General features: G+C 46.0%; 1 protein-coding gene across 1 annotated transcript; it reads right to left on the reverse strand.

Annotated features, from left to right (window-relative positions):
* Window positions 1-36,539: 36,539 nt before the first annotated feature.
* LOC124281292 (perlwapin-like) lies at window positions 36,540-50,202 on the reverse strand. The gene is made up of 4 exons (XM_046717319.1): window positions 50,147-50,202; window positions 49,648-49,707; window positions 40,209-40,305; window positions 36,540-38,217 (listed from the first exon to the last, which is right to left on the reverse strand). Exons 1-4 carry the CDS (start codon window positions 50,162-50,164, stop codon window positions 37,925-37,927), a joined length of 468 nt encoding a protein of 155 aa, XP_046573275.1. The 5' UTR covers window positions 50,165-50,202; the 3' UTR covers window positions 36,540-37,924.
* Between the last annotated feature and the right edge of the window lie 1,069 nt (window positions 50,203-51,271).

Here is a 51,271-nt window from a genome sequence, read left to right on the forward strand (position 1 = left end):
TTGTTGTACTTCGTTTATTCAGGGGTTACGTATTCTTTAATCACTCCAATACTTTACGCGCGGTAAGTAATACCATTACACTCCCCATAAAGGATTATGTCCATTCCAAATCCCCGTAGGTATGCAGGGCTGGTGGGCTGGTCATATAGAGATTGAAGTTTCACCTAGTTTCTGGAGTTTGAAGATGGTACAGGATCATAAAGAGCATACGGTAAATGCAGTGATATTATCAAAAAGTTAATCCGGACTGCAACTTCAGCCTGTGATGGATTCGTTATCAGAAGTTGAACTCAGGGCTGTATCCATCAACCTCACTCAAGATAGAGGAGCCCCATTGTGTACACTCCAGGGGTGGCAGGAATGATGAGACTTGTATTGACGTAGTCAAATGTATCTGTCTGTTCGTTTAAAGGTGTTTCTTCGGAACTGAAAATTGATGGCTGGCGAAAATCTTGTACTAATAATTGTAGTTCATTTTATAAATTGGCTCTAAGTCTCTGCAGTTCCACTGGATAAAGAATTATTACCCAGCTCATGTTATATTAGGTGGTAGTACAGGGGATCTGGATCGTGGCCGAATGACTATTGTGACATAGCACACGGTGATGTGGGTATCCGACATCCATGTCCTCCAGAGATTTGGAATATCATTTGTTAAATATTTCATGCCGGATCCCGTTGACCTTTCGGTACTCGATCCTGATTTTCCCGGGGCGTAGTTGACTGACTTGCTGGCGTCTCTATATTACAGGTATTCGATGAACGAATTACCCGGCGCGATCAGGTGATTTTGTTTGCGTAGATGCAGCATTTTCGTTTCGCGTATTGAATGTCTGACGGTCTTCTTCCACCCCTCGGTGATATCGGTCACCGGCTCACAGATTTCAACGGTCTTCAGTAGGCTCGACTGAATCAGCTGTGCTACTCATTCGTAATTGCAGATGCGGTTGGGTATTCAGCAGATGTTTCAAATCGTTTATCTCTCAAACTTCAAATCGATCTAACTCAAGTAGCGCTTCCGGTTTCAACGAATTTGATGATCGTAGTTGCTCAGACTGGGCGGTTTGAAGCAGCTCGTGGTCCTGGAACAATTCCAGCGCGATCTCTAGGGCTGTTTTGGGCGGTCGGTGTCGTATGGGTTCTCCACAACGGTGACCTGTTTCTTCCTTTATTGGTACGCGGATCGAATGCCTGTGACCAGGCGTAACGCGACCATGGGTAACACCGAAATTGGATTTGGTATCATCATCCATCACCAATCGTACGGTAGCCTGCTTTCATTCAGCGATCGGGTGAGATTTGGAACTCGGAACTGAAGATCAAACCAGATAAATTATTCAGCATCGTATGGTTTGACCATTCCTATTCATGGCATAAAAGGCGTTTCACCTCGGAAGCGTTACGCCCTGGTCGTTCAATCTACCGGAAACGTCTATCTCATCCTCGGGCATGTGTCTGCAGAACTTCAACGGTCTCTATCTCTGTGACCGATGCCCTTCAGGACTGATCCGGGGAGTTTTGTGTGGTGACACAATCAGCCTTTGGTACGGGCTCATGTTTGACTCGGCCAATGGTGTAGCGGCTGATTCGAAGGCTGATTTACGTTCTCAATGGAGAAAATGCAGCCAGATCTCATCCTTTTCATTGACACAAGCATCCTGCCAGCTATCGATACCTCCATCAAATCGCTTTTGATAGAGCAAACGGATTCAATTTTCAATGGACCCAGTAAAATCCTGGAGAAATCTCTGCGTCGGAATCAATGAAGATCGAGGTCTGAGACGTTAATCAAATCATCAGAAGATGTACTCTTCATACCGTTACTGGATCGAGTTTGATCGGGTATCATGAGCCAGAATTGAATAGCGGGTTCTGTCATCCCAATGTCTCCCCACCCACCACGGAGTATCGGGAGAGACAATGCCCATATCGGTCAGATTCAGTCGGCTAGCAGCACCAAGAGTTGCTGGGATGATATACTCAGCGAAGTATCGAATTCCAGATTAATAAATCCGCGGATCTGACCTGCTTGAGCCATCGCCTTATCTGCGAATCAAGACAGAGTATTACATTTTGATCCTTAGCCCAGAATCAATATAGCGTGGAGTCTATAAATGGTCTGACCCATGAACCCCTATGGCAGGCACTAAGTATCAGTATTTCGTATAATGCTAAGTAACGTACTCGGAAACCATCGCGTCAATGGCCGATTATCGGGAACCCTGGTCCCGTTCTGCCACTTGCCGTCTGGGTGAGTAAGGGCGGGGGTGGTTCAATAATTTCGGGCAAGGAACTCTTTCTGATCCTCGGTCAGTTGCCCGCCTCAGCCGCCGATCCTTCCATCCACCACCAAACTTCCTCGCGGGAATACCGGCCACATCAGCGACAGCGGGTTGTGGTGGACTAATATCCCCGGGTCCTGGCGGGGTCGAAGGCATCATCGTGACCCGAAACTCCACCTACGCGAGGAAGGTGGCTCTATTCGTAGACACTACGGTATTCGAATAACGGTGTTGAGTGTTACCGGTGTTCGAATTGTTTCGGTGTTGGGTATTCATTTGTTTGAGTGTTTCGGTGTTCGGCGAATTGATCTCCGGTGATCAATGGTACGGCTGGCAGTTTCAGATATTCGGTTTTGAGTTATTTCCGCGGTGTTCGAGTCCTGTTTGCAGTCGATTCCGGGTATTCCGCGATCTGTTCGGGTGTTCACGGTATGTTTCTAAAGTGTTGAGATGTTCTGCGGTGTTCCCGTAGTGTTCACGGTGTTTCAGTGTTTACGGTGTTGGGTGTTTCACCGGTGTTCGATTATTTTTCGGTGTTCGGCGGGTGTTTCCGGTGTTCAGATGTTACGGTGTTTTGGTGTCGCAGTGTTGCTGATGTTGCAGTCAATTTGGTGTTACGGTGAATGTTTCGATGATCGATTTGAGTGTTACGGTGTTGGTCAACAGTGTTGGATATTCAGGTGTTGGTGTTTCGGTGATGCGGTGTTCATTTGATTCATGGTCCCGCAATGATATTTACGGTGTTGAGGTGTCCCTCAGGGTTACAGAGTTGTAACTGGACGTGATCCAATGTTGCAGCGACCACCTGGGCCTGGACGTGACCAGGCGGCGGATCGAAGGTGGCGGGCATTAATCGAACTCGGTTATCGGCGTCGGCAAGGCGATTCGATGATACTTCCGTCGTACCTCAGACGCCATACTCCAACTGGTAATATCGGTTCTATAATTCGGCTGGATTGGCACGATAGACTTCGCTATACTCGGCGCATACTATGGGTATAAAGAACTTCTGACGCTGACCAGTGAATCCGGGCTTCTATTGCACCCCCAGTTATATGCGCTTCTGTGCAATCAGGGGCATCCGGGCATTCCACTAGATAAACAATTCAGCTGATCCATCCCTAAGTGTGGTTTCTGCTTTCTGTATTGTCAAATGTTTGAGATCTCGGTCGTTTCTCACGGCGCATCAATCGACATTGGTATGTGCTCGGTTGGCTGCCTAATGGCGGGGCGTCAATACGGTAGTTAAATCTTCACGTTTCCCTGCTGTAACGCCTCTATATATCAACGTTTGCTTTTCGGGATGGCAGAAACATCAGCGCACGCCTATGGCTCGTCAACTATAAATCTGTATCTCCTCATATTCTTTCTCAAATGTAAATGTTCGACTGTATCCGGTGACTTCGATCCTCAGCGACGCCGCAGAATCGGCGCAATGCACGGTATCGATCAAACAGCAAACCATTCCCAAAGCGCTGCATGGCGTCTTGTCCGGGTCGTTTGATCCATCGCGACTGGAACAACTCGAGTAATATGTCGTCCTTGACGTCCCAGGAAGGAACTTTACCTTCGCTATCAACATTCTGGCCAATGTGACATCGTCAACTGGTGATTTCCTTATCTGGTCGTAGGCATGGCGGAATTAACCAAGGCCGATGCTTGCGGGTAAAGGCAATCAACCCGACTAAAGGCAATTGTCCCGTCGGTCGTCTCCAGCTTCACCACCAAATTATGCGGGGCCTCGGCGGGAGGGGACACCCGTCAGGATATAAACTGCGAACTGAGAGCCAGCAATCAATATCGGGTTGTCGGTCAGAGACATCGCGATGAAGACCAATTTCACGCGTCGATGTCGTGCGTCGGTACGGTCGATTTCCTGCTCTTGACTATCATATGTCAAAATGGATGGAGATGGATCGCGGTGCGTCTCTTCGATGGGTGTTCACCATCAAAATCTTCATTCTTAATACGGCTGTGTGGACTTTTCAACTGCCCTGGCGGGACTCTCATTCATGAAACATCATCACCAGGCATCATCTGTTTTTCCCGCGGTCGGCTTCAGGCATCTCGTCATGAAGCTACCTGAGGGGAATGTGATCTATCTGTATCATACATTGTATCTATGTGATGTATGTCGAATGCGGTTTATCTGTTTTATTATCAATTTGACGCTATGGCATTTTCAGTTTGTAAATGATAATGTAATGAATAAGGTATGATTCCTGGCAATCTCTATACTAGGCGCTTTTGACTCAAGGTGTCGTATGGATATTCCGGGCCGGTGTCGTCGCTATCATCTGAACTTAACCAATGCCACAAATGCCCTTCTATCCGACATCGAGGCAGAATTCAGCCCTAGTTCGTCATACAGCCAGCAATACACTCTCATTGCAAGCCTCTTTCATTCTCACCACATCGCCTCGGGGAACCTGATGATCTTCAAAGCAGATGGTTTTCTATCGTCCAAGTCTCTAAATCCGTCCAGCGCCATCCATGTTCAGATTATTTCCGTCCACGACAAATTCAGGTAAAGCAAAGTTTACATCCATCTTCTACGACAACACCCTCGTCCTATCAAATTGCACATCCTTTATCTTCCTTCTAACACCCACCTTCAATGTCTCCGTGCTTTCTGGTTGTGCAGGACCTGCGGCTTCTTTCGGTTGTCGTACCCAGCAGGATCTCACGTGAATAACAGTTGCCTGGCGATGATTCAAAACGCTGTCCCTGCAAGATGTGTCGGCTGGTGTTCAATGTCGTTGTCGGGTACTGACTTGCTGTCACCGAATCTCAACGATCCTGCATTTCATCCAGCGTAATGTCACTAAATTCAGTAGTCCATCAGTTGGTCCCTGTCTGTTTCCGAATTCGTGTTTGGCCTCAATTGTGCATCTCCTCGACGCCGCCGTAATAACAGTGATCGGTGTGAAGCTCTTCCTTCCGGTGTGGTTGCTCGATTTCACGACATGCCGCTGGCTCACACAGAATGATATTCGGGGTCCAGGAGCCACCATTGCCTAATCTTGTTTTCAAATTCTTCAAACATTAGATCGAATCGATAGTTGTTTGAAGTCAGCCATGATTCATACCGGCGCAGTATCAGCACTAATCGATAAATGTAAACGTTGATCAAGTGAATGGGTTGGCCGATACCTGCAGCAAATTGATCTCGCAGCTACTGGTATGTGGCTGGTAGGGATCGATGGTTTCAATGAAAGCTATTCTTCGCACCGTCATCAGCAAATGTCATATCGGTTGCGAGGGCGGTCGTGACTTCTGACCGTGTGCCATCATCTGCAGGTGTTCAGACGGACCTTCAATAAGATATGGTATGACCGGACGTTATTGAGAATTCTTTTGAGATATGTTTGAAGTTGGTTTTCCTCAGCATAAACGGCTATCGACCCGTCTGTCAAGTTAGCGGTTCTTTCATTCAGGAGGGAACCTTCAATCCGTTAATCGCTTTCATTGGTTTGTCGAAGGTTGTCTATCGTGCACATATCATCTGGCAGACGACGTTTTCGGTGATCCTCGGCTGGTGTGGATGATTTAGAAGAGGATCCAGTTTTTAGGTAATCATAACAGGATAGCATCAAGATCCGGTGATTTCGATGGGGAACCAGGCATCCCGCTTTGTCACTGTTCATCGTGTTTCAGCAATGATATTCCATATCAATGGATATGGCATTGGGCACTATCAAGGAGGTGGTAGGCCAGAAAATTGACTGTCATTCGACGGGAATTTCGGCTTCAGTATTCTTGTTTCGCTGAAACAAGCGAAGGAGTTTGACGAAAACTTAAGGCTCAAATCATGATTCGATTAGAGGAACGCTGTGGCTGTCTCTGGCAGAAGGACAATTCAGAACTGAGCTCCATGTAATGGAGTTCGGCGAAGTCCGATCATGAAATCTAAATAAAGGAGCGAAGGTTGAGACGCTACGGTTATGCTACGGCATATATCAAACATTCACCTGGGACAATGTGATTTCTCGGATGAAATGCGAAGTTCCTGTATCAATACGATACCACCAAGACGCACTGAAATTCTGGACCAAACAAGCTGGCTCAAAACCTTTGTATCCTAAGTCAACCGAAATTTTCAGTCCATGAAATTTCAACTTCGTGTGGGGTGGCATATCTGTGTTGAGGCAACGCCTTCCACTGTGTATTTGAAGGGTGGTATATGAACGTCAGGCGAATCTTTTAGATATTCTCGAGGACCTGTTTACTTCCATCTGCTCGTGTTCTGTAAATGTTTTGATTCTACCAGCAGGACTAACGGTGGCCAAAACATCGTTCAAATGTTCACAGGCCCTGGTTTCGAACCCAAAATGCTGAGCGATATTCAGATTATTCCGAAGCTCACTTCATAGCTCTCAGGCCTAAACTCTCAGCAGAAAATGTTTGGGACTTATGGAAGAAAGTGTCAATAGCGGCAATCTGAGAAGCACCGAAGTATCAAGAAAGTGAGATCGACATTGGGACGGCATGGACCGACTCTAACTTCTTCTTTGATCGGTAGTACATGCTTCCTGCCGCGTCAGGCCTGCATTCTAACTTATCCATGGTGACTTCGACAAAATACTAACTGTTCACTTATATCTTTTAATCTGGGTTATGTTCTGCTGTAATCCCTACTTTCATTTATCGGTGGTAATGGTGAAAAGGCTATCAAATTTCCCTCAATCTTTGAATTCAATCAATTTCAAGTTTGTGTCGCTGTATCGATTTCCACCAAACGTCGGTCATCTGTGTATTCGGGGAAGCATGTGACGGCTCCATTGGATTCCACAGCTTGGCCTTGTTCGGGAATACTTGCCTCCACTCACGGTCCTGTCTCCATACCGAATCATTGATTACATGTACTCATACCAAATAGATTCAATCTCATTTATGCTCGCTTTCTTTACTAACGATGAATGTTCGACAAATCCAGCGGGGGCAAGTGGACGTTTAATGTCGACCTCTGTGTTCGCGGGTGCTCCTGTTCGCCTCCTCACCCGGTGGGGCTCGCATCAACAACAGATGCATCTCGTACCGGCGTTGAAATCTTGATCCTTCTGTGAACGACTCGTGGTGACAACCGGATGAACTCGTCGAGAGGCTGTTAATCGATCTCGATCGATCTTCAGGATCTCTCATGTCGCTTCCACAATGGCGGTCAATCCCACTAGGATCTCATGTCGCCGCCCACAATGGCGGTCCAGTCCACCTAGCATCTCATCGGCTTGCAATAGCTTCGGTCAGTCCACTATGTCTCTCGTAATCGCCCACACCGTAGCGGTCAGTCCCACTCAGGTCTCTCATGTCGCTTCTGTGGCCGTCAATCCCACTGGGGATCTCTCATGTCCTCCTGTGGCGGTCTGCAGCCACTGCTTCATCTCTCATGTCCCGCCCCTCTGTGGTGGTCCCTGGTCCCTTGCTGTCTCTTTCATCCCTAATCTCTTCCTGTGGCGGTCAGTCCCACTGCGGATCTCATGGCCGGCTACAGCGTAGCCGTCTAATCCCACTAGGATCTCTCTGTGTCCTAGCCTGTGTGGCGGTCAGACCCCACCCAGCATCAACTTGTGTCGCCCCTGCAATGGTGGTCAGTCCCTACTCAGCGCGCTGTTCATGTCTGACTTCTGGCCGGTCGGTCCCTGCCTGGGATATATAATGTCCTTCACAGTAGATCAATAAAATAGGATCTCGTAATCTGATACAGCCTTCGGTCAGTCCACTAACTCGTCTTTCATCAATCCTGCAACTCATAGTGAGGTCAGTCACTAGGATCTCTCATGTCCTTCACAATGGCAGTCAGTCCCACCTCAAATCATCGTATTCTGTACACAATAATTCAGTCAGTCCACTAGCATCTCTCCGTAATCAACACCCTGCAATAGCCGTCAGTCCACTATGGCATCTCTCATGTGTCGCGCCTGTGGCGGTCGGTCCCTAGCATCAAGCATCTCTCGTATCTCGCCTCTGTGGCAGCGGTCCTAAGTCCCACTGGGATCTCCTGTCCTAGCCCAATGGCGGTCAGTCCCTCCTAGGATCTCTCATGTCCTTGCTCATACAGCTATCAGTCAGACCCTCCGCGCATCTCTCTGTGTCATGCTTGCAATGGCATTGATCCGGTCCACTCTAGCATCTCTCATGTCCCTTCTGTATCGGTCAGTCAAAATGGCATCTTTTTCTGTGTCTTCACAATGGCCAAATCCAATCCCACTGGATCTCTCATCCTTGCAATACAGCGGTCGAGACCCTAGGATCTCTCAGAATTATCTGATACAATGGCGGTCCGAGACCCACTTCAGGATCTCTCGTGATAAGCCTTCAGCCCAGCGGTCGGTCCCTAGCGCATACTCAGCATCAGCGCCATCCTGCGTATCGGTCGCGCCCGCACAGGATGCCGTAATCAGCAACCATGCAATGGCGGTCAGTCCACTGGGATCTCTCGTATTCGCGCCCTTACAGCCAGCGGTCCGGTCCCGCCACAGGACGATCTCTCATGTCGCCCATACAGCTCAGCAGTCAGACCCTGCTACTGGGATCGCTTTCGTATTCAGCGCTATCGCTACAATAGGGTCCCGGTCCTGGCGATACCAGCCGTCGCTTCCTTCAATGGCGGTCTAAATTTCACTGGGATCTTTTTCATGTCCTTCCTTCAATAGCGGTCCAGTCTAAATTGCTCTGTCTCATTATTCGCCCTTACAGTGAATTCTGGTCCCTACTGGCATCTCTCAATGTCCGGGCAGCACAGTAGCTGGTCGGTCCATTCAGCGTAATACCGTCACCTCATCCACGGCTGGCTGTCGGTCCCTTCAGCATCTCACGTATTCGTATACCGTGGCGGTCGGTCCTGCTAGCATCTCATGATAAAGCTACGGCAATGTACCGTCAATCCCATTGTAACGATATACGGTCTCGACTCACAATGGCGGTCGGTCCATTGGCATCATGTCGCCTATCCACCGTAGCGGAGGTCGGTGCCTCATATCTATGCATCTCTCGTTTGGCAATCCTGGCCGTAGTCGTCCACCCTGGCATCTTTCGTGTCGCCCATGCAATGGTGGATCCGGTCCCTGCTTTCATCTTTCGTAATCTCGACTTCTATTGGCGGTCAATCCATTAACGTCTCACATGTCAACCCATGCAATGGCGGTCCAGATCCTGGCATCTCTCGTGTGCTGACTACCGGCGGTCGGTCCCTCTGTCTTTCGTGTCCTGACAATGGCGGTCGGTCCACTAGGATCGCTCTATGTCCTTCGCCAATAGCGGTCGGTCCACTAGTGCTCATCTCGTGTCATCCTGTGGTGGTCCTAGTGCCGCTGCTGTCTCTCATGTCGCCCACTGTCTCAATTGGTCGGTCCTGTGTCTCGTATTCTGACTTCCTGTGTGGTCGGTCCCTGTCTGATTCTCTGTGTCCTTCCTGTGGCGATTCGGTCCACTGATGGTGGTCCGATCCACTGGCGTCTCGTGATCATCTGTGGCGGTCGGTCCGCGTCGTGATAAATGACTGTGGCGGTCGGTCCATGGGATCCTGGTCATTCCGTGGCGGTCGATCCTTCTCGTGTCAATGGCGGTCGGTCCGCTGGCATCTCTCTGTCATTCGGTCCGGTCCCTCGGGATCATGATCGGCCCTTCAGGCGGTCCGGTCCTACTGGGATCTCTCGTAATCATGATGATTGGTCGGTCCACTGGCGTCTCGTGATAAATCTATGATATTCGTCCAATCCTGGGATCGACGTGATATCTCAATGGCGGTCGGCCCGCTAGCATCATCAATCATTACAATATTCGTCAATCCCTCTGGCATCTCTCGTGGCGTCATGCAATGGACGTCAATCCTGGGATCTCATGTCTATTCCTAATGTGATCGGTCCACCCTCGATCTCATTCATCATACAATGACGGTCGGTCCCTAGCATCTCGTGATAAACTATTACGGCTGGTCGGTCCACAACAAATGCTCGTGATCCGACTTTTCATCTTCGTTCGGTCCACTGGCATCTTTCATCATTAACCTCATACCTCTTCGTAGTTGTCAGTCCGTTAGCTCGTCTCACATCGATGGCCTTATTGGCGGTCGGTCCACTTCTAGCTGCTATATTGTCATTCACGGCCAAATCAATCCCTGCTGGGATCTCTCGTGATCTGTCACAATCATCGATCCGGTCCGGTAACACTGTCTCACGTGATAAACCATCACCGGTAGTCGATCTGGTCCCTCTGCTGTCCATATAAATCTGTTTATCGTGGCGGTCGGTCCTGCTAGCAAATCTTTCATCGTCGCTTCATATTCAATGGCGGTCCGGTCCCTAAAAATCAACCGTATTCGACTCCTCAATGGCGGTCAGTCCGGCCAATAAATATCATCGATCTCGGCCTTCGTACGCAATAGCTGGTTGGTCCTAACCTGCCGCCATAACATCAATCAAATTTCAAATCGGTGTACGTCAATCCCCTGCCAGCTCTCTCGTAATGCATGCCAAAATGATGATCCACTGGCGATAACCTAAATACTGACGCAATGGCGGTCGATCACTTGCTGGGATATCAATAACGGTAGCGGTCGGTCACTGGCGTCTCGTGTCGCCCTGCGTGATCAGTTAAATTTCATATACCAACTAATCTCGTAAATCTTTTCTCAATGGTGGTCGGTCGCATGGCGTCTCATGTCACGGTACGCAATAGCGGTCCCGGTCCGCTGCTGATTATCATTGTCTCCGCAATGGCGGTCGGTCCCTGGCATCTCGTATTCGTATATCAATGGTGGTCGGTCCACTATGTCTCGTGTCGCTATAATCGGCGAATCAGTCCACTGGGACCTAGAATATGCTGTATACAATCTTCGGTCGGTACTGGCATCTCGTGTCGCTTCACAATGGCCGTCCAGTCCACTATCATCTCTCTTCATCACGGTATCAGACGTCAATCCCTCTCGGGATCTCTGTAGCTCATCACAATGGCGGTCGGTCACTGGGATCTCTCATCGTCATCGTACCAATCGGTCGGTCCACTGGCATCTCATGTCCTTCCATACAATATGGCGGTCAGTCCACCAGCGTCTTTCCGTATTCACCGACACAATAGCGGTCGGTCCTGGCATCCATTCGATTCGCTTATACAATGGTTGTCGGTCCATTAACGCATCGTATTCGCTATCACAATGTGATCGGTCCACTGCTTTCTCTCATGTCGCTACAATAATCGTCAATTTTCTGGTTCTCATGTCCTGACTTTAATGGCGGTCGGTCGGTAACATCTCGTAATCGTATGCAATGGCGATGGTCGGTCCACTAACTTTCTCATCCCTCATGTTTGTAACTTCTGTGCCGGTCGATCCATCTTTCGTGATCCTTCAATACCTCAATGGCGGTCGGTCCATCTTCTACCATCTCGTATACAATATCGGTCGGTCCCTGCTTCATCTCAAAATCGTCAATATGGCGGATCGATCCATTAATACATCTCATGTCCTTATGCAATGGCGGTTGGTCCACTGGCACCTCTTATGTCGGCTTCAAATCAGGCGATCGATCCTGAGCCTGTCCTCGTGATGTCCTCAGCGCAAAGGCGGTCAGTCACTGGCATCTTTCGTGTCCTGACCTGGTGGGTCAGTCCTGGGATCTCTCTGTGTCTTTCTGTCAGTCGGTCCACTGGCATCTCATGTCCTTCCCTGTGGTGGTCGGTACCGCATGATCTCGTAATCGCCTTCACATCGGTGGTCTGATCCACACTGGCATCATGTCCTGACACATGGTCAGTCCCACTGTGATCTCTCATGTCGCTTCACAGCGGTCCGGTCCACTGGCATCTTATGTCCTTACACAATGGGGAGTCCTGGTCCTATGTCTCGTAATGTGGCTTGTGTGATCCGGTCCCTGCTACTCTGGGATCTCTCATGTCCTTCACTGTAGCGGTCCGGTCCCTTCCCATCTCCTCATGTCTTCATACAATAGCGGTCAGTCCTAACTTTCATCTCTCGCTATTCATCCCTGTGGTCAGTCCCATGGCATCTTTCATGTGTCCTTCACAATGGCCGTCGATCCACGTGGATTTCTCTATTGTCCTTATGCAATAGCTATCCAGACCCACTGGGATCTCTCTCATCAGTAGCACAGTCTGTCTTGGTCAGACCCTCCATGGGATCTCGCTGTATCATCCTTACCCAGCCTTGGTCCAGTCCCACTGCTTTCCTCTCGTGTGCTCATACAATAGCCCTGGTCCAGACCCACTGGGATCTTCTCATGTGCTCATACAGCCAGTCCCTGGCATCTCCTCATGTTCAACCCTTAGAATGGTCAGTCCCTAGGATCTCTCATGTCCTAGCCCTTACAGCCAGCCGGTCCGGGCCCTGCTAGGATCTCTCATGATGTCCTTCATGCCCAGGGGTCGTCACTAGCTTCATGTCTCTCGTGTCCTTGCAGCCAGCTTCAGTCGGTCAGTGGCATCTTTCATCAAATCATGCTAGCCGCAGCCAGCATGTCAGTCCTGATGGCTCTCTCGTGTCATCATACATCAGAAGATCCACGTCCTACTGGCACCTCCTCCTTCAAATCCTCTACTATGGCCGATCCAATCCCTACTACTTCATCTCTCGCCCATCCTGGCTTCTGTGGTCAGTCCCTATTGCTTTCCATCTCCCTTGGCTTCCTTCCACTCCACAGTCCCTCACTACTTTCATGTTTCCTTCCTTCCCTATCCTTGGCGTCAGTCCCTACTACCATCTTTCATGTCCCTCCCTTCTTGTCCAGTCCCATCTTTCATGTCCCTCAACTCAGCACTAAGTCCATCCATGCTTTCCATCTCTACCACTGTCCACCTCATTCCACACTGCATCCTCCTTCCTTCTACATGCCATCATCCACTGCACATCTCTCTCATGCTGGCAGTCCATTCCCATCTTTCATATCCTGCAGCCCCAGCCGCGTCAGTCCCACTCAGTCTCTCCTTCCTTCCATGGCAGTCAGTCACTGTATCCATGTCCCAGCATGGTAGTCAAGTCACCCTGCCTCTCTCATGTCACCACCCTACCTTCCAGTCCAGTCCACTGCTGCATCTCATGTCTGGCTTTCTATGCCCGGTCTACGTCTCTCACTTGTCCTTCACAGCCGATCTGGTCCCTCCTGCCTGGCCATTCTTCGTCCCGTCCCTCTTTCTTGTCACTCTGTGTGCGGTCAGTCCATGCATGCCACAGCAAGTCTGGTCCCATGTGTCTCCGCCTAATGCCAGTCCATTCCACTGCATCTCTCATGTCCTTTTCCAGTATGGTCAGTCCACTGCTGTCTCTCATGTCCTCACAGCCTTGTCAGTCCCACTTCTAGGATTCTCCGTATCGCCTCCACTGCGGTCCGTCTCTCATGTCCTCCATACAGTGGTGGTCGTCCACTGCGTCTCATGGCTACGGCGTGGCCCGTCAGTCCTGGGGATTGCCTCGTGATGTGCATGCAATGGCAGTCGGCCCGCTAGCGTCTCTCGTGGTCGGCTGGCCAGGCAAGTACCCTGCCTCACTTCGTCATAAGCTACGTGGACGTCAGTCACTGGGATCTGTGTCATTCCATGACCTGGTCGGGGTCCTGGGGTCTCTCGTGTCACTCATCCTCGTGGCGGTCAGTTCACTCTGCTGTCTCATGTCGTATACAATGGCCGGTCGGTCCTCTGGCGTCTTTCGTGATCACTGACACAATGGCCGGTCGGTCCTAACAATCTTTTCGTGTCGCTTATCCATCGTGGTTGTCAGTCCGTTAACTGTCTCACTCATTGTCGCCCTAATACTATTGGCGGTCGGTCCACTGGCGCATCGGCTATCGCGATCGGTGATCCTATCAGGATCTCGTCTCTGACTCAATGTGGGATCAGTCATTGGCATCTCACGTGTCGTATGCAATGTCAGTTCCGGTCCACTAACGTCCCTCGTGTTTGTGGCAGTAATGGTCGGTCCCTGCTAACTCGTCTTTCGTCGATATCCTTCGTGGCGGTCGGTCCTAGCTCGTCTTTCGTGATCGTATCACGGCTGATCGGTCCCTGGCATCTTTTCGTGTCCCCTGTGCCTGTGTGGCGGTCAGTCCATTGGCATCTCGTGATAAACGTATCGGTCGGTCCTACTATGGCACCTCTTGTGATCATTCGAATCAGACGATCGATCCCCTCGTCTCGTGTCTGGCTGCATGACGGTCCAGTCCCTCGGCATCTTTCGTATCTCTGACACAATCGGTCAGTCCACTGGGATCTCATGTCTTTTTCTGTGCTTGATCGGTCCACTGGCATCTCTCGTGATCCATACCTCGTGAGTGGTCAGTGCCACTAGCATCTCTGTCCTTCTGTGGTGGTCGGTCCACTATCTGTGTCTGCGACTCTGTGGCGGTCCGGTCCCTTGATCTCGTAAATCTGCAATGGCGGTCCAATCCACCACTGGCATGTCTTCATGTCGCCCTCACCCGTAGGTCAGTCCTACTAACTGTCTCTGTGTGGCACAATACTTCTCGGTCAGTCCTACTAGGATCTCATCAATGTCTCCATGATGGCGGTCCAGTCCCTCTAGCATCTCTCATGTCCTTCCTTACAATGGCGGTCCGGTCCACTAGCTGTCTCTCATGTCGCCTCCACTCACCCAGTAGCGGTCAGTCCATGGCATCCTTTTCATGTCAGCCTCTGTCCTTCGTCCTATCACTGGGATCTCTCTCATTGTCAGCCAATGGCGGATCCGGACCACTGGGATCCTACTCGTGTGCTGCGATTACAGCTGGTGGTCGGACCCGCCTGGATCTCTCGTGTCCTTACCCAGCCAGCGGTCAGTCCACTATGGCACCTTCTCTCATGTGCTCGCCTGTCTTGGTCCAGACCCCTCAGGATGGATCTCATGTGCTCCTTCTCAATGTGGTCCAGAGTCCACTACTGGCATGTCTCTCATCATTTCTTGCTTATAGAGATAGCTTCGGTCCAGTCAACTAGGGGTCTCTCATGTTCGCCCATGCAATGTGGTCGAGACCCACTAGGATCTCTCTCATGTCTTCCTTCCCTCAATGGTCCAGTCCACTAGCACCATCTCTCATGTCCAGACCACCCAATGGCAGTCGATCAGTAGCATCTTTCTACGTGATAGCTTATACAATGGCTGTCGGTCCTAACATCTCACATGTCCTTCTTCCATCTGTGGGGGTCAGTCCCACTCTTTCCTCTCTTCAATCTCAGCCCTCTTATAGCCGTCAATCGTCCCACTAGCATCTCTCGTATTCACAGGCACAATGGCGGTCAGTCCCATGGCTGTCTCATCAAGCCCTTACAATGGCGGTCGGTGCCACTGGCATCTCTCCGTGATGGCAGCTCCTGTGGCGGTCGTCCCTCACCCTGGCATCTTTCATGCTTGCCTCAATGGCGGTCCAGTCCTCTTTAGCATCTCATGTCTGACACAATGGCGGGTGTCCCATTAGCTCATCTCGTAATGTTGTCCTTCATGCAGCGGTCGGTCCGCTAGCATCTCCTTGTCGCTACGGCAGCCGTCCTATCCACTAGCAATCTCTCATCAAACGCTCGATACCAAAAGCGGTCAGTCCCGCCTATGGCATCTTTCGTATCTGACCGCAATGGCGGTCCGGTCCCACTATGGGATCTCTCTGTCATTCCATGTGTGGCGGTCCGGTCCTATAATGTCTCGTATTCCTCCTCAATGGTCGGGTCAGTCCTCCGCGTCTCTCCTCCATGTCCTTACTGCAATGGTGGTCGGTCCTAACTGGCGTATCTCATGTCCTGACACAATGATTCAGTCTACGATCTCGTGTCATTCAATCAGCGGTCCGGTCCACTGGCAAATGCTCTAATCGTCGCTTCCACCGATCGAGTGAAGTCGATCCTACTATGTCTCGTGTCGTATACAATGGCGGTCCGGTCCTGGCGTCTCGTAATCGTAACCTGCAATGGCGGTCGATATATATGGCCCTGCAATGGCCGATCGTCCCTCTCTCGTGATACTTCCATGCAATGGCGATCCGGACCCACTAGGATCTCTCATGTGCTGATGCAATGGCGGTCAGACCCTATCAGGATCTCATGTCGCTTATGCAATGGCGGTCAGTCCACTGGCACCTCTCATGTGTCTCATGCAATGTGATTCGGTACTAGGATCTCTCGTATTCAACTCCAGCCCAATGGCGGAATCAGTCCCTACTAGCATCTCTCGTAATTTCTTATAGAATGATCAGTCCAACTAGGATCTCTCCCTCAATCATATACAATAGCGGTCAGACCCACTGGATCTCTCATGTGCTCCTTACAATGGCGGTCCGGTCCACTCTTTCATCTCATGTCCAGACACAATAGCGGTCGGTCCCAGTGGCATCTTTCGTATTCTAATATCTGTAGCTGTCAGTCCTGTTAACATCTCATGTCGCCCTAATACAATGGGGAGTCAGTCCCTGCTAGCACCTCTCCTTGTCCTTCATATCAGCAAATCATTCCATAGCATCTCTCATCGGCCTGTGCTGGTCCATTACATTCAACATCTCGCTACTTCCATGCAATAGCGGTCGGTGCCACTAACATCTCTCGTGTTTCAGCTTGCAATGGCGGTCCCGGTCCCTATCATGGCATCTTTTCATGTCGCTTATGCAATGGCGGTCGGTCACCTGGCTCTTTCCGTGTCTGACTTCACAATGGCGGGGATCAATCCCATTAACATCTCCTATCTTCCGCCCATACAATGGCGGTCGATTCCCACTGGCATCTGTAAAGCATCGCTTCACAACAGCCCGTCAATCCCACTGGCATCTCTCATGTTGCTGACACAAAAGCGGTCAGTCCCACTGGCATCTTTGTGTCCTGACACAATGGCGGTCCGGTCCACTAGGATTAGATCTCTCCTGTCCTTCATAATAGCCTGGTCAGTCCCACTAGCATCTCATGTCCCTCAACACAATAGTGGTCGAGTCCCTCCACTGCTGTCTCCATGTCCTTCACAATGGTGGTCGGTCCTACTCTGGCATCTCGTGTCCTGACCCTCAGCCTTCGTCGGTCCCCTACGATCTCTCATGTCGCTTCTGTCAGCGGGTCAGTCCACTGGCATCTTGTGTCGCCCTCGTGGTGGTCAATCCCACCTGTGCCATCTCTCATGTCGCCCATGCAATGGCGGTCAGTCCACTGTCTCTCGTAATAAAGTAACACACCTGTGGCGGTCGGTCCTGGGATCTCATGGCGTCATCTGCCTTATCGAGTGGTCGGTCCTGTGGCATCTCTCTGTGTCGCCCATACCGGCTGTGGCTCGATTCGGTCACCTGGCATCTATCATTGTCGCCCTGTGGCGATGAGTCTAAATCCAGCGTCTCGTGATGATACCACCGCAATCGGCGGTCGATCCATTGTGGCATCTCGTGATAAGCCCTTCCTGTGGCGGTCGATCCTATGGCGTATCAATGGCGGTCGGTCCGCCTCTGGCATCTCATGTCATCCTGCGTCGTCCGGTCGCTGGGATCTCGCTGATACCTTCCATGCAGGAGCCTGATTCGGTCCCTGGGATCTCTCGTATCATCATCAATGTTGGTGGATCAGTCCACTGGCATCTCTCATGTGTCGCTTCTCGTGGCCGTCGAATCCGCTACTCAGGATTACTCGTAGTCTTTTCATGCAATGGCGGTCGGCCCGTCTCATCGATAAGCTACAATGGCGTATGATCATCCACTGGGATCTCGCCATTGTATTCGGCAATGGACGTCGGTCCACTGGGATATCTCGGCGGCTACTGTCGGCGGTCCGGTCCTCCAGGATCTCCGTGATCAATAAATGCAATGGTCCTCGGTCCACTATCGTCGCCAGTCTATCGATCCAGCTGGTCGGTCCCTGGCATCTTTCATCGATTGTCGGCCAGCCTCCACCAGTAATGGTTGTGTCGGTCGTCGGCGTCGTATCATCCCTTCACCGTGGCGTAATCGGATCCGGTCCACCAATGCTATCTTCAATGCATTCCGATAAACTCGTCAGTCCCTGCTGGGATCATATCGTATTCTGTTTTGGCTGATTCGGTCCGTTAATGCGTATCTCGATAAATTCGGTCGATGGGTCCTCAACGTCATCCGTATTTCATCCTTCATTGTGGTCCGGTCACTGGCGTAATACCAAATCGATAAATACGGCTGGCGGTCGTTCCATGCATCTCGTGATAGCTTCATACGATGATCCGGTCCGCTAAATCGACGCAATGGCGGTCAATCATTCGGCATCTCTCTCCTGCACGTAAATCGTATCGTGGCGGTCGGTCCTACTGGCACCTCTTATCGTCTTCCGGAATGACCGTCAATCCACCGGCGTCTCATTCGATGCGACTGCGGCCGGTCCGGTCCACTGGCATCTTTCATCGATGATTCAATGGAGTCGATCTACTGGGATCCTCTTCATGTCTCTCTGTGGCGGTCGGTCCCTGTCTCGTGATCGCCCTTCCACGTGGTGGTCGATCCACTTCAGCACCGTCATCATCTCCTTCCACTGTGGTGGTCGGTCCTCGGCATCTCTCGTGATCTGACGCAATGGCTTCGGTCGGTCCCTGCTATGATCTCATCAATCGCTTCACAATCGGTCGGTCCTCTAGCGTCATGTCCTTCACAATGGGGGATCCTGATTCCACTAGCGTCTCTCAATGGCCAACTCTGTGGTGGTCCGGTCCACTGGGATCATCATGTCATCGCAATGGCGGTCAGTCCTGGCATCTCTCATGTCGCTTCCATGCAATGGCCGGTCCGGTCCACTAACGTCTCTCGTGATATCCTCGGTGGTCCCGTGGCACCTCTCTGTGTCATCCTAATGGCCGTCAGTCCACTGGGATCTCTCGTATTCCACCGACGCAATGGCGGTCGGTCCATTAATGCCATCTCGTATGCAATGGTGGTCGGACCCACTATCTCGTGTTTGATGGCGGTCGGTCCTGGCGTCTTTCGTGATCATCTGATGGCGGTCGGTCCTTCGGCGTCAAATGATCGCCAATACCGATACGATCGGTCCACTATGTCTTTCATGATCGACCGATGGCGGTCGGTCCATTATTATCCATCTGGTCGGTCCACCTCGTGATCAAATGATCGATCACCGGCGTCTCTATGATTCGATTCCATATGGCGTCTTTCGTGATCTGACACAATGGGAGTCGGTCTCTCATCAATGGCGGTCGGTCCACTGGCATCTGTTGATCGCCCTCTCGTGGTGGTCAATTTCATACTTGGCTAAAATCATATCGTCACCTCGGCCAGTGTGGGGTCGGTCACTGGCATCTCGGCCAATCACCCGACTGTGGCGGTCGGTCCACTCTTGATCTCTCATCAGTCGGCTTCTCACCTTCCTTTCGATCCTAGGTCCTTGTGTCCTTGCACAGCCAGGGGATCCGGTCCCTGGCATCTCTCGTAGCCGTGGCTCTTGTGGCGGTCAGTCCTACTGGGATCACTCATGTCCCTTCCTTATTAGCTTCGGTCAGTCCCACTGCTCATCTCTCATGTCCTTCCTTATTATGTGGTCGGTCCCTCTAGCAGCATCTCATCAATCTCGCTTCCACTGTGGCAGTGGGTCGGCCCTTTCGTCTCTCATGTCCCTACCTCGTGGCAGTCCGGTCCAAGTGGCATCTCGTGTCGCCCCTCTGTGGCGGTCAGTCCCTGGCATCTCTCGTCATCCTTCCTGTCAGCGGTCAGGTCTAAACTTCAGCTCATCCCAGTCGCTTCACAATCAGCCGTCAGCTCCACTGGGATCTCATGTCCTGACACTATGGCGATCAGTCAACTGGGATCTATCTCATCAGTCTTCCTGTCAGCGGTCAGTTCACTAGCACCTCTGTGTCCTTGCCTCAATGTCAGTCCACTGTCATCTCTCATGTCCTTCACAATGGCGGTCAGTCCACTGGGATCCATGATCGCCCATGCAATGGCGGTCCGGTCCTACTGGCATCTCTCCTTCATCCTTCCTGGCCGTCAGTCCCTGGCATCTCTCTAAATCTGCAAGCCTGGCCAGTCCGGTCCCTCATCTTTCATTGATCCTTCCAGCCACAATGGTGGTCAGTCCCATTGGCATCTCCGTATTAAGCCTTGGTCGGTCCCTGCTTCTCCTCTCGTGTCTCACAATGGCAAATCAATCCACTAAACAAATCTCTCGCTTCCTGACTGTGGCCGGTGGATCCTAGGTAACATCTCACGTGTCGTATACAATGGTGGTCGATCCTCAGCATCTCTGTGTTCAGCCCGGCTTCTGTGGCGGTCAGTCCACTGGCATCTTTCGTGATAATCCCTTCCTCAATGGTCGGTCCCAGTGGCATCTTTCCGTGTCCTTCGCCCTCGTGGCAGTTGGTCCACTAGCGTCTCGTATTAAGCAATGGCAGTCCGGTCCACTGTAGCATCTTCGTGATAAGCCATGCAGCCGGTCGGTCCTGCTAGCTCCATGATAAATTGTCGGCCTTCACAATGATCGGTCAGTCCACTGGCGTCTCCGTGATGCGGCCTCAGGATCCGGTCCTACTGGCATCTTTCGTCTGACTCTGTGGCGGTCGATCCGGTCACTGGGATCATGGTCATCACCGTGGCGGTCCGGTCCTGCTGGCGTCTCGTATTCGCCTGTGTGGTGGTCGGTGTCTCGTGATCGCCAGGCAATCAGCTGATTCCATGGTCCACTGTGATCTGTCATCGGTAAATCGCAGTGGCGGTCGGTCGCGAATGTTGTAATTCTCTTCGTGGTGGTCCGATCCTGGGATCTCATCGTCGCCAATACTAAATCGGCGGTCGATCCCTTCAATATCGTGATAAATGACTGCCTCAGCCAGCTGTCAGTCCACTGGGATGCTCTCTGTGTCGCTTCCCGTAGCGTCGGTCGCTGGCATCTCTCATGTCGCTAATGCAGCCAGCACTTCAGTCGGTCACTGGCATCTCTCGGCTGATACCACCTGCAGCCTTCGGTCCGGTCACTGCTTCATCAAGCCCAGTAAGCGCCGCAGCGTATGCGGTCCGGTCACTGGCATCTCGCTGTGTCTTCACCTCGGGAGCTCAGCGGCGGTCGCTACCTAAAATCTTCTCATCGATACAGCTTTCACTGTGGCGGTCGGTCTGGCGCAAATGCCTCGTATTATGGCGCACCGGCCCTTCGGTCGGTCCTGCTGGGATGTATTGTCGCTCTGTCAGCTGGGTCGGTCTGCTGCAGGATGTCGCCGTATTAAGCGTACGGCGGTCCGGTCCATACAGCGCGTCTCTCGGCGTCATCACTGCTATCGGTGGTCCGATCCATTCCAGCAAATATCGTATTAAGCACAGCCGGTCGGTCCGGCTATGGCGTCTGCCAAAGGCATTAAATGCGGCGTAAAATCGTCGCTGGCGCGCCGGCAGTAAACTCTGCGGCTGGCGGTCGATCGCTGGGATGTATATGCGTGATACCAGAGCTGCGGCGTTCGGTCACGTTGGCATGCTCCATATTCAGCTCATCACCTGGCGGTGGTCCGGACCTGCTGGCATGCCAAATCGATCAAACTCATAACAGTCAGATCCCTGCATCTCATCAATCCTTAATAGCGGTCAGTCCCTCACTATGCTTTCATCAGCTCATCGTCATCGCCTCAATCATCGGTCAGTCCGCACTATGCGTCTTTCATGTCGACTTCCTCAATGGCGATTAGTCCGTGGCGTAACATCCGCATCGTCGCTTGCTTGTGGCGGTCAGTCCCTACTTCTGCTTCCTCCTCATGTCCTTCAAATGGCGATCAAATCACCAGCGCTGCATCTCTCGTATTACGACTGCCGCAAGCGGTCAGTCCCGCTGGCATCTTTCGTGTCCTGACTGTGGCGGTCAATGGGGATCGAGTCTTCATGTCGATTATTGTCAGTCCATAGATTTCACGTGTCACCTTAATGCGGTCCGGTCCACTGGCGGGTTAGAGGTCATCCGGCCGTCAATCCTACTAGGATCTCTCGTGATACTGACGCCAATGGCGGTCAGTCATTATGATGTCACATGTCGCCCCAGCCAATGGTGGTCAGTCCACTAACATCTTGTGTTCCTAACACAATGTGGGGTCAAATTCACTAGCATCTCTCGTGTCGCTTATGGCTTCATCAGTCCAGTAGCATCTCTCGTGTCACAATGGCGATTCAGTCCAAGTAGCATCTCATGTCCTTACACAATAGCGGTCAGTCCCACTAGCATCTCTCATGTCCTTATGCAATGGCGGTCGGTCCACTACCGCATCTCTCATGTCCTTACACAATAGCGGTCAGTCCAACCAGCATCTTTCAATGTCCTTCACACTGCATGGCCGTCAATCCCACTAGGATCTCATGTCCTGACACTATAGCGGTCAATCCAACTAGGATCTCTCATGTCCTGCATACAATGGCGGTCAGACCCACTAGCACCTCTCATGTCCTTACGCAATGGTGGTCAGTCCCACTATCATCTCTCATGTCCTTCACAATAGCGGTCAGTCCCACTAGGATCTCTCTATGTCCTATACAATGGCGGTCAGTCCACTAGCATCTCTCATGTCCTTCACAATGGCCGTCAGTCCCACTAGCATCTCTCATGTCCTGACTGTCTATACAATGGCGGTCAGTCCCACTAGCATCTTTCATGTCCTTATACAATGGTGGTCAGTCCCATTAACATCTCACATGTCATATGCAATGGCGGTCAGTCCCACTAGCACCTCTCATGTCCTTCACAATAGCCGTCAATCCACTAGCATCTCTCATGTCCTGACACAATGGCGGTCAGTCCATTAACATCTCACATGTCCTTATATGGCAGTGGTCATATACTCTCCACTAACATCTCTCATGTCTGTAACACAATAGCGGTCAGTCCACTAGCATCTTTCATGTCCTTATACAATGGTGGTCGGTCCCAGTAGCATCTTTCATGTCCTTATACAATGGCGGTCAGTCCCACTAGCATCTCTCTCGGGTATCACAATGTCAGTCCACTACATCTTCTCTGTAATAGCGAACAATGGCAGTCCCACTAGCATCTTTCATGTCCTTATACAATAGCGTCAGTCCACTAGTCATCTTTCACTACAGCAATGGCGGTCATGTCCTTCATCTCTTCATGTCCTGTCACAATCCGCGTCACCATAGGATCTCTCATGTCCTGACACATAGCGGTCAGTCCCACTGAGCATCTTTCATGTCCTGACATGACAATAGCGGTCAGTCCCACTAGGATCTCATCATGTCCTTCACAATAGCGGTCAGTCCCACTAGCATCTCATGTCCTTACACAATGAGTGGTCAGTCCACCACAATCATCTCATGTCCTGAAACAATAGCGGTCAGTCCCACTATGATCTCTCATGTCCTTCACAATAGCGGTCAGGTCCACTAGCATCTTATGTCCTTACACAATAGTGGTCAATCCCACTAGGATCTCTCATGTCCTTATACAATAGCGGTCAGTCCCACTAGCATCTCTCATGTCGTAACACAATAGCTGTCAGTCCCACTAGGATCTCTCATGTCCTTCCCAATAGCGGTCAGTCCCGCTAGCATCTCTCATGTCCTTATACAATAACGGTCAGTCCCACTAGCATCTCTCATGTCCCTACACAATAGCGGTCAGTCCCACTAGCATCACATGTCCTTGCACAATAGCGGTCAGTCCCACTAGCATCTCTCATGTCTTCACAGAATAGCGGCCAGTCCCGCTAGCATCTCTCATGTCCTAACACAATAGCGGTCAGTCCCACTAGGATCTCTCATGTCCTTATACAATAGCAGTCAGACCCACTAGCATCTCTCATGTCCTTACACAATAGTGGTCAGTCCCATTAGCATCTCTCATGTCCTTACACAATAGCGGTCAGTCCAACTAGCATCTTTCATGTCCTTCACAATAGCCGTCAATCCCACTAGCATCTCTCATGTCCTTCACAATAGCGGTCAATCCCACTAGGATCTCTCATGTCGTAACACAATAGCGGTCAGTCCCACTAGCATCTCTTATGTCCTTCGCAATAGCGGTCAGTCCCGCTAGCATCTCTCATGTCCTTACACAATAGCGGTCAGTCCCACTAGCATCTCTCATGTCCTTGCACAATAGTGGTCAGTCCAAATAGCATCTCATGTCCTTACACAATAGCGGTCAGTCCCACTAGCATCTCTCATGTCCTTATACAATAGCGGTCAGTCCCGCTAGCATCTCTCATGTCTTTACACAATAGCGGTCAGTCCCGCTAGCATCTCTCATGTCCTTACACAATAGTCATCAGTCCCACTAGCATCTCTCATTTCCTTACACAATAGCGGTCAGTCCCACTAGCATCTTTCATGTCCTTCACAATAGCCGTCAATCCCACTAGGATCTCTCATGTCCTTCACAATAGCGGTCAGTCCCACTAGGATCTCTCATGTCCTCATACAATAGTGGTCAGTCCCACTAGCATCTCTCATGTCCTCATACAATAGCAGTCAGTCCCACTAGCATCTCTCATGTCCTGACACAATAGCGGTCAGTCCCACTAACATCTTTCATGTCCTTATACAATAACTGTCAGTCCCATTAACATCTCACATGTCCTTATACAATAGCGGTCAGTCCCACTAGCACCTCTCATGTCCTTACACAATACACAAGATAAACTGGATCCGGGTGCTCTAGATGAATTATTGAGTATCTACTGTCATTATAAAATTAGGAAGCGGATGTTTTCCTTAGTGAGTCCAGTAGTGTCTACTTTGGGTGCAGTCTTATTTAGAAAAAGATTAAGTGGTGTGCTATTTTTTGCTTTTTAGGATAAACCGACGTCATGTATTTAACTGTATGTAACACCTGTCGCATGTGACTGTATGTACCTTTTCTGGTATGTGACTGTAGGTAACCCCTGTGGTATGTGACTGTAGGTAACTCCTGTGGTATATGACTGTAGCTAACCCTATGGTATATGACTGTAGGTAAAACTGTGGTATATGACTGTAGGTAACCCTATGGTATATGACTGTAGGTAACCAGTGAGGTATGCGACTGTAGGTAACTCCTGTGGTATATGACTGTAGGTAACCCTGTGGTATATGACTGTAGGTAACCTCTGTGGTATATGACTGTAGGTAACCTTTGTGCTTAGTGACTGTAGGTAACCAGTGAGGTATGTGACTGTAGGTAACTCCTGGGGTATATGACTGTGTGTAACCTCTGTTTTATGTGACCGTAGGTAACCCTGTGGTATATTACTGTAGGTAACCTCGGTGGTATATGACTGTAGGTAACTCATGTGGTATGTGACTGTAGGTAACTCCTGTGGTATATGACTGTGTGTAACCTCTGTTTTATGTGACCGTAGGTAACCCTGTGGTATATTACTGTAGGTAACCCCTGTGGTATATGACTGTAGGTAACTCCTGCGGTATGTGACCGTAGGTAACCCTGTGGTATGTGGCAGTAGGTAACCCTGCGGTATATGACTGTAGGTATACCCTGTGGTATGTGAATGTAGGGAACCTCTGTGGTATATGACTGTAGGTAACCAGTGTAGTATATGACTGTAGGTAACCCTGTGGTTTGTGAATGTAGGTAACCCTGTGGTATCAGACTGTAGGTAACCCTGTGGTATGTGAGTGTAGGTAACCTCTGTGGTATATGACTGTAGGTAACCAGTGTGGTGCGTATATGACAGTAGGTAACTTCGGTGGTATGTGACTGTAGGTAACACGTGTGGTATGTGACTGTAGGTAACCAGTGAGATATGTGACTGTAGGTAACCCTGTGGTATTTGACTGTAGGTAACCCCTGTGGTATATCACTGTAGGTTACACTGTGGTATACGACTGTAGGTAACACTGTGGTATATGACTGTAGGTAACCATTGTGGTATGTGACAGTAGGTAACTTCGGTGGCATGTGACTGTAGGTGACCTCTTTGGTATGTCACTGTAGGTAACCAGTGTGGTATATGACTGTAAGTAACCCTGTGGTATATGACTGTAGGTAACCCTGTGGTATATGACTGTAAGTAACCCTGTGGTATATGACTGTAGGTAACCTCTGTGGTATGTGACTGTAGGTAACCCCTGTGGTTTGATAATGTAGGTAACCCCTGTAGTATGTGAATGTAGGTAACCCTGTGGTATATGTCTGTAGGTAACCCCTGTGGTATGTGAATGTAGGTAACCCCTGTGGTATGTTAATGTAGGTAACCCCTGTGGTATATGACTGTAGGAAACCAGTGTGGTATATTACTGTAGGTAACACTGTGGTATGAGACTGTAGGCAACCATTGTGGAATGAGACTGTAGGTAACCAGTGTGGTATGTGACTGTAGGTAACCAGTGTGGTATATGACTGTAGGTAACCCTGTGGTTTATAACAGTAGGTAACCTCTGTGGTATATGACTGTAGGTAACCAGGGTGGTATATTACTGTAGGTAACACTGTGGTATGAGACTGTAGGCAACCATTGTGGAATGAGACTGTAGGTAACCAGTGTGGTATGTGACCGTATGTAACCCCTGTTGTATATGACTGTAGGTAACCTCTGTGGTATATGACTGTAGGTAACCAGGGTGGTATATGACTGTAGGTAACCCTGTGGTATAAGACTGTAGGTAACCCCTGTCGTATGTGGATGTAGGAAACCTCGGTGGTATGTGACTGTAGGTAACCAGTGTGGTATATGACTGTAGGTAACCCTGTGGTATATGACAGTAGGTAACCTCGGTGGTATGTGAATGTAAGTAACCTCTGTTGTATATGACTGTAGGTAACCTCTGTGGTATATGACTGTAGGTAACCAGTTTGGTATATGACTGGAGGTAACCTCGATGGTATGTGACTGTAGGTAACCCCTGTGGTATGTGACTGTAGGTAACTCCTGTGGTATATGACTGTAGCTAACCCTATGGTATATGACTGTAGGTAAAACTGTGGTATATGACTGTAGGTAACCCTATGGTATATGACTGTAGGTAACCAGTGAGGTATGTGACTGTAGGTAACTCCTGTGGTATATGACTGTAGGTAACCCTGTGGTATATGACTGTAGGTAACCTCTGTGGTATATGACTGTAGGTAACCTTTGTGCTTAGTGACTGTAGGTAACCAGTGAGGTATGTGACTGTAGGTAACTCCTGGGGTATATGACTGTGTGTAACCTCTGTTTTATGTGACCGTAGGTAACCCTGTGGTATATTACTGTAGGTAACCTCGGTGGTATATGACTGTAGGTAACTCATGTGGTATGTGACTGTAGGTAACTCCTGTGGTATATGACTGTGTATAACCTCTGTTTTATGTGACCGTAGGTAACCCTGTGGTATATTACTGTAGGTAACCCCTGTGGTATATGACTGTAGGTAACTCCTGCGGTATGTGACCGTAGGTAACCCTGTGGTATGTGGCAGTAGGTAACCCTGCGGTATATGACTGTAGGTATACCCTGTGGTATGTGAATGTAGGGAACCTCTGTGGTATATGACTGTAGGTAACCAGTGTAGTATATGACTGTAGGTAACCCTGTGGTTTGTGAATGTAGGTAACCCCTGTGGTATCTGACTGTAGGTAACCCTGTGGTATGTGAGTGTAGGTAACCTCTGTGGTATATGACTGTAGGTAACCAGTGTGGTATATGACAGTAGGTAACTTCGGTGGTATGTGACTGTAGGTAACACGTGTGGTATGTGACTGTAGGTAACCAGTGAGATATGTGACTGTAGGTAACCCTGTGGTATTTGACTGTAGGTAACCCCTGTGGTATATCACTGTAGGTTACACTGTGGTATACGACTGTAGGTAACACTGTGGTATATGACTGTAGGTAACCATTGTGGTATGTGACAGTAGGTAACTTCGGTGGCATGTGACTGTAGGTGACCTCTTTGGTATGTCACTGTAGGTAACCAGTGTGGTATATGACTGTAAGTAACCCTGTGGTATATGACTGTAGGTAACCCTGTGGTATATGACTGTAAGTAACCCTGTGGTATATGACTGTAGGTAACCTCTGTGGTATGTGACTGTAGGTAACCCCTGTGGTTTGATAATGTAGGTAACCCCTGTAGTATGTGAATGTAGGTAACCCTGTGGTATATGTCTGTAGGTAACCCCTGTGGTATGTGAATGTAGGTAACCCCTGTGGTATGTTAATGTAGGTAACCTCTGTGGTATATGACTGTAGGAAACCAGTGTGGTATATTACTGTAGGTAACACTGTGGTATGAGACTGTAGGCAACCATTGTGGAATGAGACTGTAGGTAACCAGTGTGGTATGTGACTGTAGGTAACCAGTGTGGTATATGACTGTAGGTAACCCTGTGGTTTATAACAGTAGGTAACCTCTGTGGTATATGACTGTAGGTAACCAGGGTGGTATATTACTGTAGGTAACACTGTGGTATGAGACTGTAGGCAACCATTGTGGAATGAGACTGTAGGTAACCAGTGTGGTATGTGACCGTATGTAACCCCTGTTGTATATGACTGTAGGTAACCTCTGTGGTATATGACTGTAGGTAACCAGGGTGGTATATGACTGTAGGTAACCCTGTGGTATAAGACTGTAGGTAACCCCTGTCGTATGTGGATGTAGGAAACCTCGGTGGTATGTGACTGTAGGTAACCAGTGTGGTATATGACTGTAGGTAACCCTGTGGTATATGACAGTAGGTAACCTCGGTGGTATGTGAATGTAAGTAACCTCTGTTGTATATGACTGTAGGTAACCTCTGTGGTATATGACTGTAGGTAACCAATTTGGTATATGACTGGAGGTAACCTCGATGGTATGTGAATGTAGGTAACCTCTGTTGTATGTGAATGTAGGTTACCTCTGTGGTATATGAATGTAGGAAACTCTGTGGTATATGACTGTAGGTAACCCCTGTGGTATATGACTGTAGGTAACCAGTTTGGTACACTACTGTAGGTAACCCTGTGGTAAATGACTGTAGGTAACCCTGTGGTAAATGACTGTAGGTAACCCCTGTGGTAAATGACTGTATGTAACCCCTGTGGTATGTGAATGTAGGTAACCTCTGTGGTATATGACTGTAGGTAACCTCTGTGGTATATGACTGTAGGAAACTCTGTGGTATATGACTGTAGGTAACCCCTGTGGTATATGACTGTAGGTAACCCTGTGGTATGTGAATGTAGGGAACCTCTGTGGTATATTACTGTATGTAACCAGTGTGGTATATGAGTGTAGGTAACCTCGTTGGTATGTGACTGTAGGTAACCCCTGTGGTATGTGAAAGTAGCTAACCTCTGCAGTATATGACTGTAGGTAACCAGTGTTGTATATGACTGTAGGTAACCAGTTTGGTACACTACTGTAGGTAACCCTGTGGTAAATGACTGTAGGTAACCCTGTGGTAAATGACTCTAGGTAACCCCTGTAGTATGTGAATGTAGGTAACCAGGGTGGTATATGACTGTATGTAACCCCTGTTGTATGTGAATGTAGGTAACCTCTGTGGTATATGACTGTAGGTAACCAGTGTGGTATATGAGTGTAGGTAACCTCGTTGGTATGTGACTGTAGGTAACCCCTGTGGTATGTGAAAGAAGCTAACCTCTGTGGTATATGACTGTAGGTAACCAGTGTGGTATATGACTGTAGGTAACCAGTTTGGTACACTACTGTAGGTAACCCTGTGGTAAATGACTGTAGGTAACCCTGTGGTAAATGACTGTAGGTAACCTGTGGTAAATGACTGTGTAACCCTGTATGGTGAATATGGTAACCTCTGTAACCAACATGACTGTAGGTAACCTCTATGGCATATGACTGTAGGTAACCTCTGTGGTATATGACTGTAGGTAACCCAGTGTGGTATGGTATGTGGTATATGACTATGGTAACCCCTGTGGTATGTAACCCTCTGTGGTATATGACTGTAGGTAACCAGTGTGGTATATGACTGTAGGTAACCAGTTTGGTACACTACTGTAGGTAACCCTGTGGTAAATGACTGTAGGTAACCTCTGTGGTATATGACTGTAGGTAACCTCTGTGGTATATGACTGTAGGTAACCAGTGTGGTATGTGACTATAGGTGTCCCCTGTGGTATTTGACTGTAGGTAACCCTGTGGTATGTGACTGTAGGTAACCCTGTGGTATATGACTGTAGGTAACCCTGTGGTATTTGACTGTATGTAACCCTGTGGTATATGACTGTATGTAACCCTGTGGTATATGACTGTAGGTAACTCCTGTGGTATATGACTGTAGGTAACCAGTGTGTTATATGACTGTAGGTAACCAGTGTGTTATATGAATGTAGGTAACCCCTTTCATATATTAATGTAGGTAACCCTGTGGTGTATGACTGTAGGTAACCCCTTTGATATATGACTGTAGGTAAACCTGTGGCATATGACTTTAGGTAACCCTGTTGTATATGACTGTAGGTAACCCCTGTGTTGTGTGACTGTAGGTAACATCTGTGTTATGTGACTGTAGGTAACCCTTTGTTGTGTGAATGTAGGGAACCCCTGTGTTGTGTGACTGTAGGTAACCTCTGTGTTATGTGACTGTAGGTAACTCCTGTGTTTTGTGACTCTAGGTGACCTCTGTGTTATGTGACTGTAGGTAACCCCTATGTTTTGTGACTGTAGGTAACTCCTGTGTTTTGTGACTCTATGTGACTCCTGTGTTGTGTTACTGTAGGGAAGACCTGTGTTGTGTTACTGTAGGTGACTCCTATGTTGTGTTACTCTAGGGAAGCCCTGTGTTGTGTAACTGTAGGTAACACCTGTGTTGTGTGACTGTAGGTAACCCCTGTGTTGTGTGACTGTAGGTAACCCCTGTGTTGTGTGACTGTAGGTAACTCTTATGTTGTGTGACTGTAGGTAACTCTTGTTTTTTGTGACTGTAGGTGACTCCTGTGTTGTGTTACTGTAGGGAAGCCCTGTGTTGTGTTACTGTAGGGAACCCCTGTGGCAGCGGAAAGATCTGCAGAGGCATTCTGAAGTGTGTTTCCCAGTCTCAACTGTGTGACGGTAAAGACGACTGTGGGGACAACTCTGATGAAGACAACTGCCCTGTCAGCCGTAAGTATGTCTTTCACAGGGTACAGTTAAGGCCTATTTCGATTTAAGCAGTTATAGAAGTGTAGTGTTGCCGTTCCAATATACATTAGTACTGTGTGTAATCAGCCTCTCACCATACATATCCTACCTTCTGGTTAGAATGACGACGGGCATATATTTCTAGTTAATACTATGATAATAGTTTTGTAAAAGATGTGTCAACATTCTTATATGATATGTTAAAAGATCAAAAGCGCCGACTGTACTTATCCGGTGTCCGCATGGGAAAGCCACAACTGAAAAATACTAATTGCCGCTAAAGCCACATTTCAAGTACAAACTTGGGTGCCGCGAATCGCCTCGAAAGCCACAATGAGTAAGGGAATCAATACCGTTTTCTCAAATAAGCGTCACCCATTGATCACAATGCATAAAAATTGCTATAGTGTCTTGTCCTTTGTTTGTTTAGCTGGACGGCTTCTTTATTCTCTAACATATGTTATATTTGGGATTACACTTTCTTAGTAAAGTAAAAATTCTAGTACTTTTGTTGGGTTGAGTCCCATCCGGGATTCGAACCCGCACCCTCAGATTCAGGCACCTAATCGCCAGCACACAAAGTCAGACGCCTAGACCGCTCAGCCACCGCGGCTTCCAGGCGTCATGAAGACATGAAAAATCCATAAAGAGTTTCATAAGCTCTTATACCCCAGTTGCTCATTGTATGGTATTTAGACAATGTTGAAATATATATACGTTTGAATCAACCTTCAGCCCAGTGCCCAAGAGGAGCACCATTGAAGGACGCCAAAGGGATAGCCTATTTCTGTGGGCTGGGTCCATCTGCTCAGGCGTGTCCGCCAAACAGCGCCTGCGTCACCGACCCACTTGACCGGTTCGCCGTATGCTGTTCTGTTTGAAGACATTCTTACCACATATAGAAATAAACGTTGCGTGTTTGAGGACAAAGTGTTTTCGTTAAAATCTGGGGAAGTACTTGATGCTTCATGTGTGTCTAGGATAGGACTGGTATAGAAGGTCTAGTCCAGCCACCATCCTTGCTTCATGTGTGTCTAGGGTAGGACCGAAGTAGAAGGTTACTCCAGCCACCATCCTTGCTTCATGTGTGTCTAGGGTAGGACCGAAGTAGAAGGTTACCCCAGCCTAAATCCTTTCTTCATGTATGTCTAGGGTAGGACCGAAGTAGAAGGTTACCCCAGCCACCATCCATGCTTCATGTGTCTAGGGTAGGACCGAAGTAGAAGGTTACCCAGCCACCATCCTTGTTTCATGTGTCTAGGGTAGGGACCGAAGTAGAAGGTTACCCCAGCCACCATCCTTGCTTCTTGTGTGTGTCTGCAGGGTAGGACCGAAGTAGAAGGTTACTCCAGCCACCATCCTTGTTTCATGTATGTCTAGGGGTAGGACCGAAGTAGAAGGTTACCCCAGCCACCATCCTTGCTTCTTGTGTGTCTAGGGTAGGACCGAGTGAGAAGGTTACCCAGCCACCATCCTTGTTTCATGTATGTATAGGGTAGGACCGAAGTAGAAGGTTACCCCAGCCACCATCCTTGTTTCATGTGTGTCTAGGGTAGGACCGAAGTAGAAGGTTACCCCAGCCACCATCCTTGCTTCTTGTGTGTCTAGGGTAGGACCGAAGTAGAAGGTTACCCCAGCCACCATCCTTGCTTCATGTGTGTCTAGGGTAGGACCGAAGTAGAAGGTTACCCCAGCCACCATCCTTGTGTCATGTGTCTAGGGTAGGACCGAAGTAGAAGGTTACCCCAGCCACCAACCTTGTTTCATGTGTGTCTAGGTAGGACCGAAGTAGAAGGTTACCCCAGCCACCATCCTTGCTTCTTGTGTGTCTAGGGTAGGACCGAAGTAGAGAAGGTTACCCCAGCCACCATCCTTGCTTCTTGTGTGTCTAGGGTAGGACCGAAGTAGAAGGTTACCCCAGCCACCAACCTTGTTTCATGTGTGTCTAGGGTAGGACCGAAGTAGAAGGTTACCCCAGCCACCATCCTTGTTTCATGTAAGTCTAGGGTAGGACCGAAGTAGAAGGTTACTCCAGCCACCATCCTTGCTTCATGTGTGTCTAGGGTAGGACCGAAGTAGGGATGTTACCCCAGCCACCATCCTTGCTTCATTGTGTGTGTCTAGGGTAGGACCGAAGTAGAAGGTTACCCCAGCCACCATCCTTGCTTCTTGTGTGTCTAGGGTAGGACCGAAGTAGAAGGTTACTCCAGCCACCATCCTTGCTTCATGTGTGTCTAGGGTAGGACCGAAGTAGAAGGTTACCCCAGCCACCATCCTTGCTTCTTGTGTGTCTAGGGTAGGACCGAAGTAGAAGGTTACCCCAGCCACCATCCTTGTTTCATGTGTGTCTAGGGTAGGACCGAAGTAGAAGGTTACTCCAGCCACCATCCTTGTTTCATGTGTGTCTAGGGTAGGACCGAAGTAGAAGGTTACTCCAGCCACCATCCTTGTTTCATGTGTGTCTAGGGTAGGACCGAAGTAGAAGGTTACTCCAGCCACCATCCTTGTTTCATGTGTGTCTAGGGTAGGACCGAAGTAGAAGGTTACTCCAGCCACCATCCTTGTTTCATGTGTGTCTAGGGTAGGACCGAAGTAGAATGTTACCCCAGCCACCAACCTTGTTTCATGTGTGTCACACACTGAGGCCAACACACACTGAGACCAACATACATTGTTGTTCTGTGGGCGTTGGCGTTTTTATGTCTGCTGAATGTCTGACATTCTTCAACCGAAATGATATCACTACCAACATCTGCTGATAGTATGGATTGAGGAGACTACCAACATCTGCTGATAGTATGGATTGAGGAGACCCCAGCAATGATAGGGTACGTCTGAGTGCACGCTTGAGGGTGACATTCCAAAACTTGTTTCTGTCGAAAGTAATTATTTTATAAGCACACAGAAGTAAAAACATTTAACAGGTTTCGTATGTTCTTACATATATGTTGTCCACTGCTCCATTTGGCTCCAACACAGACAATAGACCGATCCAGTCTGTCAATCAATACTGGCGCATGCGTCAATTTTGGCCAAGAAGCAGGCCAGGCGCGCTTTGTGGATTTGTCAGATTTACTTCCGGGGTCAAACGGTGCCTCCAAAGTGATGTGCTTCGAATTATGCCATTCACACTCGCTATATCTATTACATGTTGCTGCGATTTGATGTGTACAATTGACAAAGCCATTACGGTCAAGACAAAAGATTTGAGGCGGATCAAGTAGTGCGATAGGTCTCACGATCAGTTAAGTGTCGGCACCATCGTTCACGAAACCTACGTTTGCTCGAAGGTGAGAATTTGTACGAATTTCCACACTTTTGCACACGTGCAACATCATTGCCAATGGATGACAACAAATAGCAGTTTAAGAATTTGCAAGTGTTATGAACACGGACAATTCTTGTAACTACAAAAATGCTTTTGCTAAACGTTTTTAGTCAATACTGGGCATTGAGTTGGTACGCCATAAAGCTGAAATGAGACAGGCGAGAAAGCCGTGACACAATGTAAACAAATCTGACAGCGATCTGATTTCGGTTAGGGTCGACCGAAATAGCAAAAGTGAAAGAAACAATGTGGTGGATATTGTTGCCTTCGCTCTTAGATATTCTGAAATTTGTCACACATTTTTGGATGTTTTAAGGTTTCACAAGCACAATCTGAAGACCTACTGATAGTACCTGTTAATATTGCAAAATATTCGAGGAGTAATATTTTAATTCAAACGGAAATATAGTCAATGTCAGCAATTGCCTTTCACGTAATATCCAAATATCCAAATTAATTCAAATGGGTGTCTATAAAACCATGCCTTAAATATTTCAGAATTTCTTTATAGAGATTGGACCTTGAATTGAATTACCTTACCCTATGTGGATCGGAGACGAAAACTATGTGAGAAGAATAGTGACTTTCTGGAAACTTAAACGGAGTGAAATAACAGTGTATTTCTTAAATATCAGAACATCATTTGTTTTGAATTTTTGTTACGAGATAAAAAAAAATTTCTTGGTACTAATTAACTTGTTGACTCCTGCTTTAAGATATCTGTGGCTTTTATAGTAATATCTTTACTAATAAAAGTATTCTGAAAGTGATTACTAGTATCATAACTCATAATAAGGTCATTTCAACATCCAGAGAATTTGAAAAAAGGGCTACGTTTTGGTCACACCCAGGTCAGGCATTATTCAGTCTTGAAACAGAATATGTTACAAAATTCTCAGTTGACTATTCATGTAACTGGAATGAATATTGAAACATATATTAAACCCAGATTTGATGTCATACTTCTTAGAAATCATCGGCTTTTGAGGAGGTTACCAATATGTGAAGAGTGAGCCGAAGTGGTGTTTATTAAGATGTTGATGTTGAACAATTGTTCAAGGTTTGTTGATGGTTATTTGGAAAATGAGCTTTATATTAAATTGCACACTGGTTTGAACGAGGTGAAAGCTTCAGGGCATTTTCATGTCTGTTTTTCCTAAGCAGTTCTCATGACTTTTACCAAATTTTGAAACAATTTTAATATATTTTTGATGACACTAGTAAGTATCTCAGAAAAGGAAATAGATCAAAATTAGTGTTATGTCCATTAGGGATATGGTCTCAGGTCTAATAAAGCAAAGATTATCATTATTTAAGAAACAGTGATGTCAATATGTAATTTTATTGACAACAAGCTTTGAACACAGGAAATATTCTTTGCACCTTATTTACGTTAGTAGTTAGCAGTTAAATATCTCTGAAGAAAAGGCAGTATATTTGTATGTTGTGTAACATTCTATTTCAATCCTAGTTAATTGTTTGGATAACTGTGGATCCTCTGGTCAAAGATTTTGCATCACAGGTTTCCTATTTCTGGAAGATGGGTCAGTGTACAGGTGCAGACTGTATCCTGGATCTTCTTTGTGTTCTGGTGCTGTGACGTACCTGTACATAAATGCTGGCAGTTCATGAAGTCCAGTATTGTGGAAGTTTGTAAATTAAGTTTCTACATCAAAGTACTCATAGAAAAATAAACTGGAAAGGATTTCCTTATATACAGTGTCATTTCAGGAAGGTGTACAGATTTTGAAGAGGGACATTTTACTGAGAATTGCTGCAGATTAGCTGCTGAATATTTTCTTCTGGGTATGTCCAGATACATCCATGGAAACATAATGTTTATAAGCCCAATCACATTTTCCAGATTCCCCAAAGAGATTAAATAGGTTATGCTGTGATTTGTTACTTAAATATATACAGACAAATAAGGTGCACGAAGTCGTAGACGGGAAATATGTTTCTGCTTTGTTCATTAAAAGGTAGAAAGCCATGTTTACACATTATTGATGTAACTAAATTTGAACAACGAATAGATACATAAAGGCGCCACGCGCAGTGTTGACAATCTATTTATAGATACCGAAACGATCTGCAACTTGAACACGGGGTTGTGTTCACGGATTTTTATATAATTACGATGGGAATTTTTGAGAAAAACAAACTGTTGCGCAGTGGAAAATAAAACGATTGGGCAGAGCTATGCAAATTAACTGAATTCCTAATCAACTAAAATTTCGAACTTACCTTTTGGCCTAAAACAAGGAACTAAACGTGATAACTATTATAAGTGAGAAAACTATGAAATTTACAAAGAACTAAACGTGATTCTCTTAAGTGATTCTAAATGAACTTTGAGATGAAACGAACTGCTAAATACCGCTAATTGTCTAACCCTTAAACACACTAATGCAAGTTCAACAACCTAACGCCACAATAGCCAATTGAACCTACACATCTAATATCTAACATCTAAGTCATTCGTAGTCTAAATAAATGCCAACACACGACATGTAACGAACAGCACCGAATGGCAGAAAGGAGCGAATGGTCCGTGTATCGCTGACCACCGTCTTATATATGCAAAACCTATTCGTTTTTCCCGTGCACTGCACCGGGTGTGTTCGGGTGATACGCCTAGTATGCACCGAGTGCGTTTGGGCGAGCAGTTTTAGTGACAAAACCAAAATGCCTTCAGAACACAAACAAATAACATAATTCAGTTACCCGTCCCCTGCATATATCTGATATTTAGACGGACGTGAATTGCTAGATAGAGTATTTGGTACGAAAGAAAATACGCTTCCTACTCTCAGCAACTGGTCGGGACGATTTTTCATCGGGCATGTAACTCATTTTCACTCGCCAGTTGCAATCAGTCAACTAAAATCTATTAAAATAAAATACGTATAACTATCCTTTTTAAATATCATTCACAAACGACGGATACCAAAGTACCACAAGAGAATTCAGCAACAACGTTCGCAGTCACGTTTCCCCGGCGGTGACGCCATGGTGATTCGTCAGTGGTTGTCCCCCCTAACGTCAAAAACGAAGTGGGCGGGGCTTATCGGCCGGGACTGGATCGGCCTATTGCCTCGGTTGGAAGATGATCACGCTCAAGAAAATCTAACACCGCATGTGAAGCATGTGAGTAAGTGATAATCTAAATATCGGAACTTTTCGGAAATACAAGACCTAACTCAAAGTATTCAGTGATTGAGGAATGTATCTCATCATTAACATCACTGCCTCGTGCAGAGTCTCTGAAGGTAACACTAGACATCACAGGTCGCCACTATACTTATTGAAACTGAAGTGTTAAATACAAGTCAGTAGCCAACAGGATCAATACACATCCTGGGGCAAGTTCCACAACACTTCCTGTTGCCGGGACAGTCTTGGTCTGTGCTGCAATGTGGATTCAGAGGACAAGATGGTAGGGACTCCGGGCACTGGGAGAGTTTAGGACACACCCCATTCTTCACAGTTGATATGGGTACTTTACATACTCTGGGGCAGCTCCCACAACACTTCCTGTCGCCTGGACAATCGGCGTCGTGGTCACACCTCGCTGTACACAGTCCTGTGATGGGAGACTCCACGGGACACACGCCAAGCTTCACTGAAACAGAAGCGACTGTTGGGGAGATAGGTTGGCTCGTAACGCGTCTGTACGGTCAGATTACCAATACTAAACACTGAGTTGTATGTTTGATGTATAACGTCTGGAAGACAAATTAATGACACTGATTACAAATCTGAACACTGAGTTGTATGTTTGATGTATAACGTCTGGAAAACAAATTAACATGACACTGATTACAAATCTGAACACTGAGTTGTATGTTTGATGTATAACGTCTGGAAGACAAATTAACATGACACTGATTACAAATCTGAACACTGAGTTGTATGTTTGATGTATAACGTCTGGAAAACAAATTAACATGACACTGATTACAAATCTGAACACTGAGCTGTATGTTTGATGTATAACGTCTGGAAGACAAATTAACATGACACTGATTACAAATCTGAACACTGAGTTGTATGTTTGATGTATAACGTCTGGAAGACAAATTAATGACACTGATTACAAATCTGAACACTGAGTTGTATGTTTGATGTATAACGTCTGGAAGACAAATTAACATGACACTGATTACAAATCTGAACACTGAGTTGTATGTTTGATGTATAACGTCTGGAAGACAAATTAACATGACACTGATTACAAATCTGAACACTGAGTTGTATGTTTGATGTATAACGTCTGGAAGACAAATTAACATGACACTGATTACAAATCTGAACACTGAGCTGTATGTTTGATGTATAACGTCTGGAAGACAAATTAACATGACACTGATTACAAATCTGAACACTGAGTTGTATGTTTGATGTATAACGTCTGGAAGACAAATTAACATGACACTGATTACAAATCTGAACACTGAGCTGTATGTTTGATGTATAACGTCTGGAAGACAAATTAACATGACACTGATTACAAATCTGAACACTGAGCTGTATGTTTGATGTATAACGTCTGGAAGACAAATTAACATGACACTGATTACAAATCTGAACATTGAATTGTATGTTTGATGTATAACGTCTGGAAGACATATTAACATGACACTGATTACAAATCTGAACACTGAGCTGTATGTTTGATGTATAACGTCTGGAAGACAAATTAACATGACACTGATTACAAATCTGAACGCTGAGCTGTATGTTTGATGTATAACGTGTGGAAGACAAATTAACATGACACTGATTACAAATCTGAACATTGAGTTGTATGTTTGATGTATAACGTCTGGAAGACAAATTAACATGACACTGATTACAAATCTGAACACTGAGCTGTATGTTTGATGTATAACGTCTGGAAGACAAATTAACATGACACTGATTACAAATCTGAACATTGAATTGTATGTTTGATGTATAACGTCTGGAAGACAAATTAACATGACACTGATTACAAATCTGAACATTGAATTGTATGTTTGATGTATAACGTCTGGAAGACAAATTAACATGACACTGATTACAAATCTGAACATTGAATTGTATGTTTGATGTATAACGTCTGGAAGACAAATTAACATGACACTGATTACAAATCTGAACATTGAATTGTATGTTTGATGTATAACGTCTGGAAGACATATTAACATGACACTGATTACAAATCTGAACACTGAGCTGTATGTTTGATGTATAACGTCTGGAAGACAAATTAACATGACACTGATTACAAATCTGAACACTGAGCTGTATGTTTGATGTATAACGTCTGGAAGACAAATTAACATGACACTGATTACAAATCTGAACATTGAGTTGTATGTTTGATGTATAACGTCTGGAAGACAAATTAACATGACACTGATTACAAATCTGTTTGTGATGCCTGGTCCACTGATTCCACGATCTGCGAGTGTATTTGTGTTGACTCAGAGGTGTGACTGTCAAGTCTCACTTATAGGAATCCCAAGGTCACTGCTTCGACTCACGGAGATTAGTATCACACGCGGGCAACCTAAACTAAAATCAGGGAAGGCATTATCTAACTATATTCAACATGTACGATATGCTCACCTTGGGGTACACACTCAGGACGTGGTGGTGGACATGGACCCAGGATGCAGTGAGAGAACCGGACCTTACACGCCATGTTGGGGGGACACCACTTGATCTGCAATATGGGTGTTCAAGCTGATTGAACATTTGGAGAGTTTTACATTAGATTCTTCTCAAACAACAGAGCTTAGTGTGTTTAATACGTTGTCCTCGGGTCGTGTCTTGATTATTTCAAAAACGTGAAACTGTTAATTCTCATGCTGGTTTTTACTTAAAGGACATACGACAGGCGAGGCTGATGGCGAGGACAGTCTTATTTCGGAATTCTTTAAGACATCGAAGGATATATTGGTAGCGTATATTGAGGTTTAATTATAGCGTTAGCTTTGCATCTGTACGACTAGTGGAATAGTGGAGTACAGGTATTATTATTCCATAGTATAAAAACTGGTGATCACCTAAATCCCAACGTTTACAGAGTTGGTGACATGTTAGGTTCATCAGACAAATTATATGCATCTGTCCCGAATGCAAAGCAGTCTTTCTGGACTATAGCTACTCCCTGTGAAATATGTTGCCGTCCCAAGTAGGCTTTAGATATGGACACGATACAGGTGACAATATTCTTCAGCCTGTGATAGAACACATTTTATCAAGGAATGAGTGAGTGAGTTTGGTTTTACGCCGCTTTTAGCAATATTCCAGCAATATCACGACGGGGGACACCAGAAATAAGCTTCACACATTGTACCCATGTGGGGAATCTTATCAAGGAATGAAGTTTGTCAGGTTTGTCAGGTGTTGTTTTTGCACATGATATGTTTGACATGATATATCTTCAAACGATTGTGAGCAGTATCTCATTGCTGTCAAATTAGATTTGAATTGATGATCCGTTATCAAAATAGGGCATGCTATGCATTGGCAAACATCATTTCGTTCTTGTTTGTACTGTTTACCAACTGATATAAATATATTCCACAAATATACCGTACCATATTTTCCCGACATTAGATACGTGTATTAAGTTATTGTCGTTAAAGTAATGTGGCCACTCTACAATTAACTCTTTCTACTCATATAGCAATGAACCTCTTTGTTCGTTAATAGTTAAATGGTGAATGTTCTCTCTCTGTCTCTGTACCGTTGTAATGTAGTATGACCCATGGGCTACACTACACTGTACCTTTGTAATGTAGTATGACCCATGGGCTACACTACACTGTACCTTTGTAATGTAGTATGACCCATGGGCTGCACTACACTGTACCGTTGTAATGTAGTATGACCCATGGGCTGCACTACACTGTACCTTTGTAATGTAGTATGACCCATGGGCTACACTACACTGTACCTTTGTAATGTAGTATGACCCATGGGCTACACTACACTGTACCTTGTAATGTAGTATGACCCATGGGCTGCACTACACTGTACCGTTGTAATGTAGTATGACCCATGGGCTGCACTACACTGTACCTTTGTAATGTAGTATGACCCATGGGCTACACTACACTGTACCGTTGTAATGTAGTATGACCCATGGGCTGCACTACACTGTACCTTTGTAATGTAGTATGACCCATGGGTTACACTACACTGTACCTTTGTAATGTAGTATGACCCATGGGCTACACTACACTGTACCTTGTAATGTAGTATGACCCATGGGCTGCACTACACTGTACCTTGTAATGTAGTATGACCCATGGGCTACACTACACTGTACCTTTGTAATGTAGTATGACCCATGGGCTGCACTACACTGTACCTTTGTAATGTAGTATGACCCATGGGCTGCACTACACTGTACCTTTGTAATGTAGTATGACCCATGGGCTGCACTACACTGTACCTTTGTAATGTAGTATGACCCATGGGCTACACTACACTGTACCCTTTGTAATGTAGTATGACATGGGCTGCACTACACTGTACCTTTGTAATGTAGTATGACCCATGGGCTACACTACACTGTACCTTGTAATGTAGTATGACCCATGGGCTACACTACACTGTACCTTGTAAGTAGTATGACATGGGCTACACTACACTGTACCTTTGTAATGTAGTATGACCCATGGGCTGCACTACACTGTACCTTTGTAATGTAGTATGACCCATGGGCTGCACTACACTGTACCTTTGTAATGTAGTATGACCCATGGGCTACACTACACTGTACCTTTGTAATGTAGTATGACCCATGGGCTGCACTACACTGTACCTTTGTAATGTAGTATGACCCATGGGCTACACTACACTGTACCTTTGTAATGTAGTATGACATGGGCTGCACTACACTGTACCTTTGTAATGTAGTATGACCCATGGGCTACACTACACTGTACCTTTGTAATGTAGTATGACCCATGGGCTACACTACACTGTACCTATGTAAGTAGTATGACATGGGCTACACTACACTGTACCTTTGTAATGTAGTATGACCCATGGGCTGCACTACACTGTACCTTTGTAATGTAGTATGACCCATGGGCTGCACTACACTGTACCTTTGTAATGTAGTATGACCCATGGGCTACACTACACTGTACCTTTGTAATGTAGTATCACATGGGCTACACTACACTGTACCTTTGTAAAGTAGTATGACATGGGCTACACTACACTGTACCTTTGTAATGTAGTATGACCCATGGGCTGCACTACACTGTACCTTTGTAATGTAGTATGACCCATGGGCTGCACTACACTGTACCTTTGTAATGTAGTATGACCCATGGGCTACACTACACTGTACCTTTGTAATGTAGTATGACCCATGGGCTACACTACACTGTACCTTTGTAATGTAGTATGACATGGGCTACACTACACTGTACCTTTGTAATGTAGTATGACCCATGGGTTACACTACACTGTACCTTTGTAATGTAGTATGACCCATGGGCTACACTACACTGTACCTTTGTAATGTAGTATGACCCATGGGCTGCACTACACTGTACCTTTGTAATGTAGTATGACCCATGGGCTACACTACACTGTACCTTTGTAATGTAGTATGACATGGGCTGCACTACACCGTACCGTTGTAATGTAGTATGACCCATGGGCTGCACTACACTGTACCTTTGTAATGTAGTATGACCCATGGGCTGCACTACACTGTACCTTTGTAATGTAGTATGACCCATGGGCTACACTACACTGTACCTTTGTAATGTAGTATGACATGGGCTGCACTACACTGTACCTTTGTAATGTAGTATGACCCATGGGCTACACTACACTGTACCTTTGTAATGTAGTATGACCCATGGGCTACACTACACTGTACCTTTGTAAGTAGTATGACATGGGCTACACTACACTGTACCTTTGTAATGTAGTATGACCCATGGGCTGCACTACACTGTACCTTGTAATGTAGTATGACCCATGGGCTGCACTACACTGTACCTTTGTAATGTAGTATGACCCATGGGCTACTACACTACACTGTACCTTTTGTAATGTAGTATGACCCATGGGCTGCACTACACTGTACCTTTGTAATGTAGTATGACCCATGGGCTACACTACACTGTACCTTTGTAATGTAGTATGACATGGGCTGCACTACACTGTACCTTTGTAATGTAGTATGACCCATGGGCTACACTACACTGTACCTTTGTAATGTAGTATGACCCATGGGCTACACTACACTGTACCTTTGTAAGTAGTATGACATGGGCTACACTACACTGTACCTTTGTAATGTAGTATGACCCATGGGCTGCACTACACTGTACCTTTGTAATGTAGTATGACCCATGGGCTGCACTACACTGTACCTTTGTAATGTAGTATGACCCATGGGCTACACCACACTGTACCTTTGTAATGTAGTATCACATGGGCTACACTACACTGTACCTTTGTAAAGTAGTATGACATGGGCTACACTACACTGTACCTTTGTAATGTAGTATGACCCATGGGCTGCACTACACTGTACCTTGTAATGTAGTATGACCCATGGGCTGCACTACACTGTACCTTTGTAATGTAGTATGACCCATGGGCTACACTACACTGTACCTTTGTAATGTAGTATGACCCATGGGCTACACTACACTGTACCTTTGTAAAGTAGTATGACATGGGCTACACTACACTGTACCTTTGTAATGTAGTATGACCCATGGGCTGCACTACACTGTACCTTTGTAATGTAGTATGACCCATGGGCTACACTACACTGTACCTTTGTAATGTAGTATGACCCATGGGCTGCACTACACTGTACCGTTGTAATGTAGTATGCCCCATGGGCTACACTACACTGTACCTTTGTAATGTAGTATGACCCATGGGCTACACTACACTGTACCGTTGTAATGTAGTATGACCCATGGGCTGCACTACACTGTACCGTTGTAATGTAGTATGACCCATGGGCTACACTACACTGTACCTTTGTAATGTAGTATGACCCATGGGCTGCACTACACTGTACCTTTGTAATGTAGTATGACCCATGGGCTACACTACACTGTACCTTTGTAATGTAGTATGACCCATGGGCTACACTACACTGTACCTTTGTAATGTAGTATGACCCATGGGCTACACTACACTGTACCGTTGTAATGTAGTATGACCCATGGGCTGCACTACGAAAGGAATAAAAGGCTACTAATGTGTCTGCTTTTCACTTTTAGGAACCACATCTTGCTTATGGTCAGTTCACTCAACAAGACTGTGTGTGCAGCAGAGGTAGCTAGATTATATCACACACACTTTACTACAGCTATCCCCTTATATCACATACACTTTACTAGTTATCCACTTATATCACAAGCACTTTACTAATTATCCCTTATTTCACACACACTTTACTAAAGTTATCCCCTTATATCACATACACTTTACTACAGTTATCCCCTTATGTCACACACACTTTACTACAGTTATCCCCTTATATCACACACGCTTAACTACAGTTATCCACTTATATCACACACGCTTTACTAAAATTATCCCCTTATATCGCATACGCTTTACTACCGTTATTCACTTATATCACATACACTTTACTACAGTTATCCCCTTATATCACACACACACACTTTACTACAGTTATCCCCTTATATCACATACACTTTACTACAGTTATCCCCTTATATCACACACACTTTACTACAGTTATCCCCTTATATCACACACACTTTACTACAGTTATCCCCTTATATCACACACACACACTTTACTACAGTTATCCCCTTATATCACATACACTTTACTACAGCTATCCCCTTATATCACATACACTTTACTACAGTTATCCCCTTACATCACATACACTTTACTACAGTTATCCCCTTATATCACATACACTTTACTACAGCTATCCCCTTACATCACATACACTTTACTAGTTATCCCCTTATATCACATGTACTTTACTATAGTTATCACCTTATATCACATACACTTCACGACAGTTATCCCCTTATATCACACACACTTTACTATAGCTATCCCCTTATATCCCACACACTTTACTAGTTATCCCCTTATATCACATGCACTTTACTATATTTATCTCTTTATATCACATACACTTTACTCTAGTTATCCCCCAACCGAGACCTTGTGAGATGTATAAAAACAAGATCAGTTTGTTAAGTAAACGTTTACATTTACAACAGCAGTAAAGTTGTTCAACAAGGTGTGCATGGGCAACTGCAGGTAATATCGTGCAGTAATAGAGTGGAACTAGTATACCTACTGTACATGGGTCAGGTAATATCGTGCATTAATAGCGTGGAACTAGAACACCTACTGTACATGGGTCAGGTAATATCGTGCAGTAATAGAGTGGAACTAGTATACCTACTGCACATGGGTCAGGTAATATCGTGCAGTAATAGAGTGGAACTAGTATACCTACTGCACATGGGTCAGGTAATATCGTGCAGTAATAGAGTGGAACTAGTATACCTACTGCACATGGGTCAGGTAATATCGTGCATTAATAGCGTGGAACTAGAACACCTACTGTACATGGGTCAGGTAATATCGTGCAGTAACAGTGTGGAACTAGAACACCTACTGTACATGGGTCAGGTGATATCGTGCAGTAACAGTGTGGAACTAGAACACCTACTGTACATGGGTCAGGTAATATCGTGCAGTAATAGAGCGGAAGTAGAATATCTACTGTACATGGGTCAGGTGAAATCGTGCATTACTATATCGGTAGTATTTTTCCTGTACCACGATTGGTCAAAAAACCGTCACATGATTGACTACAAAACACGATATTGACTTGAGTTTTCTGATAAATTACGATATTGACTTGGGTTACTAAAAATAGACAAGGAATCCCGTACGAAGGGGCTTCTCCAACTTTTCAGCCAATCAGATCACTCGGATAGATGGCACAGTGTGTGCATTAAAAGTTTATGTCAAAACCCGTTTCTCTTTCATTATATAATAAAACAATTATAGACTCTTGTAGAGGTCGATATCGGTTTTTATTGACCTGAGAAAAACAATATTGTTTTACTCAGGTCAATAAAAACCGATAACGACTTCTACAAGAGTCTATAATTGTATAGTAATAGCGTGGAACTAGAATACCTACTGCACATGCGTCGGGTGATATCGTGCAGTTATAGAGTGGAACTAGTGTACCTAGTGTATATGCTTCAGGTAATATCGTGCAGTAATAGAGTGGAACTAGTATACCTACTGTACATGCGTCGGGTGATATCGTGCAGTAATAGAGTGGAACTAGTATACCTACTGTACATGCGTCAGGTGATATCGTGCAGTAATAGAGTGGAACTAGAATACCTACTGTACATGCTTCAGGTGATATCGTGCAGTAATAGAGTGGAACTAGAATACCTACTGCACATGCGTCAGGTAATATCATTCAGTAATAGAGTGGAACTAGTATACCTACTGTACATGCGTCGGGTGATATCGTGCAGTAATAGTGATATCGTGCAGTAATAGAGTGGAACTAGAATACCTACTGCACATGCGTCAGGTGATATCGTGCAGTAATAGAGAGGAACTAGAATACCTACTGTACATGAGTCAGGTAATATCGTGCAGTAATAGAGAGGAACTAGAATACCTACTGTACATGCGTCAGGTAATATCGTGCAGTAATAGAGAGGAACTAGCATACCTACTGCACATGCGTCAGGTAATATCGTGCAGTAATAGAGAGGAACTAGAATACCTACTGTACATGGGTCAGGTAATATCGTGCAGTAATAGAGAGGAACTAGAATACCTACTGCACATGCGTCAGGTAATATCGTGCGGTAATAGAGAGGAACTAGAATACCTACTGTACATGCGTCAGGTAATATCGTGCAGTAATAGAGAGGAACTAGCATACCTACTGCACATGCGTCAGGTAATATCGTGCAGTAATAGAGAGGAACTAGAATACCTACTGTACATGGGTCAGGTAATATCGTGCAGTAATAGAGAGGAACTAGAATACCTACTGCACATGCGTCAGGTAATATCGTGCGGTAATAGAGAGGAACTAGAATACCTACTGCACATGCGTCAGGTGACATCGTTCAGTAATAGAGAGGAACTAGAATACCTACTGTACATGGTTCAGGTGTCATCGTGCAGTAATAGAGTGGAACTAGTGTACCTACTGTACATGGTTCAGGTGACATCGTGCGGTAATAGAGTGGAACTAGTGTACCTACTGTACATGGTTCAGGTGACATCGTGCGGTAATAGAGAGGAACTAGAATACCTACTGCACATGCGTCAGGTGATATCGTGCAGTAATAGAGTGGAACTAGAATACCTACTGTACATGGTTCAGGTGACATCGTGCAGTAATAGAGTGGAACTAGTGTACCTACTGTACATGTTTCAGGTGACATCGTGCAGTAATAGAGAGGAACTAGTGTACCTACTGTACATGGTTCAGGTGACATCGTGCGGTAATAGAGAGGAACTAGAATACCTACTGCACATGGTTCAGGTGACATCGTGCAGTAATAGAGTGGAACTAGTGTACCTACTGTACATGTTTCAGGTGACATCGTGCAGTAATAGAGAGGAACTAGTGTACCTACTGTACATGGTTCAGGTGACATCGTGCAGTAATAGAGAGGAACTAGTGCACCTACTGTACATGGTTCAGGTGACATCGTGCGGTAATAGAGTGGAACTAGTGTACCTACTGTACATGGTTCAGGTGACATCGTGCGGTAATAGAGAGGAACTAGAATACCTACTGCACATGGTTCAGGTGACATCGTGCAGTAATAGAGAGGAACTAGTGTACCTACTGCACATGGTTCAGGTGACATCGTGCAGTAATAGAGAGGAACTAGTGTACCTACTGTACATGGTTCAGGTGACATCGTGCAGTAATAGAGTGGAACTAGTGTACCTACTGTACATGGTTCAGGTGACATCGTGCGGTAATAGAGTGGAACTAGTGTACCTACTGTACATGGTTCAGGTGACATCGTGCGGTAATAGAGAGGAACTAGAATACCTACTGCACATGCGTCAGGTGATATCGTGCAGTAATAGAGTGGAACTAGTGTACCTACTGTACATGGTTCAGGTGACATCGAGCAGTAATAGAGAGGAACTAGTGTACCTACTCGTACATGGTTCAGGTGACATCGTGCAGTAATAGAGAGGAACTAGTGTACCTACTGTACATGGTTCAGGTAATATCGTGCAGTAATAGAGAGGAACTAGAATACCTACTGCACATGGTTCAGGTAATATCGTGCGGTAATAGAGAGGAACTAGAATACCTACTGCACATGGTTCAGGTGACATCGTGCAGTAATAGAGTGGAACTAGTGTACCTACTGTACATGGTTCAGGTGACATCGTGCGGTAATAGAATGGAACTAGTGTACCTACTGTACATGGTTCAGGTGACATCGTGCAGTAATAGAAAGGAACTAGAATACCTACTGCACATGGTTCAGGTGACATCGTGCAGTAATTTTAGAACTTCAAGGTAGTACCGGTATATCGCAATACGCTTTTCAAACGACACGTATTGCAATATTTTTCTGAGAACCGTTATATTGGGTTAAAAACATATATGAAGTTTTTGTGATTATCGTTATGGTTTAAACTAAAATCTACATATACAATGTAATTTCATTCACAACGAATGTTATTCGTTATTCAATGACAAAACGGCATACTGTAATACTTAAAGAAAATTATAAAAAAGAACATAGAATCCCTGACTATGCAACCCAATTTTGAGATAGCTGTGCCATAACATATATGTTAAAATACTTATAATGTAGAAAATCGGATTGACATGCACAATTAGTATCACTCACTGTCAAACAATTAAGCTCCCAATATATGGCAATATGTATCGCAATACAGGTACCTGAATCGCAATATATTGCAATACAATATATTTGCCGATACACAGCCCTAGCAGTAATAGAGTGGAAATAACACCTACTACACATGGGTCAGGTCTGTGACTGTAGGCAATGCAGCTGGTCACACAGCAGAGAATCACCTGGAAATGTATTGAAGACACCTTTATGTAGTTATCGCTATTCAAAAAGTGTACATTGGTATGCAGTGAAATCCACGCCCCAATATGTATTTCAATAAGATGAATAGTGTGTGGTAGCCGTATAATATAGAACTTACGATTGGAAATGGTCTCCTGCAACTCATGCTTGTACTACTAACTGAACGGCCAATCAGTGGAATGCTCGAGTCCAGACTCGAATATTTACACTTATTTTAATATTCCGTGCGACTTAAAACTGTACTTCTGGTGTGAAGTTCAAGAGTTACATATCTTACAGCATGGCAGTATCTTTGTGTGGGTTATATTTCCTGGTTTGTCAAGAACATCATTGAGCTCATGGTATTCCCCCACATCATTCACATCTACAAGCGCGAGGCGTAGAGATATCGACAAGTAAATGTAAGTTTGCAACACTTACCAATGTGACAAGCGACATGTTGTGCAGCTTCTTTATGCAAGTGGAGTAAGACGGAATGAATGTGAAGGACATGTGCTCGTTAATCATGTTGACACTTGACGTGGGAACACCAGACAAGCAGCATACAACGGCAAAACGTAGTCACGTTCATAGTTTAATAATGTCACGAACAACAGACTAGGAGTGAATGTTCGTGGTAAGCAAACCACCTCTCTCTGACCTTTCCTAACCATTTCAACCAACGTACTAATCCCTGCACTCATTTGGAACCTATGATGACAGTTTAGCACCGCATTTCTGTAAATATTCTATTTGCAGAAACAAAACACACACCTCTTGAATTCTGCAGACAACGGAAGCGTGTATCACATGTTTTGTAACATCCACAGTGATTACTGACATCTTCACAGATAGTCCCACGTGTCAGGTTTCGTGTTAATCCGCTCCATTAACATTATTTAATGTTTGTTCTTATTCACATGTCGGAGCAAACAGTCTTGCCGAGTTTCTGATCCCGTTTTCTTTGTCAAATAACAGAACATTACAAGAAATAATTCATGTTTCACCAAAGGATCCGAAAAGGGCAGGGCGACATAATTTCAAAAGGGGCACCCATCATGCAATGACAGATTATGTTAGTTATTCATGCATATGTGGCAGTGTTGCATATGTATATATCTGTATTTTACATATTTGTATATATTCACTGTTGTAATGAAATAATGTACTAATTTTTACTGTGAAGTACAGAATAAAATAAACTTCCTTTCTATTTAGCTCCTCGTTGACTTGTCTTTAATTCACCTTTAATATTATTTAACTGCCTTTGGGTAGCTGTGGGGTTAGACTGCATAGCTTGGGTCACTCCTTTGTTTAAGATAGCTTACGCTTGATTGGCCTTGTTTAAAATACTAATGTTGAGCACTTCACCAGCACAGCACACAACCACTGTAGACTGGGACTGAACAGACATTATTACAGGTAAGTTATGCATTTTGTATTTTACAATTATGTACTTGTATATAGTGCTTAATCAGTTATAGTAAAATCATGTTTTAATATTATCTATATAATCAATATAGGTATAACCAAAAAATGTAATTTAACTAAAACAGTAAGTCTATA

The sequence above is a fragment of the Haliotis rubra genome, unplaced genomic scaffold (assembly GCF_003918875.1).
Source record: "Haliotis rubra isolate DU_JTF1 unplaced genomic scaffold, ASM391887v1 Scf281, whole genome shotgun sequence".
Classification (NCBI taxonomy): Eukaryota; Metazoa; Mollusca; class Gastropoda; order Lepetellida; family Haliotidae; genus Haliotis; species Haliotis rubra.

Excerpts from the sequence above, each read along its gene's own strand:
- LOC124281292 (XM_046717319.1), bottom strand. Across the intron at positions 40,306-49,647 it reads ACAGACCTGACCCATGTGTA|ATCAAGTGGTGTCCCCCCAA; the intron begins GTAGGTGTTATT and ends CCCATATTGCAG. Across the intron at positions 38,218-40,208 it reads TCCTGAGTGTGTACCCCAAG|TGAAGCTTGGCGTGTGTCCC; the intron begins GTGAGCATATCG and ends CTTCTGTTTCAG.